This window comes from Rhizophagus irregularis, chromosome 1 (assembly GCF_026210795.1).
Source record: "Rhizophagus irregularis chromosome 1, complete sequence".
Classification (NCBI taxonomy): Eukaryota; Fungi; Glomeromycota; class Glomeromycetes; order Glomerales; family Glomeraceae; genus Rhizophagus; species Rhizophagus irregularis.
This window is the reverse complement of record NC_089429.1, coordinates 3,049,948-3,102,256: the sequence shown is the minus strand read 5'-3', so window position 1 is coordinate 3,102,256 and position 52,309 is coordinate 3,049,948. Positions and strand designations below refer to the sequence as shown.

The following is a 52,309-nucleotide window of genomic DNA, read 5'->3' as shown; positions in this document are numbered from 1 at the left end:
CCACAATCTGGGCCAACATATGGAACAAATATATATACCAAATAACTAGAAAACAATAGAAAAGGAAGGAATAACGGATATAATGAGAGGGTTGTCCCGGATGTGGCAGATGTGGCAGATGTTTCAGAAAAAATATGAGAGGACATCCCCCCAGAAAAAGTTTTATTTTTACCCCCCAGATCCGCCACATCCGGAACATCTGGAACAAGTCAGGATTCCGTCTAATAATCTATTGGAAGCAGTGAGACAGCAAACCAGGTAAATTAGTAGGTAAGCCCCTAGAAGGTCGGTACTAGAGCCAGTAAGACCAACCCCGTTCTGCCCCCGTCAGAAAAAATAAGTAATTGAACAATGGGTATACCATAAGTAACCTATAAGGACAGATAACATGTATACCCCGCACGCAGTATCAGTAATTCCTGAACTTGTAGGCCATATCCTGGAACACATTCCGAAGTAGCAATTTCGGGCCACGTCTTTTAGAAGTCAGCCCAATCTGGAAAGCCGAAGCTGAACGAGTACTCTGGAAGCGGCATAAAAAAGCCGAGGAGGCATACGACAGGGCAGTAGAAAAGAAGGAAAAAGCAAACGATGCTCTTGGCCAATCATTGGAGGAGGAGGGTACCCTCCGTGAACTTGAATGGAAGGCGTATCAAAAGGCTTGTAAAGAGTTAACGGACACTAGAAAAAAGCTAACTATAGTAAAAGGAGCTCTTGAGCGGTTTGGATTTCAGATATATGTAGTTTGAAAAAGGGGGAAGGGAAGATTTAGAGCAGTCGTAAAGGTTCGTGGTTTATAGTTTTTTTTTTTACCCCTAGAAGATAACCAGATATAACCAGAGGACCGCAGAATCGCAGGACCATAGGACTACAGGAGGGTAAATTGGTAGGAGTGCAGATCTTTGGAAAAATATTCGGCAATTGAAGATTAGGTAACTATAAATTAGTACTCGATTTGATAGAACAAAAAATGACTGCCCAAACTAGCACTCAAGCTCAAGTTATCCCCAAGTTCGGTGAACAGAAGAAGGCTTTTAGTATTGATGAGCTTAAACGGCTCATTAACGCTGCAAAGAATATGAGGGATCTCAATCAAGCTAAAGGTTATCTTTGCAGTTACTTTATCCCCTCTGCTCCAACCCACATGGAGTCTTCATGTGGCGATCAGAAATCAAAAACCTCGAGCACATCCCTGATAAAAATATTAATAAACTTATCCGTCCAATTACCAAAGTCTTTTACACACAATCTGAACAGGGTCCTTCACAAAAGGTTGAATTTAATATCAACAAATGGTTTATGATCGAATATAGTACTGTATGTGTAGCTACCTGTGACCCTCAAAAATCCCGTATCTTTAAACTAGGTGGCCAACTTTATCTCAATATCTTTCCAGGATTCCTCCATATCCTGCGTCCGATATCCACTTTTGAATCTACAACCCACCTCGCGGTTAAATTTATCTTCTCCCACATTCAGGATATCTGGTGTTCAGGCGATTGGAATCTTACTGAGTATATCATAAAGTGGTTGGCCGGTGTGGCAGCTGGAAGGAAAATGTATTCGATCCTTTACCTGAAATCTGGACAGGGTTGGGGCAAAGGCATTATAACAGATTTCATTCAGCGCAGCGTCCTAGGCACTCAACTCGTTTATAAGACCAGCGATCCTGAGACGATTCGTGGAAGTTTCAATGGGCAATTACAGGGTAAGATTCTTCTTCTTCTCGAGGAAATGCCCACGGAAAAAAGCCAGTGGAATAATCTGTATCGCTCTTTAAAGGATAAGGTAACGAGTGACATAATGGAAATCCATGAAAAATACAAGACACCAACACATTATAAAAACTTTATGTCTACTATCGTCCTAACCAACAAAATGCTCTCAGAGTGGATAATGATGATAGGCGCACAGTGTTCTTGGATGTGTCACCATCCCGCAAGGGAAGACCTCAACTACTTTAAAAAAACTCAGTGACGCTATCAAATACCCAGGTGCCAGTGAGGCATTCTATGCTTACAACGAGAGCCATTGCAGACGCTTACCCAGACTTCAATGGGAATCCACCACCTATGACAACATCTAAGCAGGATCACATCATATCAACTCTCCCACCCCTATTTCAATTCATAAAGGACATTTACCTCATAGTAAAAAATCATATAACCGACCTACCTGTTCAAGAATTTTATAGGGTATATACTTCATACTGTGAAACTCATTGCATTACACCCCTATCAAAGATAAACGCTTCTAGAATCCTATCAAATGAGTTGGGTATAAATAGCAGAAAAATACGTGTAGGTAAGACAACACCACGAGTTTACAGCATATCTAGGGAGGACCTTTACAAAAAGTTTCTCACCAAAAAATGGATCCACGAAACAGATGAAATCAATATAGAAGGAATAGATGTAGAAACTCCCGAGAAGCCCGCATCTGATCCCAAAGCCTTAGAAAAGTTCTTGGCAAATATATATAGCATTCCTGCTAATAATCCACAAGACGTACAAGAGAAACCTGCTGAGGAAAAACCCGCTCCTGTCAAGAAGAAGCCTACTGAAGAGACCAAAAAGACTCCACCACCAGTACCACTTAAGCCCGATTGCTTGAAGGTAAAACCCGCACCTGTCATCAATGAGGATCCTATTCCTGAGGAATCTCCAGCTCCTATAAAGTCAGATACTGATGAACCTATAGATAGCTTCTCAGACTGTTATCTATCGATGAGGAACCTGATCAAGAAGATGAGCCGCCTGCTGAAGAACCTGCACTTAAAGCTGTTGATGACTATGACGTCTTAGATGACTTGCTATCTGACTCAGATTTTACAACTGTGAACCCAGCTCCTGAACAACAACCCGAGTCTCCCGCAGAATTTTCTGCATCTGTCACTAAGCCTGACCCAGAACCGGCTCCCGAAGAACAACCCGAGCCTCCCGCAGAATTTTCTGCATCTGTCACTAAGCCTGACCCGAACCGGCTCCTAAAGAGCAACCTATCCCAGAACCCGACACAGAACTAGAAGTTGACTGGGACCCCTGAACCAAAGGAAGGTACTCGAGCACACTGGGCTTGGCATGAAAGGCACCGATGGGATCGTAAGCCATGGGTCAAGAATTCAAAGGACCAGGTCTTCAATGATCTCCACAATACAGGTAAGGATTTATGGGCTAAGTACCAAGACGTGTCAGACAACTATGACTGGGAAATACTCGCGTTTGAAGTAGAGGAATGTCCCACAACACGTATTGAGGACGAGTACCAGTACTACCTTAGGGAGGTAGTAGACCGCTTCAGGACTGGATAGAATATAATGGGTACTTACCTAAAACACCTAGCCGTAAAGAACTCGCAGATCTAATAAGAGCATATAAGGAGGATCATGATGCCGAGATTATCCCTACCACCTCCGGTTATGAAACTATGAAGATGAATAAGGGTAAGGCACGAGAAATCCCAGAGGAACGTCCAAAAACTGATATGGAACGTGAATGGGAAGCCGCTAATGGATTTGTAGACGAGCTGGATATTGATGAGGCCTGTGATATGATTGACTCCTTTTAATAAGATAAGCGCCTCTTAGTTATCTTATATTTTTTATATAAAAAACCTATATTACAATTGAATACAATTCATAGTTATATCAAATGGCCTATTCAAAAATTGCACGTGCTTTGCCTACAAGACCAGATATCAAAGAACTACAGTATTCAGGCGCAAGATTTTCTAGAGGAGCTATTGCCAGACTTGGACAGCAACTCCAATCCCGGTATCCGACACATAAATTTCAGATTCTGCTTCCCTATGAAAACTGGAAACCCGGTGGATGGACATCAGGAAACCAACCAGCCAGCCTCTTCTCACTCTTGGACCCTTACGACGAAGCCATGACTACCGGATGATGCAGGACCCTGATTATTTTGAACGATTCATAATTTATGTGAGAGATGCCCCACCGGTTGCAGGGGGTTGCAACGGGGAGCTAAATGATTGCCTGTATGAATGCCTGAAATATATCTACGGCACATTCTCTAAAATGCCAAAGTCAATCAAAAAGCCCGAGTATATCAAAAAGGCATTAGGTCTCAATCGTGATGCTCCAGTTCCAGTCTCATATATGGATAAGGTTGAACAACTTGCAGGAAGCCTTGCACTTAATATTGTAGGGGATTCCACTCGAATTTCCAAGAGCAAATCTGACAGACGTGCAACACTTATCCTGTCTGAAGGCCACTACTCTCTTGCACTGAATCCCGGAAGACTCCACCCTAGCAAATTAGATAGAAAACAAAAGTCTCCCTTTGTTTATCGTGAAGATGGGGTTAATAATGTAGTAACAATATACAATGGTAAGACAGTTAAGTCTCTTACAGTTGGACAGTTTCAGAAAGGTAAGAACTCTGATAGTTACTCCTTCATCCCTATCGAGAAGAATTGTAAAACTGGAATATATGAAACACTTGAGGAAACATACCAGAGGATCCATGAAGAGCGGGATTCCTTCCTACAGGCTACAAAGAAGTTCGGTCTAGGAATCGACTTATCTTACCACAACTGGTCGTACAAGAGAACTGCACTCTGGCTTTTTGAACGGTTTAGTGTAGGGGTTCCAGCCAATGATCCTCTTGACCCAGTCGAAGCAGAGTGGATAAGTGATGCAATGATGGGAGGTCTTATCTGGGCAGACAATGAATGGAAGGGCTATGGAAGGCAATACGACGTGACAAGTTTGTATCCAAGTATTCAGCAATCAAATGCAAACTTTCCAATCCGACAAGGTAAGTTTCAAATACTCAAAGACTTTGTAGACCATAGAGGTTATGCCTTGTATGGATTATTTCGTGCTAGCTCCCAGGAGCGCCCAAGGGCAAGGTAAGTGGTAATGACATTCTCTTCCGACAGAATAAGAGGGGAGTCTATACATTCATTGACTTACAACGAGCAAAGAAACTTGGACTCGATATACAGTTAATCCAGGATGGAAAGCCAAATGCCTTGATATATGACAGAGAAGCAAGAATTCCTGGGACTGTAATATTTGGTGAGTATGTCCACTTTCTCTTCAATATAAAGAACCAGGGTGGCGTGGCCGGTCGTGTTGCAAAGAGAGTTCTCAATACACTATGGGGAAGCACTCTGCCAGAGGAAACGCAATTACAAGACACTCACCACAGATCAAACAGATCCATTCAAGTTTCCAGAAGGCCACACACTTGACTCCATCGTACCAGTAGGATCTGACCAGTGGCGATTCCAGTTCACAAACCCAGGTAGTCCCTTCAAGGGTGAGTATCCTAGGATCGCTCCATTCTTATTAGCACATGGACGGAAGACGACTTCAGAGTTATTAGAACCATATAAGGATAAAGTACGACGCATCCATACAGATGGATTTATTCTAGAGGAACAGCCGAGTAGTCCTACACTTATCACTTGTCCAGAAAATGCATCCAAAGCATTGAAAGCTCTCAAGTTTGAAACCGCAGGATACTGCCATGTGAAAAATGCAAACAAGGTTATCTGGACATGATTGCCAAGAATGCGGTTGGATTTACAGTAGGTATATATATTTTTTCTGCTTGAATGTAAAGTCAATTTGAAGATTCCTATTTATTACAAAGTACAAAAAAGTATAAGGAATCATGTCAACATATACCGAATTAGCAAGCATTATTAACAGCACTGACAGCATTAGTGATAAAGTTATTTATGATGCATCGCACAATCAGTTCACCATTGTCTCGATGAAACTGTCCTCGCATTATCCGTGCATTGAAAGACACTATAGTAGTCGCATTAGTATCTGGGTTTAGCAAAACCAGCTACCTTGTCCAGGATCATGTGAAGTATATCAAGCGAATCCAGACGGCAAATTCTCCTGTATCATATGTGAAGTTCGTGGCCAGAAAACTCTTCCCAGATAATGCAGCATATACTGCTAAGATAGCAAAGATTCGTGAATCATACAAGAATAAACAAGCTCTTTTAGACAAACTTGAGGCCCTCTTCGAATTGTATTATAATGCGACTAAGGACTCATCAACCGGTCCCCCAAAGCGAGCTATTACTAAAAACGAGGCTGAGAAAACCTTAGCAGAACTTCTTGCATAAGCGGCTCCCTGTACGAATTTAGTTTATATTTTTTATCCATTTGTAATGGGCATACAGTAATTGAAGATGGCTATAGTATAAGTAACATAACATCATGTTGGACCGATTACCAGTAGAAATAGTCGAACGCATTGTTGCAAAGATCCCAGATACTGACCTTATTGCAGCGAGTAAAGTAGATAGTGTGTGGTGGCAGGGAAGTTCGTCAAGAAGCATATAAGAGATGGAAAAATTACGCTACTACAATTGGGCATGTCCAAGCTCTTGGAAAGCCGTTTGAAAAAGGGAATATTGACTGGATATCATTTGAAGATGTAAACGACTTCTATAAAAGATGGATAGACCGCCTCACCGAGGATCAGCTTTATATTATGGAGAAAATGCTTAGGAATGGGATGGTCGTGGACCCCCAAGAGAGGGAAACCATAGAGCATGCATTAAGTGAACAAAGATGGGGAGGCGATCCTTGGAGACTGGACTGGAAGTGGAATGAATGGACTCAACAGGAGTAGCTTATTTATCGGGTATCCTCATATTTCTTGACAAGGACTGATGACCATGTAACCTTATCATCAGGTATCCTTGAATTTTTTCGACAAGGATTGATGACCATGTAACCTTATCATCAGGTATCCTTGCATTTTTTTGACAAGGATTGATGACCATGTAACTTTATCATCAGGTATCCTTGCATTTTTTTTCGACAAGGACTGATGACCATGTCACTTGGTTATTGTAAATTGAAGAAAACTATTAGGTATGTAGACACATACAGAAAAAAGACATGTCTTACCCTTATATAGCTAACCCTATAACTGGACGTCCAATTATTATCGGTGGAGATACCTTTAATCGAATAGTTATGGAATCCCATGATTATATTGATGGAAGGCTTGTCCGTAGACAAACTGCACCTCCACCTGAAGAGCAACCTGTATATTTAAATACAGATACAGGACGTTATGTTCGACGTGGTACTAGAACATATCATAGACTGATTGAGAGTGACTATGAGGTAGTTGAGGATTACTACCTTGTCCATTATGAAGAAGAGGCGCTTATAGAGGAAATCATCAATGAAACACGCTATAATGAGGAAAATCTTGATGGGCAGCGGTTAACTTTCAATGATATACAACAAATCAGGGCCGCTATTCAGGCTGACCAAGATGAATATGATGATTTTATCTTACAGCAAGATACGACTAACGGAACACCTTCCTCTGGTCCTTCCGGTCATCCACGAACTTTGGAGGACCATACCCCGAGACTTGCAGAGCTTAATATTGAGTTGTGTAGGGAATGTCTCATGCCTGTAAGCCCAAATGACTTAACGGACAAGTTGTGCAAGGACTGCTCCGAATAGTTACTTAATTTTGAATAATTCTTTTTTACATAAAGAAAGATAGCCATGTCAACATCAATCGTAATAAACCAGTGCCAAAACTGTGGAGTAATCACTCCAAAAACAGCACATAGAGGATTATCCAGCGTGTTATACAGACAGATTATAAAGAAGATTAGTAATGAGAATGACCCTCTACAAGCCTTGGGACTTGCTAGGAATAAGTTAGTTCAGATCATTCGTCGGGGGAAGTAATGTGGACTTTACACAATTGTTTACACAAAGACTGGATATGAAAATTATGGATGGAGAGCCATATGAAGATATTAGGAAGTGGCTTCTCGAACAGCTTATAGCCATAGGTTGTGACAGTGGAGAAATTGCTTTATATCAATTTCTAAGAGATACATATCCAGATGGTATTGACGAGCCTTTCACTACATTCTATGAGAACTATGTAAATCGTATAAGTAATCCAATGACTAAGAACTTTGCTTCTCGTGCTTTAGGAGCAATAGGGTTGAAGGCTAAGATGTTAAGGATTGACTTTGAAGGCCGTAAAAAAAGTGCTATGATTCTTAGAGCTTCTGCAGACGAATTACTTGATATTCTCACAAGATACTATTAATCCCTACTTGTAATGCTCGACGGTCCATGTGGCTCTTAGAAAAGATCTGTAGAAGGACTTCAATACCTTCTATTATTTTTTTATTATCCAGAGGGCGACTAGACTTCAGGGCTTCATATCGGGAGAATAACTCCTTCACATTCTCAGTTTTCAGAGTTTCAGTCTTTGCAGTCCTACCCTGTACTTTTGCTAAGAAGTCCTGAAAGTCAGCTCCTAGGGTCTTACCAGAGAGTCCATAAGCTTCCCGAAAGACAAATTTAATCCAGGTATCTGTATTCTTGGCTAAGACACCAGGTACAAGTAAATGTTGACGCTCTTTAGGGGATGGAAATACCCGAGCAAATTCAATCAAGTGTCCACCTTTTTTGCTTCAGATACAGCTTTCTGACCATAGGGACTAAACTTGGATCGAACTGTGATTGAACTGGGTTCAGACTGAGATCGAACTGGGTTCAAACTTGGATCAAACTGAGATTGAACTGAGATTGAACTAGGATTGAACTGAGATTGCTCTGTGATCGAACTGAGACTAGTATCCCATCTTACTCGAATGGACAGTGGATCACTTTTGGGAGACCGTCTAAGATCAAACACTACAAATTCACGTTGCAAAGTAAGATCATCAATTACTGGTGCTAATGACTCTGATTCTTCTGTATATAGGCGAATGATTCTCTTAGTATCTGTAAGGCTCCCATGACCTCCATGCAGTGAGATGTAGTTAACATTTTCTCGAATAGCCTTAGGAATGGCAAAGAATCTTTGAGCTACATAAATACATGAAATATTTTTGTGTCGTCCATGTGTAAAGTAACCAGTGATAAGATCCTGGATTTTTTTAGGTGCATCCATCAGATCCTCGAAGATTACCACAGTAGCTTGAGTAGGGTCGAAGGAGTCAATCTCTGGAATCTCACTATGGGTTACTGCAGTGAATGGGATCTTCTCCTCTTCGAAAAATCATGTACAACTGCCCACTTTGGCTCGTCAAGATATCTGCCAACTAAAAGTACTGCATCACATAGTACATACCGATTACCATTCTCCTTTGCTTTCTTGTCACCCATTAACAAATTAATGATCATAGTTGTCTTACCTGAGTCTGAGCTACCTGCTACGGCTAATCGAAAGGGCCATGATGGAGCAAACTCATTGCCTTGTCTTGAGTCGGTCGTGTACTCATCCAAATTGTATACATAAAGATCCATTTGAATTTTATTCTAACTTAGTTTAAATACTATGTCGACATCAACACCAATTCCAGTTTATACTCCTTCAGAACCTACTGGACCGCCTCCTGCACACTTGGCTAATGAAGAAGACGATGATGAATTAGTTAGAATACTAAAGGCTCATGCAAATTTATTGACTACCAGGGGTCGTTTAACTGTTGATTCAGAGATACAGGAGGCAAATAATCAAATCAAACATATTATTAATATATTAATGTATCGCTGTAAAGCAAAACATGAAGAACTTGGTATTACAAAAGATTTGTTAGTTTTTGCACAAGGTAAGATAAATGCATTTGATGAAACGTTTACTAATTTAGAACGTCAATTAGTTATTATACGTGCTGCCAATGATAATTTTATAGAAGAAAACCATAACCTGCAAAGAGATTATGATACTATGGTAGAGCTTCGTCGACGGGCTATAGGTGAACGTAATCAGGCACGACATGAACGTAATGTATTACAAGCAGATTATACTCAAGCAGTAAGGGATCGTAATGAGGCTCAAAATGCTGTGAATCGTGGTAATATCCTTTTAAATCATTGGCGGCTGAGGGCTACTCGGACTGGAGGACAACTTGTATTGGCTAATGCACAACTTGGACAGGTTAATGTACAGCTAGCACATGCTAATAATAGGGTGCGTTTTGGGATTCAGACATTAGGGAGACTTAGGAATAGACTTTTCCAACAGATAGCTGCTCTTAGAATTCAGGTACAATGGTTTCGAATTAGACAATTGAACCCTCCTCCACCTCTTTTAAACAATCCACTAGAGACGATATGGCTACCACTGCGATAGGATTGCCAATTTTTGAGGGTAAAGCTACTGATGATATTGATACATTTGTTAGGCTTTATATGGGTTATCTTGATACTATTAATCTTAACCCATATGCTGCTGGAGGGCCACCAGAGTCTTGGAAAAGAGCTATGGGTATACTTAGAAGCTGCATGGCCGGTGAAGCAGCTGAATGGTTTGATCGAGAAATTACAGGAAAAAATTGGGAACTTTCTGGTATCACTTCAGCTGGTGGAGCTAATTTAGCTGCTTTTGTAGCATTAGTGATACCAGAAGGTGATAGACCGAATGTGCGTACTTATGTAAATGGGTCTGAAGCACATGTTTATACTACAGATGCAGCTAATGCATTAGTAACTATTAGAGCAGCATTTATTCCTACCCATGATTTAATAGGTGGAGATAAAGCTTGGGGAAGAGCTGGTGCTCGTCCGACAGATAGAGTTGCTCTAGCTACTGCGGATGCTGGTGTTGCTGCTAATAATAATCGTTCTATAGTTTTTCCAGGTATTAAACCTAATCAGGCACTTTATTGGCTTAGAACACAATTCCCAACTATTTTAGATGAAAAGAAACGTATCCGTTTTAACAGTCTTTATCAGGAAAATGAGCCAGTCGATGTATTTTATAGAACTGTAAAGAGGGCTGGAAAATTATTAAAACTAACTGATGATCTTATTATCGACCAGTTCTTTAGAGGTCTTTCGGCTGATAATATTTTTGAAGCAGAAAGGTTTAGTAATCTTAATCCTGATGACTTGGTTAAACATCTGAGAAATTTAGAACGGAGAAGGGCTGAAATGCGCTTGGGGTTACAAGATAGAAATCGACGACTTCAAGCAGATTACAGTGATGTAACTCAACCTCCGTTAGGAAAACAGGAACCTGTCGTACTGACATCAAAGTCATCTGAGGTTACTCAAGAACAATTACAAGAGAGTTACTTAAGGCTCAAGCTGAGGAACTTACCAAGAATTTTCAGGTGCAATTTAAACAATTACAGGCTCGGCCAGTTCGTAATCCACCAGTCTATAGACAGCAGATTAAACCTGTTCGGCCAAAACGCGAGACGTGTTGTTCGGGATCCTCAGGATCCTGATTGGGATGATGGTTATGTAGATCATGATGTTGGTGATGACCTGATGCTCCTGAGTGGACTTTGGATGATCATCAAAATGCTATTGATCTTATTATGGGATATAAACGTGGGACGTCTAAAATACTTACAAAACAACTTCAGAAGGCTAAAGATAGACATGATGATCTGGATTTGGCCCGAGCAATGAGAAACCTCGATCTTAATGATGATGCTATGGACATTGATACTGCGAGTTTTGGTGAAAAGGTAGAATTGAGAGAAAAAGATGGTGATGTCTATATGGTTCGTGTTGGGTCAAAAAAGTAGGTTCGAGTATCTCAAAACTTCTTAAGTCGTCCCCAAATAAGACAGCAGTTAGCTCTTCTAGTGTGCCATTGAAAGGCAAAGCAACCCCTGTTAAGATTCCTGTGAAAGTTACTGGTAGCAAGTCTACACCTGCAAAAGCTGTTACTGAATAACGACTTTATTGCCCTGTTAAGCGTCCTGCAGACTTTAGGAAATTACTCCGCGAGATTCTTCAGGAGGAGTTATTGTCTGCTAGAAAAGTCACAGAGATTCCGGAGGACCTAGTTGAGGAGGAACAAGAAGAGGATATCAGGGTAGATGATCCTATGGATATTGACATAGCTCGTTTAGAGAATACTAAAGATCTTTTAGCACTGGATGGGGAGGTTAATGGAATAGCAATTCAGTGTTTAGCAGACACTTGTGCTAATGCGTCTTTTATTCAGAGAGAAGCTGCTGAGGAATTAGGGTTGGATATTGACAAGAGTATTACATATAACATATCTGGTGCTTCAGGAACAGGTAGGACATTCGGCATGGTAAAGGGAGTGACAATCAAACTTACCCCCTGATTATGCTATCACTGAGGACCTTGCAGTCTTAAGTGGTTACAAGCATAGGGAAATTGGGTTAAGCCGAACGTGTCTGAAACGTTACAATTATGATGTCCATGAATCACGTGAACATATAGCCTTTACCTGTGATGGGAAGAATGTTTTTATCCCGATAGTTCCTGATGCTAATCGAGGGGATAAAAAATAAGACCCTTTAATTCTTCTATTTTTTTTATTCCCAAAATTTGCGAATTAAGTCAGGGACATCCTCCTTCAACCGGTCAGCAGGTTCCCAAGTGCCTCAGTGTCTGGATAGCGCTCCCACTTAACCAAATACTGGTCTTGACCTTTTCTAATGCGATGCCGAAGTATCTGCTCAGGAATAAATCTTTCAGGTTGTCCTCTTATCACAGAGTCAGGTGGAGGCTTTTCATTAATAGGAACTACTTGCAATTCCTTTCGGGTATATGCACATCTGGATACACCTAATCGACCATGTGGTCCATTAAGGAGATATGTAGGAGGCTGTTCGGGTGAGAGTATCATTTTTTTGATTACACGAATGTTTGGGTTCCATCTTATGTCTCCTGTACGGAATTTTCCGTGAAGTTTATTACCGAATACTGAGATAGGTTCATCTAACTTGACTCGACACGTGCTCCTTCAGAGAGGAGATCCGTCTTTTTTGACACTTTGGGTGATCCTGTCGGAATGTCTGGGGGATTTCTCTGCCAGAGTTCATTTACTTTACTCACTATATTATGGAAATCTTCTGACCATTCCACGGATGTCACCCCGGTTTTCAACTCCTGTGCTACCATTCGTTTAAGAAGGGGTTCTTGGATGGCTTGGATAGCTCTTTCGCATAAGATTGCTGTTTATGCCTTCCTGGCTCTCCGAACCTCATCATTACCCCTAGGCTGTTCAGGAAAAAATCACGTACCTGGTCGTTAGTGAATTCTGATCCGGAGTCTAAGTCTCCAGTCTGTGTGTTGGTGGCTTAATACGATTTCTTCTGTAGATTTTGACAAACCCGTTTAGAACTCTATTTGCAGCTCTTATCCTTTAGTGGGTTCTGCATCAACTCTCTTTCCTGCAACTTCCACCACTACGAGAAAATAGTGGAATCCTTTGGGGTCAACTGGCATTTCTGCAAGATCTGCCTGATGTGTTGCATTTGGTTTCCATACAATTACCTTTGGGCGTTCTGTTGACTTTTCCTTTAGGGGCTTTTTGTATAGGTTGTAGTGCTCTTCACCTTTTAGAATTCGTGCTGGTACTCCGGAGAGATTGTAGTACTTATAGTAATTCTCTAAGTGTGACATATTACAACAAATTAAAGGAATGGTTTTAGACTTCAAATCTTAAAATGACACGTTTTTACTGCCTAAAGTGCAAGAAGGAAACTGAAACGGCTAGTGAAATACAAGATATGACTACAAATGGGCGTTACCGGCTGCATGGTGACTGCACAATTTGTGGTATGCATAAGAATACTTTTACTGGAATAGACTGGATGATCAAGAAGAAGACTAAGGAGAAAAAGAAAGAAACCGCTGCTAAGAGACAGCAGACGGCTTACAATCGGCAATGCAAAAAACTTGGACAGAAAATCTTAGATTCTGATGATGCGTGTAAACAGTGTATTGATAAATGCCTTAAGGAGGCAAAAAAGAGGAAGACGGATTAGTACTGTCTTCTAAACTTATCTTGTTATGCTCTATTCTCAATACCCATTGTTCAATTACTTATTTTTTCTGACGGGGGCAGAACGGGGTTGGTCTTACTGGCTCTATAGACCTTCTAGGGGCTTACCTACTAATTTACCTGGTTTGCTGTCTCACTGCTTCCAATAGATTATTAGACGGAATCCTGACTTGTTCCAGATGTTCCGGATGTGGCGGATCTGGGGGTAAAAATAAAACTTTTTCTGGGGGGATGTCCTCTCATATTTTTTCTGAAACATCTGCCACATCTGCCACATCCGGGACAACCCTCTCATTATATCCGTTATTCCTTCCTTTTCTATTGTTTTCTAGTTATTTGGTATATATATTTGTTCCATATGTTGTCCCAGATTGTGGCGGATATATGGGGATTCCAGGGCCATTAAGGCCCAAGTAGGTACTGCGAGGACGTGAGTCCGAGGTGGGTGGAGCGGTAGCGAGACACACATCCAGACCGACGACTTTCCAGTATGTTTTCAGGCATATTAGGATGCAAAATAGGACGGATTTTTTCTTGTTGTCACTATGAAAATTTGTTAGTGACGCTCTTAGTGACGCTCTTAGTGACACCCCTTGTATGCTTTTTCAAAGTTTGGGGACGCTCGATTATCTTCCTTTGTATCTGTCACTATGTCACTAAGAGTCACTAAGAAAAAGTAAAGTTCTAGTAAAAAAATCGAAATTTTTCTATGCTATCCTATGGCTTATATGCGATATAGTATGATACATATATGACATATGCGTGATACATATATGCTAAAAAAAATGAAAAAAGTTAAGGAACTCTCGGACTTTTCTTAGTGACTCTTAGTGACATGGTGACACCCATCTAGAAACCGTCCGAGAGCTCTAAAAATCTGAAATAGCTATAAATTTTGTCACCAAAAGCGTCACCAAGGGCGTTACCAAGATTTTCTCAGTGACAGTGACATCTTTTTTCTAGTGACAAACTGTATTATTTTTGTTTACCTCTAAATTACCTACCAATATCTCCGCCGAAGCTATCTTAGCCTGCTTTTTCCGATGGTACTGTTCCTTTTTACGGTGCTTTCTAGCATGTAGATCGCAAAACCCATATCCAGAATAAGTTCGTTTACCACATTCAATGCAAGGTATATATGAAGGAGAATTCCGATGTATTTGGCACCCTTTTGGATGGAAGCACCCCCGATTACAAACTTCTCCGGTCCTGAGAATATATGGACATCGATAAAATGTCATTTTTGATAACTATGAATAGTTCGATTATGTATCGATTTATATATTTCGGAATTAATTTTCATTTTGAACTTTTTTCTCCCGGAGTATATACTTTCTCTCGAACTGTATATTTGTTATATAATACCATGACCCAATCCGAGCTTTCAGAGTTCCTCGACGCGCCCGCCCCGTTCTATTGTGGGTTTAAAGCCTCTGATATAGGTCAATGCCTATATAAAATTCGTGACGATAGTGTTAGGCCAAGGCATTTCCTCGGTGCAGATAATGAGGATGAGATAGAAGCCATTCTCTCAGAACGTGAAGGCCATTCCTTACACGAATTCATTGATGGGGATGAACCACTCCGGCCTATCATAGATTTCGATTTACCACAAGAAGTACTTGATACTATTGAGCCTAAGCTAACACGTAAAGAGATACTAGATTCACTTATTCTTGGTTTTAGAAAAACATGTTTGGAAATATTCCCGAAGTGGGATTATAAAACTTTAACAATTGCCAGCAGTAGTGATGCAAAAAAAATGTCCCTCCATATCTCGACTTTTGGTATGAGACTTCCAAATATTGCTCGGGTTGCAGTTTTTACTGAGCTTGTTCGTAAGAAACTTCCGACAGCTCTACAAGGAAATAGTATTATTGATAATATCGCAAATAAAAGGTCTTTCTCCTTACGGATGCTTGGATCCTCCAAGTTTGACGAAAAGACTGGAGAACATGTTCGTGTAAAAAAACCAGTTCATCCAAAAGATGGAACTCTCTTTGACTTCATGATTCGCCCGCCTAATGATGAATCAGAAGTCGTTAAAAGTTCTCTTTTAGATATTCCGAAAGCAGAAATGGAGGGATGTCCTAGCATAAATAATGTCACCACTGATGCTGAATTCGAACTAGTAGAGACATTACTTCAAGAAGCTAGCATCGAAGGGTATAATCTCTCATATCCATCCGATAATTTTCCTGACAAGTTTCCACTATCACGCATCTCTCCATCACACTGCCCATTATGTGATCGGGGGAACATACCAGTGATAATGCATATATCAGACGAAATAAAAGATCTTATAGCTTTTTCTGTTACCGTGCCAATCAAGATAAACAGCTTGGGACGAGAAATCCTTCATTAAAACTTACTATTAGCGAAACAGCTTTAGATAAAGAGAAAAAGCTTCCAAACCCTATAAAATTAGACCGACCCAGAATTTCTGACCCAAATGACCGTTTCGTATGGGGCGATCTAATAGATATGTGTGTATCTGGACGGAAATTTTCTCGTAATGAGATTTATGACGCAATTCAGGCAACAGTCGCCTGTATTCAAACAACATCAAGATTATGGGTGCTCAAAATAGAGGATACGAATGGTGGTCTTTATTTTGATATGGCACCAAAACTAGATCTTGCCAAGTATGAAGTTAACTTGATTGAGCTAGGTGGGGAGGGAGTGAAGTTAATTAATTTAATAGATCAGGCGGTTACCAAAGGTCTAATCCTTTACCGCAATATTAATTTTCTTCCATATTCGCTAAACACTCTAGCTCATTGATACAAAGTTCTTTAATCTTTTCATAGGATTTTTGGCTAAGCCAGCGTCAGAAATCAATAAAGAAATCATGAATCCGATTCTCTGGCATGTAAAGAACGTAATCTGTAGTGGGGATGAAAGACTTGACGAATATATCTGGAACTGGTGGGCGTATTTAGTACAGAAACCAGAGATGAAGCTCCGGACAATCTTGGTACTAAAATCTACATTACAACAGTGCGGGAAAAATATTATTACTGACTTTATTGGTGATAAAGTCTTGGGGTCACACCTCCATTTTGCAACTTCAGATTTGGAAAAAATTCTCGGGCGTTTTAATAGTGCCATTCAAGCTCGAAAGCTTATTGTTATGAATGAGACTGGAATGTCTAGTGGGGAATGGCATAGATTTAACGGGCATCTCAAATCGCTCATAACAGAACGAATGGTAGCTATAGAGCGTAAGGGTCTTGAAACTATACGAATAAATGATTATGCTGGGTATATGGTTACAAGCAATCAGGATGCTCCGCTCAAAATAGATATAGGTGATTCTCGTATAGTCTGTTTTGATGTCTCTGCATGCTGTAGAGGTAATATACCATATTTCGACCGGCTAGGAGATATTCTAGACCATCCTGATGCACCTGGAGTAGTCATGATGCATACCTCCTTAGCCGTGATTTATCAAATTGGAGTCCAGGAAAAATTCCTTCTACAAAAATGAAAGTAGATACAATGCGTGATCAGCTTTCTAGTCCCATTCGATTTATAATTGACTATATTACATCTAGGGCTGAGGCTGGGACATCTACGCAAAGTCGTACATCATTATATCAAAAGTATCTTGAATGGTGTGGAGAGAATGGTGAAAAACTATTGACTAGTAAAGTTGCTGGAAAAAAGTTTTCTGAAATTGGTATTGAAAGCAAACAAGTGCAGACAGGTGGTGGGAAAAGAGAATGGCAATATATACTTGACCGCTCCAAGATCATACGTAAGCTCTCGTGAATCTGGCACAGGTGATATGGAAGAATTTTCCGATATACCTCAAGACGACTTGCCCGAAAATGAGACTACAGACATACCCATATTCAATATGCCAGAAATTATTCCTCCAAAAATAATCCCACCTCAACCAGAGCGCCAAGCCGATAGAAAGAATACGCCTTTACCTAATATCAGTGAAAATAAGAAAGCAGATAAACAGGACGATTTGACCCAAGCCCTTTTCGACTATGTGGCAGAAAATACACGTGCTCCAGTCGCCTCAACATCTGGAACATCTGAGACTAGCAAGCTTTCCGAATCTATCGAGCCTATCAATGAAGTAGTGAATTTGCCTCCTAAAGAGACCCCAACCGATTCTTCTAAGCCTATCAATGAAGTATCGTCTGCCATACTTCTGGCCAGAGCTCAGCGAGATGAGCGTCTCAGAAAAAGGGCAGTCGAACTCGGTGAGAATCCAGATGCCTTCGTGACCATCACCGAAAAAGACCGACTCGATTCCATTACATTCCGTGATAGGATGGAAACTGATTCACGAATATGTGGTTGGGCTATAGAGACCAAAGAAGATCCCAAAGAATATATGGACATGAAAGTACAGGAAAGATTAATAGGAGAAGAAATAATCCGCCGTTCTCGAGGAAGATGGGATCACATCCTCCTAGCTTGATACTGATGAGGAATGGAAAAAAACGGTAAGCACACTCCAAGAGAATGGTATGCTTTGGTAAAGAGCGAATAAAAAGCCAGCCCTCTCGATAGTGGATCGATTTTCTTGGTTAAAGTATATCTTATGTTTTTTCGAAGTAACACGAAGAACAATTATTTATTTTTTCGAATTGAACTTTCTCCGCATAGTATATACCAAACAACCTAGGTATAACCAAATATCCTACATATTACCAAATAATAACATGGCTGGCATCGCTACTAGATATGTAACAGAAAACGAGCTCAATAACGAGATGAGTATCGAAGAGCTCGCCGACACGCACTGGCGTTAGACATCCTTTTGACGGATAAAACTAAGAGGGATCAGGCACGACGTCGTTTCAAGAAAGGATACAACTTTAGCGAAAAACAGGTATTTGCATTAATTCCTAAGCAGACGGCTGGTCGGAAAAAAGAAGGAGCCGTTTCCAATACTCCTGATACCACTCAGGAAATAGAACCAGAAGAGGGGACAGTGAATGTGTGTCAAATTTCACCGAAAGAGACTATTAGAGATTTGGCCGAGCGTATTATCCGAGATAATATTAGCGAAAAAGAGGTAGAAGTTATAGCCAAGGCCTTATCTGGAACGGCCTCTAACAATGCCGAGCGCTGGCCATCAGCGCCCTACCAGCTAGACTTGAAGAGAACTGAAAGCCCTCGGAGCCTCAAAAAAAATTATCTCGGCTACATTTATTCCAGACATAACTTGTTCGGCTAATAAAATTCAAAAGGAGAATAGATTGTTACGTGAGAATGAAGGGATCTATTATCCAGACCACTTTTCATTAGAATCGGTTAAGGAAAGACTGGATTCATATGTTGTGTCAAATATACCCGATAAACAAGCCCTAGCCGATGTAATGATAATGCTTTGTATTCGCCCTGGCGAAATTAAAGACTTGCACATATTTAATGGAAACGTAACTGGGTATGGGAAAAATCGAGATCAACAAGACATTCCTCGAGTATTTAGATCACTAGAGAAGAATGAGGAACGGGCGAAGCAATTGCTTATATGGATTCAGGAAGCAATTTCTTCCGGACAGTTACGAGACCCAGGAAAGCCAGGCGTATTATGGTTCAATACATTCCTAAAAAAAGATGAATTTCTCCCCTGAAATAGGTAAACCGCTACTCCTAGTTCTTTACGCAAATTAGGGGCGGTATTTGCAGTTGTATCGCATGGTTCAAAGAATTTATCAGGAGGCTATGACTATCGCTAGTGAAGCACTTCGCCACAGTGCAGACAACCATGTCTCCCCTGCAAAAAACTATACTATAGTCAATTACAGGCCCTGTGGGGTACCTTATGATCAGGCAAAAGCATTCGAGTTCTTTGACGAAAACTAATCACATACTGTAAACGGGTTAGATGATTAGAATCGGAAGAGCGTTACCTTCGGTAATCCTGGTATTATTTATTAATTTTATTTTTTCGCTCAAGGTAAGATCTAGCATATATAAAATATCACAAAAATGGTAACCGATCAAAAGCATCCATCTGACGTATCCAGCGAGCAGGAAGTTATCAGATATACAGAGAAATTAGCCCAGTCATTAGGACTGGATGAGCAGAATACAAGAGCATATAAAGCACTCTCTGGACAGATTTGGGCATTAGAAAAAAGACTGGAAGATTATCATATCAAATATGTAAAGCTTAAAAGGAAGGTCAATTTATTGGAAGATGAATTGGAAGATGGATTGGATGATCTGGGCGAATGTGTAGATAGGGGAGCTGTGGTCGACTTAATACATGAAATAGTTCCCTCGCTAATTAGTAAAAAAGGGCCGAAAGGCGATGTGCATAAAAATTCCTACTATTCGTCTGAGTCTTCCAAAGATTCCGATTCGGTTGAGATAATTGAGGTAAGAGAAAAAAAGGCTGTCCCTCATGCTTTAGCGCCTTTGGCTAAGCAACGAAGAAGGGCGCGACCGAGAAAGGTTAAGTAAGTGATAGTTTAAAGAGATGAATCAGGCACTTTGTATATTTTTGATCAAAGATAATTGAATCGGACAAACTATCTGGTAATGGCTAAAAAATCAAGAAATAACAGGCGCAAGACAATGGGTAAGTTTACTACTAATCCCACACAATATTTGCCCCTATGCAATCCAGCCAAATATGAGCACACATATGATAGGGCAACCGGCTTTATCGCTGTCGAGAATAAAAGACAGGATAGGATTGTAGGCGTGTTCGATTATCCCGAGCTGAGTGAATATCTGGGAGTTCGATCCAACTAGTCCGGAGCGGGCCGTGAGGTGATTCTCATGATCTTCAGCTCGGAAGAATTTGCTGGGCCACTCCTGTGCGACAGAAAAATAAGTGGATCATCAGTCAGGTCTTGTGCGACATATTAATTTTTGCATATACTGAAAAGAAGCTATGCACGCTGCCAGTACTTTATTTTTTATTAAGTATAATTGCTCTATTAGTAAAATGTCAGATGACGCAGATGAAGGCTACAATGAATTTATCAAAGAATATGGATCGAGGTATGAATGGGATAATGAAGGAAATCCTGAATTTATACCAGAATGGCAAGACTGGGAAGATCTATTTTGCGAAATCAAAATCTATTGGAAGACAAAGGCAGTCAGGCATTGGAGGGAGGAAACTCTTAAACGATTTGTATATAGTCTGCCCAGTGTAAGAAATTCAACATCATTATTCCATGTACTCTTACAATCTGATGTTATTTATCTTCCACAAATATTGAGCCTAATAGAATTGCCATATTATTCATATGAACTTCGAGAGGAAATATGGCCGGATGGTATTGATAAAAATGAGATTAAGGTAGATGACAATGCAGATGAGATAGATAAGTTCCGGTATGGGTTATTGCTTCAAGGTGAAGACTCAATAGTGAATTATTACTCGAAGATAAAGAGATGTAATGATGTTATCAAGCTCTGTAAAAATCATCTTAGAGAATTATTCCATAAAGGATTGTCATCAGAAAGTCAAAGGTATATCGAAAGATTTGGATGTTATTATAGTCACGATCTTGATCCTGATAAAATGGTAGAAATGCTTATTCAAGCTGAAAAGGAAAATGCGCCTGATTTTATTACTGCATTTAGTGATTGTCTTAGACAGGTTAGCAATGTACAGATTTCGACCCAATCTGGGTTCTCTAATAATAATTTTATTTCTGCTTTTCTTAATCTGGAATTAACAAGACCCTCTATGGCGGGGTGGTACACTACCAATCTAGCTAGTCCGGAGCGGTGATCTTCAGCTCGGAAGAATTTGCTGGGCCACTCCTGTGCGACAGAAAAATAAGTGGATCACCAGACAGGTCTTGTGCGACATAATATTTTTTGCATATATATCGAAAAAACATATTAACCTTTATTCTTTATTTTTTCCTGAACAATCATGAGAAAAATGGCCTGCTTCACAGGCGCTTCGCTTGAAAGGAGGTCTACATGCAACACAGGACCAACTCTAAAAGTAAATAGTGACGATAAAAGCATATGTTATGAAAGGCTGAGGGACACGCAATTCCGAGATCGCCAGGCGTAAGACCAACTATGTCTCTCCGGTAGATCTACATGTGAAAAGGTAAGAGGATTCCGTTTACATGTGCTTTCATAGAGCTCTTGGCATCATACGACAATACTAATTACGCCTCATGCCTCCTTAACTTTTTCCCAGGCATATATAAAGCATGTAGAGGTATGTGGAAGTTCAGCCAACTTTCCGCAAAAAACTTTCCCAGAGAAAATAGTTTCACTAGCGTAGCTAATGCAAAATAAGGTATGTATATGCCAGAAGTTATGTATGTATGGGAGCGAGTTCTTCTCACTATGGGTTCATGAATTTAGGAAAGCGAGATGTCTGATACTATTATCACTCTCAATTGTCTTCTTTTACCTTGCGAGATAGGTGATAGATCAAATTTATCAGAAGGAAGTGTTACTACGCTTAAAATCTCTACCAACGAAACAGTTGATCAGTTAAGGATTATGATTAGAGAAAGGTGGCCACATTTATTTGAAAAGGTTCCTCCTGCCGAGTTTTTACTCTGGAAGATCAATGATACTGAGGGAGTTACATCAATTGAAAAGCAAATTGAAAAATTTGTTCGTGGGGAACGTCTAAACGAAACAGGAATGCCTCCACATGAGTTGATTTCTACGCTCTTCCCCGAGCCACCCCCTAATGATAGAATTAATATTTATGTATTTATTTAAAACATCATGTAATAGCGATATAGTCGCATTTTTATGTATTGTAGGCCGACTTGGTAACGTTTTTTATTTCATAAATAAAGTATTATTTTACCAGTACATGAGAAACGGGTCACGTGTAATGATGCGGTCCATGGACTAGCCGTAAAGGCGCTTCGCATAAATCTAACATTTTTATCTAGCCTATATAAAAAACGTCAGGTGATAAGTGAGAAGAGTCTTCACGGTTAGGGAGGCGCAGTGATTAGGCGATCGTTGCACCTGGCCGATCATACGGCAGGCTTGTGAAACAGAATAATTTCTCACATATAGTCTGCCTCAGTATTTTTTTCGCCAAATAAAATCTTTTTTATTCTTGTCCTCACTTACGCCAGTTTGCACCAATAATATTCCGCAAAAAATACTATATAAGCCGTAAACATGCCTATCACTTTACTATGTCTCGTCAAAGGAAATACGACCGCGAGTGCTTTTGCCGTAGATATTGATAGGGAAAAGTTGGTTAGCCACCTCAAGGACGCTATAAAGGCGAAAAAACAAAATGACTTCGCTGGTATTGACGCAGACAGGCTCAAGCTATGGAAGGTGTCGATCCCTGGCGATCAGGACGATCAATTAAGAAATCTAATACTCCAGGACAGTGACGAACTGTTGGCAATAAGAAAAATTTCGAAGTACTTTCCAGACTCACCTCTCGAAGAACATATCCATGTTATTGTAAAATTGCCACGTAAGTGTCTGGTATAGTCTGTGCAAAGCGCCTTAACGGCTAATTTTTCGTCATTTGCCCTAGTAATAATAACACATATTCGTTTCCAGTTCTCAGCTTGGAAGAGGCGTTGTCGTGTATTCCGCCACCCATAACATATTCTCCGGACTGTACTAGATCGAAGACCACTACAAAGGTTAATGGTGACCCGCCGACAAGTGTACAACTATGGGGCGACTTTTTCGATAAAGTGAATCAATTCCGCTTCGACCAACAACCGATATTCGAGAGGCCACAATTTAACCAAGATATAGAGATAGTCAATGAAGAGGATGTTCGCGTTGCTATATCTATCAACATTTGTTTGATGTTAAATAAGCTTATAGGATCAGATTATAATTTTTCAAAACGTCCACCTACTTCTCCTGGCATACCGGACTTCACCTGTCATCTCGTGGGTTCGTTGATCTTGGTGATTGAGGCAAAAAGAAAGCATGTTTTAGAAGACATGGGTGAACAGACATTTCCCGAGTTTTATAATACGAGTAAGGGCAAGGATGTAATTCAACAAATCTATAATTATATGGGAGGAAACGAACTTAGATACGGTATTCTTACCACCTATGATAATCACTGGTTTCTATGCCGAGAACACACGAAGCTCTGGATCTCAAAAACCCTTCCACTACAATCCGAATCTCCACCAGTTCTCAAGGCATATGCTTATCTAACTCGACAGGCGAAAGAGAATCCCAACTCTCCTAAACCTCAAGTACTAGTGCCGGCTCAAGGGGATAATAATTCACGAACTCTTCGATCAAACTCAAAATCATCATCCAGCTCTTCATTAACTAATCAGGCTTCCAGCACCTCCGCGAATCAACAATCGTCATCCGCCTTTGGCGCTTCCAACGTAGACCAGGAAAAGTTTAGCTTTGCAGACTTCAAGTTTAAGAGCATACTAGGTGAAGGACGAAGTGGAAAAACGCTCCTATGCGAATTTCGTGGCGATACGATTGCTTTGAAGAGTGTAGACTTATCGAAGGCCCCATCGTATGTTCTGAAAGAAATGCAGAAGGAAGTAGAGATTTACAAGGAACTCGCTGATATCCAAGGCAAGTATATCCCGAAGTTGGTCTGTTATGGATATTATGGAGGAGGTATGAGCTTCGTTATCGGCATGACTATTGTCGGCACTTCGTTGAGCGACCAAAAAATTACGGAACAGCAAAAGACAAGGGCTATTAAGGGATTGGAAGCGATCCACAAGCATGGCATCCTCCACAATGACATTCGGGAGGAAAATATCTTAATTAACGATAAAGGTGCCCTATACCTGATTGACTTCGGGATGGCAAGCCGGGAGGATACAAAAAAGAAGAGAAAGCTTTTCGAGGAGGAACAGCTCAAATTATCTCAATTGCTAGATGGATATATTGTGTAAGAGTCTAACTATTTCGCAAATTACTGTATTGTGGTTTCCTGTATTCCTAGTGTCTTATAATTAATAATCATGTATTTTACAGACATTTCGTAAAGAAGGAGGGGCGAATTTCCAAGTCACGTAAATGTCAGGTGGTTAGTTAGACTGTAGGATTAGATGTAGCATAGACGTCATGTATCAGTTGTATCGCGGGCTAAGACCCGATCTATGTATTTATTTTTGCATATATTAATAAAAAATTGAATTTTGCAAGTATATATGATAAGCGAAAAAAATATAGTCATGGAATGGGGGTTCCGTGGCTATATACAAATTTATATCATGTTCACATTTTAACCGAGTAGCCGTGTTAGAGCTAATACATGCTCCGGCTCTAAAATATCTGTTTTTGTGAATGCGTCATATAATGCATTTGGTTTATATCTTGAAAGTACCAAATTCGGATTATGGAGGAATTTCATGAGCACCTCGTTCCTCCAAGTTTTCATCTCTTCTTGCTCCCAAGTTATTCCTATTAGTGTGATCAAGTTATCATTGGAATAATTCATTCGGATTAGATTCTGAAGCGAGGATTGTTTATTTTTTTCAAGGGTGAATAAACTCATTCCTCCTACAACCGCAGATTCTACACTAATAGGAAAGTTTTTACGAATATCTTCTCTAATTGCTAAGACAGATAAAGGCGGAATTAAGGCTGGATAATAGAAGTCAATTAAGGGGTCTAATTCGAATTCACCGATATTCATAGTTCCAATATCTTCTAAATAATCCGAAAGTCTGTTAGCATATCTGTAACCTTCACGAATCAACTTCTGGAATAGCTTTCCGTTTGGGTTGATCCATCGGCCTGTTAAAATATTAAGTACTGCTCTTTGCGTGTCCATAGATGATGACTGTGGTATGGTGTGGTATATATTTTTCGTTTATGTTATACTTTTTCCACCGAAGTTCAATTCAGATTTTTCCATAATTTGAAATCGGATTTTATAATGGAAGTGAAGAAAGAATATAATAAATGGATCGTCTTACCTGCCCACATATTAGAAAGGATGGGAGTACTTGTGGCCGAGTATGCACCCGCTTGGCAGGATGTTCGCTCCACTGGAAATCGGATGCAAATAATATGCTAAAATCTCCATGCAGAATATGTGATAAACCTACATTATCTTATACGGGCTATTGTTCCAAACATGCCAAAAAAATCTATCGTCGCCTCGAAAGAGAGAGACAACGAATAAGTTGATCCCAGCCGAAGGCACTCAGGGTAAGGGATCGTGCCTACTTGTATGATTGTCATAAACCCCTATTAATATTTTTTTTTCTTGGCAAAAGAGATCGGCGTGAACAATTGTTCACGATCAGCTTACATATTTTTCCGATTTTGAATACTAGCATTATAGAACATTAAAATATTATCATGTCATCTGAACTTGATTCATTGAGACAACGCATTATTGAGCTTGAGGCCGAGAATGCTGAGGTTAAGGCCAAATATATCAAGGTTATGGATGAGAATGCAGAGGTCAAGGCTGAGAATGCAAAGTTAAGGTGCGCTTTGGAAGAACATGAAGCTAGGTTCACGAGACTAGAGCAGAGAGATAAAGAAAAGACCAACCTTATTGCCAAAATGGATGATGATATCAAGGAAATCAAACAATCATCGGCCAATGCTAGCTCTGTCGAGAACCCAAACAATGTTGTTCGCCTGGGTAAACTAGAAAAGATGGCAAAACCATCAAATACATCTGATAGTACATTTAATTCTAATGCATGCAAACCTATTTGTACAGAAACTAAGTCATTGGAGGATAAAGAGACGGATGATTTATTGGATGAGGAGTATAGAAGAAAGGTTAGCGATGAGATCAGGCAGAGGAAGCGGGAAAAAAAGCTTCAGAGCGAATTGATTGTCCAGGAGTCATCACCAGCAATTAACACCAGTTGTATAACAGACCTCTCTACGACTAGCACTGGACTTGTAACTCCCCCAGAACAGGTAGTTGAAGAATCGATTCCAAAGGAATCATCTGCAAAGTCAGCGATACCCTGTGAGTCTTTTGGAAATAAGCAGGACACTCCACCCCAAAAAATTCCCTATAATCAGAAAGTGGAACAAGATTTAATACGCGAACTACTTGAATTTATTAAATGCCATAATTCCACATCCTTACCGAATTCTATATCTAGCAAACATATTCCAGATGTCCCAGTCAATGCTGACCTAACTCCAGGTTCTGTACTTCATTTAGCTCATTTATTTGACAAGGCTGAAAAGACCGGTCGGAAAGAAAAATTACGATGGTATTACTATAGTGAGGAATATGAAAAAAAGATTATAACCCTTAGATCCGAAAATAATATTAGCGATCAAATGGCAAGAACGCAGATTTATGATGAAATGGAGCTGTATCTTCCCGGTAAAAAGAGAGAGTATTTGCGTAAGATGACACAAAAGGCTAAAAACATCTATACCTTGTTTAAAGGAATAGGAATAGATAAAATTGGTGTGGTTACATCTAGTGCTGATGCAATCTCTAGACTAACTGATGCACAAATCCAGAATATAATAAATCTTTATACTGATGAACTAACCAAATCTCAAAAATTGATCGGCGTGAACAATTGCTCACACACACGTGGTCTGCCAGCTGAAGTACCAGCATTCTCTCAGCCAAATGCTCCATCGGAAATGATTTCATCAGACATGTCTCAAGCAAATGTACCATCTACATCCCAATCTAATCCAACTTATGACCGCGCCTATTTTCGCAACAAAGCATTGGACCAATATCCTAATTTATATAGAGAATTTAGTAGTGAAAAGTTCGATTATTATGGAATTACCGACGAGACTCCATGTCCATTATGTAAGTTAGATCATGATGATGAGGAAGGTATAGAAGGTAGATATGAAGCCAGATCCTATTTTATTAAATGTGAACAGCGCGAAATTGAGATAGTTGCATAGTCAGGTAAATTTGAGACTACATTTGCTTTATTATTTATTTTTTTACACATATCAACTAATACCTAATTAGATTGATTTGCAATTATAGAAAAAGGTAACATGACCAAGCCCGATAAAATATTAACTCCCGAATATCTGAATTGGCATGCCAAATTAGCTGGGTTACCAAGTATTTTGACAGATAAGATTCGTTCCAAATTATACAAAAGTTATAAAAAAGAAACAGGAAATGAGCCATGGCAACTATCAGAAGTATATAAATCGGAAGTCATAAATTCGCCAGAAAACAAAGTATCCGATTTATCTTTTCCCTCCTCCGGTGAGCAATGTGAAGAAAAAGGGCCTATCACCTTCAAAGCCAGACCCGATCCAGAATCAATTATCAAATCCGTCTTAGAGCATTTCACATACCTGAAATTCCGAAATAGCTTTAAAGGGATTGATAATTATAATTTTGCATCACCTCAGCCATGGAGCTCACCATGCCCTATCTGCGATGGAAAGCATGGGAATTATGGATTACATGGCGAATGGTATGGAACAGAATATTGTCTTACTTGCTTCACTTCAAGCAATAAATTCAAGTTCGCGATCGTAGCATAGGCCAGTCATGTGAGATCAATCATCTGAAAAAATGCATAGTACGATATCTAGATATTTTTTTTCCAAATAGGTAAGTGATGCAACATTCACGACGTACTGCAGTATGAAAGAGTGCCGGCAAAAAAAATACTGGAGAAGAAACTTCTGGACAAGACATTGTGCAGTTAAGGTGAGTTTACTTTCGGTTATATTGGGTATTTGCAAGGAAGCAACAAGCTAATAGACAATTTTTTCATTAGGATTTTGAGAATAATATTAGCATCACAGAAGGGGAAGCGGTATAATGCTTCAATTTTTTATCATTTTAAATTAGTTTGAAGTAGCATCATGTAGCAGTCTTTGATTTGTATTATGTATTTTTTTCTCGTATGATCAATAAAGCAAAGATGCAATTAATTTACAAAATTCAGATATACAATGGAGGGATTGTGGGAAGCGTGTATGCTAATATATTTTTTCAATCAATTATTGTAACGAAATCATTGATCTAGAACTTAATAAATGCGCATAGTATATACGTCACATGTATCACGGGAACAAGTAGTTGCGCAAAATAATTTATTCTCAAACTTTCTCGCATATTCTCAAAATTCTTACGTATATTATTATTAAAAAGGGGCCTTGATGATCTTTACATATGGATAGTGTTAAATTAAGGAGAGGAGGTTGATCAGATTTTCGTGATGCGATCATATTAACATAATTTACCCCAAAAGCGTATTCCAGAATCGATCCTGGAAATTATATAAAAAGGTGAAGTCTTAGTTAGTGAACTTTTTTATCCGCCTTGTGCAAGTAAAACAAAAAAATAACAAACGAAACTAATCAAATTTACCGTTATATTCATCATTAATATCCACAATCAACCAAACGAGTATATTCCGCAAAATAATAATAAGGTGGGTTTGATTATTGATTGGCTAGATTCCGGAAGAACGTCATCACGATATTAATCGATTTTCCCACCTATATAGATGCTCAAAAATAAAACGGACATATTACCTTTCTTGATCCTTTTAATATTCGTTGAGAAAATCGGGATCGCTGATACGCGTCTAACCAAATTGCTGTGGCTGATTCTCGAAGTCTGGCGCAGTATATCGAATAAAATTTTAATCATAAAAATAATTCCCCGTGATGGGGGTAATATCAGCATCATCAGCGCAGTAAAATTGTGGCTTTGCCTGATTCTCATCACATGTCTTATATCAAACATCTGGCGCAATAAATCAAGCAACAATCTTTCGATCCAAAAAACATTAAGCAATAATTTTCTCAAATATTGGCGGAGTGGAATGCTACAAAAATGAAATATCATGGTAAGGATGAAATGAAGTATAACGTTTATTTTTTATCAAAAATTATGGGCATATACTTATTTCTATTCTCCGATTCTATAGGTTCGAAATTAATATATCATGGGTACGGAACTTAATCTTTTACATAGTCTGTGTGGGTAGGAGTGATATGTATAAGCGTAGATATGGGTGGGATTATTTATTTCGAAAATATAGTGTAATAAAGGAGTATGGAGCTGAGAATCTTGTAGTTAGTAGTAGATATAGAAACAAATTTATCTGTAGAAATTATTCTGAGAGCAAAGAAATAATGTGGTGCTGGGACTCGCATTAAATGGCCTAGGATCCGCGTACTCCCTCCCTCTTTGATAGCATCATACATTTCATAGCTAAAAAAAATTAATAAAGTTTCGCACATCGGATTTATTATATTTTTAATTATGTATTATATAAAAAATTGTCATATCATGTCATACTTAAGATGACTCGAATTTTATAATCATTTCTATATCAGTAAGATCAGTATCGGACTTACAAAACGCGTTTTCATAATAGAAGTTTAATTAGATTTAAGACGCGTTCATATAGCTTATAGCTTAACTTTAAACCATATATAAATCTCTTCAGCAAATCGATTTTTCTTTTTTTTAAAAAAATTCTTATCAATTACTTCTTTTTAATTTCTTAACTCACAAATAAAAAAAAATGTCAACTATTTTTAAAGAAATTAACAACCTTCCTTTCGATGATAACGAAAAGGCCGACCTACTCGATTTTTTTACTAATAGAGACACGACCAAAGTGGAAGCAGTTCTTCCAACAATCGAAAAAGATGAAGTGAAAGTCAACTACTTGAGGAAACATGCCAAATCTCTAAGAGGTAAGCCCTTGCGCCATAATTGGTAACTTGCTGTCACTGTGTCTTGTCCAGTAACTAACTGCGTCTTTTTTTGGTCAATTTAGAAGGTAAGCCTTTGCGTCGTAATGATTGGTCAACTCGAACGTGACGTTTCACTATTTCATATTTATTAATCCACTAATCCACTAACTTCACAAGCTATAGATAATCTAATTAGTAGTGAGGAGATCGAAGAAATTATTAAACCATATGCTCGTGATCCTCTACCTCATGAACCATCGGACGATATTCCAAACGATGTTTCTGACATTTCAACTCATCTAAAGTTTGTAAACCGTGAAAAAGAGATCATTAAGCTTATGAAGAATATGGATAATTTGTATCGCCTTGTCATAAATCCAAAAGCCTTTAGCCAGCCAAAGAAAGAGATAAGATTTCCCACGGCTGTTGGTACGGCTGGAAAAGGAAAAACAACATTTGCTAGGGTAGCGTTTGAAAACCAAAAGGTTTATTCTACAGAGATAAATTCCGAAGTTGTAAAGGCAGTGAAAGAAGCCCGTCATGCAGGTCAGATTTTTCAAATCATGTGCGATGATTTGACGGATGAAGATTTTGAATATCCTGAAACATCTTTCGCAATAAGATTACTACATGAGGCTTTGAAAGTTCTGAAGAAGTAAGTTCCATCTGTTTATGATTCCGTAATCCTTACTTACTAAATCACTACTAAATCACCTCAAACCGCTCTTGCAGTATCGATATCACCCTTACAAAATTTAGACAAATACTTGGAATTAAGACGATTGAACTCGATCGAGTTATTGATATAATCTTAGGTTATTTCCCAAATAATGAAAAAGGCAATAAACGCCTTTTTATAATTAACATTGATGAGACAAATATACTATTTAACGAAGGACGTCCCGAATGGCTCAAGACAGTTCTCAAGGCTCTTGCAAGGGTTATATCAAATGGTTACTTTCTTTTCGTGATATTGACTGGAACACACGCAAACGCCTTGTTTAATTTAATAGAGTCAACAAATGCGAAAATTGAGGACATAAATTTACCATTGTTGAAAGTCGAACATGCTAAAGAAGTTATATTAGAACTTGCTAACCGAGGAGTGGTAAGTTATTATTATCAGTGTTAAGATTCTCATTAATTGATTTTGTAATAATACTTAGCTATTCTAACTTGATATTTTTGTTAGACTGATGAAACAAAAAGGTGAATAGTATATTAGCTGTGGATTGCGTATTTCATAACATTACTTATTATATTATTGCATTGTTATCGGCAGGATCAATAAGATCTCCATCCATTTGGAGTATATAATTGAGCTTCTTGGTGTTGTCGGTCGTTTTCTAGAAGTTATGATATTTCAGATGGGCATCATCGGTAAAGCTGTTGAGCATAAAGAACTTACATATGGTGAGAAATTTTATCAAAGTGGGTTACGATACTTCCTTCAAAAATGTCAATATAAACCAGAGTACTGCCAAAAGCTTCTTGAGGCACTAAAAAAAAAGATCGGTACAAAGTATTCCCGGTACTTTGAAGTTTTTATGGCGAAAGACAATCTTGAGCTTGTCCCTATTTTAACAGCCTACACCATATTTGAGTGGCCTGTTGATCGATCAACTACATTTGGTAGTAAGAAACGTAAAGTTGAAGTAAGTAATACACTTATAATCTTGATATTCAGTGCTTTCCATATATACCTAATTTTTGTATTTTACAGGACCTGGAAAAAGATGAGCTTGTTTTCCTAGAGGGAAATCGTAAAAAAAAGCTTAAGATCCCCTTTCTTACTCTGCATGAAATTTTTTCTAGTCGGAATACTTCTGTGATCCCACCAATCAAAGTTCTTGATACTCTAAGCAATGCATTATCCCCAGACCAGAATGAACATTTAACAATTTCAGTAATTATGTTCCGATTATGGGCAATCTACCAGAGATTAATTGAAAAAGGATCAATTGGTCTATGCACATGTAAGCTCTCACAACTTATCCCATTGCGCGAAAATCAGAATGATGAACTCCTTGAGTTTGAACCTGTATTTTCGGTACAATCAACAAATAAGAAGATTGAGCAAAAGAATTGGAGAGAATTTATTAAACATCGGTCATCAGAATGTATTGCTTATCACAATCTCCAGGGAGCCGAATTTGCAGATTCATTTGTGCTTACAAACCCACCCATCCTCATTCAAGATAAACAATTGGTGGTTAGCCGTAAAAAATTGATGGATGGATATCAGCCAATTATGTTAACAAAGGGGCTTGTGAAGGAAGAACACGATAAGTGCAGAAATGTTGGACCTCATATCTTCCTTTTTGTTACCGATGCTAAAAAACGCCTAGATGAAATTTATGAGGAAGATGAACTTGTGATAACAATAGAAAATAAAAATGACTTGTTTGGAGGTCTCTTAACGCTCAGGATATTACACTGTATTGAACGTGCATGAGATAGCAAAAATAATTATATAGATCAAAGGTATTTAATATGAGCAAATGAATTGTATGAATAATATGTATAATACAACTGTGTGTATAATAAACTGTTTTTTTCCGCCACAATGAATATATGTATGTGCAACAAAATATGTAATAAGCAAATCATCTGTGTGATTGCTTGCATGACGAAATAAATTTTACATATAAATTGAGTTGATCGGAAAATTTTTGTCCGCTCTAGTTATGCGAAATTTGAATCATGATATTTTATAGTATAAGTTGATAAAAACCTGATAAAATTGCTATAAATTGCTATAATTTTACTATACCCGTAAAATGGATAAAACTAATTACTATTCTGGTTTAAATCCTGTAGTAGTGCAGGCGTTAAACAATTTGCAATATAGGTATAGTAGTGAAACGCCAGAAATGTGGTATTCTCGTGTTCGTTATCCATTTAAGAAACTTCTTGAATATAACCCAAAATACTTCTCTAAGAATGGATTTATTCAAATGATTGAAAGAGTATATATAGATGGGGAATTTAAAGCTGGGAGATGCTCATTACATATTTATTGCACTGTATGCGACTCCTTAGTAATTATTCGTGAAAATACCATCGAATGTGGCAATGATCATCTGAAGAAATGTATTGCTAGAACGGCCAAAAGGCGCAGTACATCTATACAAAAGAATACAAAAAAGGAGATTGAAGAGATTTATCTAACATATTGTTTTAAATTCAGTAAAGGCTTATCTATTTATTCCTATGCAGATGATTATGAAACTTGGAAAAAGCATGTAAATCATTTAATCGATACTGTAAAAGTTGTCCAACGGGCTTGGAGAGCTTTCAAGTTGAGACCCGAAACTTGGGCAAAACGAGTTTGGAATATGGTGAGGAATGATGGTACTCCTGACAAGAAGAAGTTTCTATCTCCTCGTGGTAAAAGAGATATTTATGATCCATATGTATGGTATATTGATCGAAAAATTCTAGCTAAAGATTTACCTGAATCTTTTCTGAATAATCTATATGATGGTCATATTCCACGCGAGTGGGCAGAAAAGAAGAGTGATCAGTTACATAATCGATTAGGTAATATAGCATATATAGTTGCTTTTATAGTATTACATCAGCAAGGCTATAGAATCGTTACATATGGTGATTGGTCTTATATGTTAAAGTGGCTATCGAATCCTGAATATTACCGTATTAATGAATATTATAACAATGGCAACGTAAACTTTGTTAAAAGTTCAGAATATGCGCGTTATAGATGTAAAATAACAGGCAAACCATATCCATGTGATTCGCTAGAAATTGACTATTTTAAATCTGAATATGGTTTTACTATCGAGGGGAAGTTTAACATTATAGATTTCTCAGATTCAAATAATAATTGTGAATATGTGTGCCGAGTTTTTCGGGCCATAGATTCTTTATCAAAATAATATAGTATTATATTTATGTATAATTATTAGCCAAAGACGCTTTACTTAATAATACAATAAATCATTTTTTTTACTTTCATTCGCTTACTCCACTACAATGTATGGGTGATCGCCTAGTGAAATGTATCACCTTCATAATTTATGTGAAATAAAAATTGTGATCCGCCTAATCTGGGTTAGACCAGCCATGCGACAGAAAATAAACGTGTTTCTGATCCCGTTGAGTGGATATGATGTAATAAGTAATACTCTATGCTTGTGCGACGAAATAATTTCACACACCCAAAAATATTTCGAATTTTTTTCCCTAGCAACGTTTAGTGGAATAGCATTTATTTGTGAGTTTATTTCTCCAGAGCTACAGGCTATTTCTACTATATGGGGTTCACTAATTTCGACAGAAATACATTATATAACGTTGCTAGGTCTTAGTATTAAGCGGTCAGGCGAAAAAAAGTTCGTATATGCATATTCCCCAACGCCTTTGCAATGTTGAGATCTACAATGATTCCGCATGTCTTACTCTTAAACATAAAATTTTGGCGTAAAGTGCCTCGCATATTTCTTCTATCTCCCCAAACATGAATGTGAGTTAGAGAGGACGTGAATGGGAAATGCAAGACATTTAAAAAGGCAAGTATGGCGAAAAGGTATTAAAATTTACCATATATTGTTTTTTTTTACTTCGCCTAGCAAGCTTTTCACTAACAATTATCTTCTTATTTTATCTAAACATGGAAGAGTTTCTTTTAACCAGAGAACCCCTCGATATTGTCAGAATTTCCACGGCATTATTTGTACGAGTAGAGGAAGGTGAATGGACAGGCGTTCTCGAAAAGGAGGTGGAGGATTTTGAGAATGTTCTGAAAAGAGTCTTAGAAAGAGTCCCCCCAGAAGATGTCGAGCGAAGAAAGAAACTTCAAAGTTTTGGTACCGGGAAAAAATTAGCTAAACGGGTATGGTAATGAATTATTTTATGAAAATATATGGATATGATGACTTGTATTTTTTAGGTTTCCTAGTATGGTATTATCACTAGCGAAGAGGCTGATGTCCGTTGTAATATTATTACTTCCCGCACGGCAGTAACTAGTTTTATATCATATATTAGCATATGGCTACATATCAAACATTTTGCCGGCATTTGAGACTTTATGAAAATGGAAACCTAATCTGATCCCGCGATGTATAATTAAATTATTTGTCACACGAGTCTTGGAAACTAATTTTAAATACATTTTAGGTTGGAACTGCATTCGAAGATCTATGTTCACTCTCAGAAATGGAAGCATTAGTAATCGATACCGAAGCCTGGTATGAAGATGCAAATACAAATTTACGATCTTTGAAGCGTGATGTTGGACAGTGCATAACTGAGAGCGCTAGTTATGAGAAAACCATGTGGGAGAGAATAGAAACGGAACTCAAAGAAATTAATGTGGAGAGTCTTGGATTCGATCATCCGATTTGTTCAGGTGTTCTAGATATCAAGTCAGAACCCTTTACAAATATGCCTGGGTCAGTTTCTGATATTTTTAAGGAGCCATTTCGAAGATATAAGTTAGAACAGAATCATGATGTAATGGAAGCCTGTAAAGAATTTATCCGGAATGAGGAATCTAAAATTAATATGGATGATGATTTGGGCAATATTAATTATGGAGAATGGTTGGATAAAACCGAAGAATTACATGATTTAACAAAACGAATGTTAGAATCAATGTAAGTCATCAAATTTCTGGGACCATGCGGTCTCGAAAAATTGGCATTTTTTTTTACTTATTAACTGATAAACAATTATAGGCTCAAAATTTGGAAATCGCCAAAATACGAAGCATATATAAAGAAGGAAAAATCGATAAATGAAGGATCATATGTTTGCGAAGTTCTCGCTCCATTGATAAATATAGTGATGAGTGATTTACCAGGAAAACCAACAGCGTGGGACATATGGTAAGTTTAACTTGAAAAGATACACCACTATCATATCTTTTGCTTCAATTAATATTTCTTCTAAATTAAGGGGCGAAGAAGGGAGTTCAGCTAGTGCTACACGAAAAGGTTCTCGTAAAATTGCCCGAAGAGCTGATTATATGATGGTAGCCCAGTTAGGAAAAAAAGCTGAACTTGAAATTGTTTATCTTGAGACCGGTAGACCTAATTCCAGTCAGGATAAGCGGGTTCGTGATCACAAAAAATTAATCCGTTTTTCCAAGGATTCTATAGACACTACGAGAAACATAAAAAACCTTAAAAAGATATTTAACCAATCATCAAAGAGGCAGAATCTGACCATATTTACTATTAACATTGCAGGTACAAATAAATTACTTCTATTTTTTTATATATTCATAAATCGTTCATATTTTGCTCTATCCATTTCTAGGCGATGTTATAGAACTTTATGCTATGCGAAAAGAATCGGGAATTTACAAGTACTGTTTAATAGAGGAGGCAACAATTCCGTTGCACATGACTTCACCAAGTGCTGTATATCCGCTTATCCATACTTTATTGACATTGAGAACGGTTGTAGCGTGTACAATTCACAAAATATTATATAATCCTGACTCGGGGGATAGTGACCATAGTTCTAGTGAAATGGTAGTAACAGTTTCGACCCCCAAAAATTCATAGAATAGAGATTTCATACATGTAATTTTTATTAAGTTATATTATTAATAAAGCAGTGTATTAGATAATAAAAAAAAATCTTGGCATTTTCCGAGACATTATGTCCCAGAAAATTTTCTTGGCAAATTTCAGCGAACTCGGTTCGCCCAAAATCTATAAAATTCTCAAAATTTTTCTTATAAAATTTCTGAATCTATAAAATTCTCAAAATTTTTTATTAGTTACCTATGGTAACAATGACCGGTATACTAACACCATCTTTTCACGTATATTACTTAAAGCAACTTAACCAGCTCCCTTGTTCCATCAAAATAGATGTATGGCGACGTCTTACTTCACGAAAACATCCATTATCGATGGAACAGGCAAGTAGTATTCATCCCGAAGTGGAAGATTTGTTAAATAAGGCGGTTGGAAATTATATTAAGCAAAAAGAGCGTCAGAAGATGAAGCCTATTACTAGCGACTGTGAAACTTTGCTAAGGCAAAAAAATGAGGAATTGTGTATATCAAAGCAGGTATTGGAAAAAAAGATTGAAGAGCTTCTCGAATTGCAAGAGCAGTATAAGTCTCGTGAGGTAGCTATGACCAGGTCTTTGGAAGAGAGTGGTGAGAAAGTTGTCCAATTATCAGATTCGGTAGCTTTTTTCAAAAGTATAATTCCTGATACGAAAAAGGCCATTACATCAGCAGAAAAGTCTATTGATGTGTTAGAGAATAAATGCCGGCATCTGGAAGATATTATTTCTGCTAAGGATAGAAAAATTGTCTCTCTTGTTGATCAGATCCTTTCCAATATGAAGTATAGTAATATAACTATAGAGCCAAAAATATATTCCAGCACTTATGAAAGGAATTTATGGGCGAAGAGGCATAGTGAATCTGAACATGATCTAGAAACCAGGAAAAAATATACATTTCGTCCTTAGTACCTAAGAAAATTCTATTCATTAGTGAGAATTTGGTCCCATCCTAGCCGTATCCTGTGCGGATGTTCGCGGGGTACATTCCACCATGAGATTCGGCAATAATACAAGCATCATTTAAGGATAATTTTTTCATTGTGAACAGAGATTCACTAATTTAGATTTTATTCTTCTAATTTCAAAGGCGTGTCCCAACCCAGTCTAATCGCTAATGGATCATCTACTGGTTTAGTAAAATCAAAGACCACAAAATTCCGATCCCGCAGATGTTTGTCAATAATTTTGGATGCTTTTTTTGGATTATCTGTGTATTGGTGCACAATACGACTAATATCGTCCCGACTACCACTCCCTCGACATAGGGCTAAATGCGTAATATTTTCACGGATTATTTTAGGAGTTTGCGTATACTTCTGACTCACATATATGCTCGATATTCCTTGATGTCGCCCGCTAATGAAATATGGGACAATCTGATCCTGAATCTTTTTTGATTCAGCGCAAAGGTCCTCAAAGACAACAACTGTATTTCTGTCCGAGGAAAACTTAGTTACATCTGGAATAGCGTTCGCCTTTAAGGCCCGAAATGTAACATTCTCCCGAGTTGCTTCTGGAGCATTTGCAAATATCTTATAGCAGTTTTTGACCAATACCCATTTCGGTTCACTGAATATGCTTCCCGATAAGGACCAGATCATCATTCTTGACATATCTTTCCCCTTTTCTTTTCTTATGTAATCGCTGGATTTTATTACCAAGAAGAAGATTAAGGATCATATTGGTCTTTCCACTATCAGATCCACCGCAGATTAACAGACGAAAAGGAAATGCAGGACTTGCAGGGTGATTGGTGTTCTTCATACTTTTAACCTCATCGAGATGATAAATATAATATTCCATTCTTCTCATTGTGATGGGTCGCTGAATTACTATATACTATAAAATGTCCGAACATTGTTTCCCAAATCATGCGACTTATTGCTTTGGTAAGAACCCTTTCTCGATTAGAGTATGCCTGATATAGGATAGGAGATCAGCGGTATATGGAATTTCGATAAGGCATATATTTTGCTTCTTGCATATATCCCGCTTCTTCTGATCACGAATCTTTTGTGTTTCTAAAGTTTCATTCTCCCGATGATAGAAATTATTGTGATGATAGTGTTGAGGACCCTGGAATTCAAATGCAAGACGCAATTCCTCATTATATCCATCCAAGTGTAGCCCATCTAAGAACTTACCCCTACATGGTGGAAATTTCTTGCCTAACAAATCCTCAAAAATATATCGTACAGTTCTTTCGGTAGTATGATGGCAAAGAGGACACCATTCAAATTTTTTTATAATATATTTTAATGGATACTCCCACTGATGCGCACCATTCTTACAAGACCAAAGATATATGCTATGGCCATTTGTTCGTCCGGTCTTTCCTAGACATTGACCATTGCGCTTCTTAGCATAATTCTTCGCTTGATCTAGCTCGCTATTAGTAGGGGAAGCATATGCAATATGTACAGACAATATGCTTTGAGGCGGACGACCAACCCTTTCTGGATCAGCTATTAACATAAGTTCTTCTCGCACAAACCCGCGAGATGGTGCAAATTCACCATCGAGATAATATAAAACTGGCTCATTCTTTATAACAACAACTTTTCGAATTTTATGAATAGAAGGCGACCATATAGGATCAGTGCTTCTACGCACTGCTTCCATTCCACCCTCCCATTCCGCATTGGCAAGTAGATAGCGGACAGTATCTCCCTTCTTTAATTTCATTTCATCTTTTCCAACTGGGCGCTTATATTTTGTAGATGGTTTAGATTCTACTCGATCTAATACAATGGCTTTCACTGGCTCGAGTCCCCACTTTTCTGATCCTGGTTCTCGAATAAGGCGCGTGGGATAATTATTTAGATAATCAATAACTACTGGTATATATCTAACCCATGCTCTTATTAATTGAGGATCGGAAGTTATTGATTCAATAGCATACTGGATTTTGTATAGAATTTTTGAGAGTGTTTGGTTGAAACGCTCCACAAAAGCAAGTCCTCTATGACTATATGGGCCAATCACTCGAATTATAACATTGTGCTCTTGCATTAGTCGAGAAGTCTCGCCCATCCATTCTCGCCCATTATCTGTTTGAAGTAATTTAGGATAGGTAAGAGGATTACTAGGGTCATCATATATTTTCCTAAATGCTTTAGCAACCTCAGAACTTTTCTTCGATCTAAGTGGAACTGAAGCTTTGTATCTGGAGGCACAGTCTATTATATTAAGCACTGCTTTATATTTTTTACCTCTATAACGATCATGTGTGAGAAATAGTATATCGCACTGATGTACGCAATTGGGACGTGTTATTCGCCCATAGCTGACTCTAGGGATGTATTTTGGAGAGGTTTTATTAATTTGGTATGACTCTTGATTTTCTAAAAAATCTTTACATTCACTTAGGCGGAATTGGTGCCCCTCTTTTTTACATGCATCTCTTAACGATTTGGGATTAGAATGATAGCCAGTTGGGCGATAATATATTCCACGTAATATGATATTTTTTTCAATTCTCTGAGCCTCAATAGGGTCTATCAAGATTTGTGGTTGGCTCATTCTGATTCTCTTTTATAATCACAAAAAAGAATGGCATTTCGGAGGCCCCATCCAAGGCAGAGAAGAACATGTGAAGAATATAAAGCTGAGCTGAAGGAGGAGAACTACCATCTTCGTAGTGAATTGCAAGCAGAAGTTGATAATAACTGCCAAAATGAAAAGCAGATCAGGGAGCTGGAACGTGAATGTGTCCATTGTGAACAAGAAATCCAAACTCTTAACGGTGAGATAGAACGTCTTGAGAATGCTTCGAAAGAGGAGATAGCAGAGCTAAAATCCGAAATCTCCAGCCTAAAAAAGCAACTATATCAAGCTAAGAAGGATATTCGTGATAATGAAAAACATATTTCTAGTATAGAGAGTCTGTTAGTAGATTCCGAGGAGCAGGTAAAGAAATTGCGATGCCGGATCAGGACTATCTCATCACGAAAAAATTTACCGGAAAGAGGTAATTCTCCGGACTTGTATAATTCCGATGATAATATGGCGCAATCGCAGAGCTAGCAAATGCTATAGATGGTTATCTAAATAATAGGACAACGAGCAGAGATATTCTAATAGACCAAATAAAAAGGGCGACAAGGCAGATACGTCGAAAAGAGAATAATTTGCATCAGGATTTAGTCCGTGAGCAAAGAAGGCGCTATGATGCGAGAAGGTGAGCGAGATCTTGCTATTACGCGAAGAGATCTTGCTGAAGGTGGGATGGCTAATGTTATTGGTGATCTCCATCAGTTGCGGACCAATGCTCAAAACCAGATAAATAGAATGATAGCTAATATAGCAAGAAAGCAAACCCGTATAGGTGTACTGATACAAGAAAAATTTGCCTTACAATTATTGTATCAGCGAAATGCCCACCACTTACAGCAAAGTAGAGGGAATATAGGTCTGTTAGAATTTAATCGAGACAGGTTATATGAGCGATATGAGAAATGGAAAAATAAGACCCAAGCAGAACGCCAGAATAATTTAAATTTGCAAGGACAAATATTCGCATTACAAAATAATCTTCAACATTTAAGGATGGCAGGATATGCACCAAAAAGATTCTCAGGTAGAGCGGATGAAGATATAGATGAATTCATAAAAGATTACAGACTCTATCTTACGGCGGCCAATATCACTACTGCTAATGCGGGTGGTAAACAGAGAGCTTTAGAGCTATTCTGGTCCTGCTTGACAGATGAGGCATCACGTTGGGCTGAAGATAAGCTTAAAGGTAAAAAATGGCGATTGAATCATGTAAGATGTGGGAATGCTTTAGCAAATATGGCCGCCGTAGTGGCCCTAAATAATGCTAACATAACGGCCGCCATGATTAATGCGCCTGATGGTACTCCACCACCAGGATTGCCAGCTGGAGCTACTGGCGCTACAGTTATCCCAGCACATAATGTTCACGCAGATGAAGATTGGTCTCTTGCTGGTGGGTGTCCTGTCGATGCTGGTACAGCAACCAATGCCCCGAATGGAGCTTTAAATAACAACAATCATATAGTCCTTCCTGATATCAATATTAGTCAGGTCATCTATTGGTTTAAAAGGAATTATCCTACAGTTGTTCGAGAGCAACAGGAATTGATCTTTGGTACTTTGACTCAAGGATCTGATTCAGTTAGAAATTTCTATAGAAAGATAGATAAATATGCTGGCTGGGCTCGAATATCCGATCGTGAAAAAAGAATACAATTTTTACGTGGTTTGTCTCCTGAAAACAAGTTAGAAATGAAACGACTGGGTTTAAACAGACCTTTGAACGATGATTTGATTGAGACACTGGAAGAGATTGAAACAGCAAGGAATGATTTACTTTTGGGCGAAGATATTTATAACCAGCCGGCCACTAAGACAAAATCAAAAGCGCCTTCCCATCAAAATATTACTACAGAAGATATTGATAGGATTGTAAATAGTAGGATTCAGGCGTTACAACAATCGGCGCCAAATCTATCACCGGTGTCTTCTTCTGGCCAGGAAAATATCACTAAGGCTGATTTACAAGAAGCTATAGCTAAATCCTTTCAAGAGACTTTGTCTCCGAGGAACTAAGACTCTAGATAATAGTAAAAAATCGGCCAATAAGAGAGGGGAAGACCTTATTATTAGACGATTTTTAAGTGAACTTCTAAGGACAAAATCAAATAAGCAACCTGAAGATGATTATAATTATGACCCTGTGGATGATATTACTGACAGTATGGCCGGCATGACACTAAATAGTGCCACAATAAATGCTATCAAATCCGCCGTTAAAAGTGCCGTTAAGAAAAAATGTACCAAGTGTGGTAGATTTGGACACACTTCTCGTAAGTGCTCTGTAAAGAAGAAAAAGAAAAGCAAGAAGTCGAAGAAAGGTAAGGTCAATCTCGCTATAGAACCAGATTCAGATTCCTCTTCAGACAGTACTTCTTCTAGCGATAGTTCCGATTCTGATACAAGTTCTTCTGATTCTTCTGATTCTGATGGTATTCTTGATGTTCATATATCTAAGTCAAAAAAAAAGTGAAGAAGAAGTCTAGCACTATGTCGAGAGAAATTCCGCTAGATGAAACTATTCGTAAAGTCCTCCTAAGTGAGCTTAAATTATTTTTTCCTGAACGTTTCTCCAAAGACTCTAGTCCCGTTATGTCCGAACAGATAGTGGCTCCTATGGAGCGCGGTCTCCGGCCAAAATGACACATCGGCATCTTCCAACGATTTATTTTCGGATGAGTCTAGTCAAGAGGAGGAGTTTTTAGATGGTCCTATGGAGATCGATTTCGTCAAGAAGAAGGAGCCGAAAACGAGTGTTGCTACTGTGAAGTGCAAAATCAAACGCTTAAAGATTCCAGCCATGACTCTTGACTCCAGAGCAGAGCCTCCAATTATAACAAAGAATATTGTTGTTCGTGTTAAGGCTAAAATAGATGAATCTGAAAAACACGACCTTAGCGGTGTAGCTACTGTCCCGATTGAATCTATTGGTGTCGCCCGCAATTTGCCAATTACTTTAGCTCCTGGACTCACCTATTCATGAAGATTTTATAGTTGTAGACTATCATAAGTCAACGCTAATATTTTCTAACCAACTCCTAAAGAAATATGGGTGCGCAGTGGACTGGAATACAAATGAGCTAAAGATTCCTTTTAATGGAAAAGATTATATTATCCCAGTCACTATGCATAAGGTTAAGAACAAGCTCGAGGTGAATTACGCGAGGACTACTCCCGAATGTGATGATCTGCCAGCTCCGGACTGTATTTCACATGACTTGCAGGACTTGAGTGAGGAGGACACATTAAAAAAAAAAGTGAGTTATGAGGATATGGCAATTCGCGTGAAAGAGCTTGAGAAGAAGCTTTTCATTACTCTCAAATTTAATGCGGAAATCAATGAGTTTTGCGAAAGTCTTCTTAGGGGATAGGCGAGTTATTTTCAGTATAACGCTTCTTTTTTTCATCTACGATTTTTGTGCTTTTTTCGACCATCTTCTCATATGATGCATCCAAATTTACATTATTTATATCCTTCTTTGAAGTCTGGATTGGCTGAGTCTGAATACTAGATGGTGTTAGCTCTACTAACGTGGACTTGGACTTCGATTTCTTTCCTCCAGTCTTTTTCGCCTTACTGCCTCCTTTTTCTAAAGCTGAATCGGTAGATTTGCTAGACTCAACCTTAGCATCACGTATATTTTTTTCCAGTTCTGCAAAGGGGGATGTATTTTGGCCATGTATATTTGACTCAGTCTGTTCTATCTTATCAGTCTGGGAATTCTCGTCCAAAACAGGCTGACCGGAGGAAGATGAAATAACTACTCCCTCTGGGACCACCCCTTGCTGAAGGCGTTCTTTGTTATCCCATATTTCATAAACACGCTTAGGTCCGATATGAAATTTACTAGCCATTTTTTGTGTTGCATTGGGTATCCTACCTCTGGATTCTCTAATTTCCTTGATGTCGGCTTCTGATAACAGGGTTGCCTTAGCATCATAATATGTATCATGGATACGGGCTACCATCTTTACTGGATTATATATACTAAAAATATTAATACTATTCAATAAATATCAATGCGTATCAATATGTGCATATCAATATTTTTCAATATTTTTCAATACGTATTAATAATTTTCAATATATTATTGATATATTTCAATGCCCACCAATATGTATCGATATATAGAAAAAATAAAGTGCTTCTGAAATTTCGGGACTACGTGGTCTCAAAAAAAATGCAACATATTTTTTTTTCCTGCTATATAACCATGCCAAGATTATGTCCAATGTACATACATTGAAGGATATAAAAGATAGAGGACATCGGCTGGGTAGTACATATGAGCAAGAGCTCGAAAAAAAATTAAAAATTGCTATCGATTTTAACTCTGAAATTACTGATTTCAACGAAAAGTTGCAGGCCGAAAATTCAGAGTATTCAGAGCGAGAGGAGGAATTTCAACGATCCTATGCCGATATTGTAAATAAAACTAGCCAGTTAATTGCGTCCAGTACTAAGGTTGGATCCCAACTTATTTCCGAACGAAAGTCTCATTCTGAGAGACAACGTGAGCTTGAAGCCAAATATACTGCCGAAATCAAATTGCTCAAATCAGAGATTAAAACACTGAAGAGAAAGGCGACTTTGGCCCAGAAAGCTTCGTCCGCTGACAAGGTCCAGATTCTTTCTCTTGAAACTAAAATACGCGAATTGGAAGGTAAGTTGGAGGACATAGATCTAGAGCGTACATATCATGATTTGGATGCAACGGGAGGGGTGGTAGAAGAGCCAGCCCAAATAAGCTCATCCGATCTTAAAGAGATTGATTCTCTTAGGCTTGAATTGGAACGAGTAAAGGAAGACCGTAATTCGAAAGAATATACAATAGAATGTATGGAAAAGGGAATAGAGTCATCAAATAGCATATTTAGACGGGAAATAGATGCTTTGTATTCAGCGCGATCAAAATTAAGGGAGGAAAATAGGTCCTTCGGGGACCAGTTAGAATTGAAGGAAAATAATGAAATATCCCTTCCACTCCCGCCTATGAATGATTCATCCCAAATTATTTCTGCAAGTGGTGCGGAAATGGTATCATCAGCCCAAGCAATACCTCTAGTACCGGCTATTCCTATTGTTGCGGACTCCTTAATGTCGCCTATGTTAATATATTCCATACTTACCTTACTACTGATTGCAATTATATGGCTCGTGGTCGGGAAAAAAATATGGAATATGTGGAGCGCCAAGCCGAAAGAAAGTGACCGATACTTCACCTACAAAAAATATAGAAATAGGCCAGATATTTATCATCTCAAATCCTAGTCGACTACCGTGTTGTAGTAAATATCGATAGTCGTCCATTACGATATCTGCCATTCCCTCCTGATCTGCTATTATTTTACGAAACACCCATCTATCCTCTTCTGTGATCGGGAGATAGATTTTGTTGGGTTCGAATCCTATGTACTGGGAAACTTGGTCACGTAGTTCGGCCATTATACCAATAAAGACTATGTTTAAAATATGCAGATTTTCGGCTGATCGTAAACTTTAATATGCAAAATACTAATGATTATCTCCAGACATATCTGAGGTCGGGATATATGATCGGAGGCCGGAAGAGGTCAGTCACGTGCGCGTTACAATTTGTAACGCCGACCATCTCATCACCTCGTGACTAGATCGAATATAGGAATTGAAGTTAGCCAGTATTATTACACGAGAAAAAATATACAAATAATATTGTACGAAGTGCCTTAACGGCTAAGTATTCTTAGCTGAAATTGCCACACCTCCGCTAGAATACTTAACCATATAATTCGATAATATCGTCTATATCGGCTTCGGACGAATCATCGAAATACCTAGAAATTTTATTGTAAGTCTTTTATATATTTTTTAAGCCATTTTATTGCCTCATCCTGGGAATATTTGTCGGTCTGCTTTTCCTTTTCATCCGAATCTTTAAGTTGCATAATTTTATGTGAAGCTGGTGGTTGGTATCTATCATCCTCATTGATAAAGCGTGCGCACATTCCAACCGTAGTGCCTAAATAATAATTGATATCTATTTCCATGTTTTTCTCTTTTGCTATGTCCGCATACTCCATATAATCTCCAACTCTAACCGGTATTAACCGGCCTTTCTCATTGCGAAGACGGGGACCCTTCACAACGACATAGCTAAAGCGTTCGCCGGGATCGGGAATCCTCTTATTTCTCTCCCTCATACGTTCCATAAAGCGATTGTTGCAGAGATTTTTTTTCTTAGGCTTCCATGTACCCATTACGATAAAATCATTGAAATCCCATTCCTTGTTCTGGGCTTCTCTAAGAGTAGCTTCAACAATATCGTGAATTGAGCGTGTATTATTAATATCCATAGCCTCTCTCATAATTTTCTCTCCGATGAATTTGAGAAGCTGGGATTTACCTTGCTTTACAGTTTCTATCCCTTTCATGAAAAGGGTTTTCGGTTTAAAGTTTACTACATCTTCATGCCCGACTCCAAAGTACTTCTTTTTGCCAGTAAAGCAGACGGGAAATAATACCTCTTCGTAAGCCATTTTTAGATAAGAGGTCCCACTTTTTATCCTAAGATAAGCATTTATCTGATCGCGCAACTTTTTCATCACATCCATAGTAATTTTGACCATTTCGGTCCAGTACGCTTCTTTGGATAGTTCTTTTCTGAGAAGAAGGCTTCATCGCATTTTTCAAAATACTTATCTGGGCAGGTAAGATACAAAGAATCAGTATCCCCATATTTGGTTCCAAAGCCTTTCTTTTCCACATATTCTGCAACAAGTTTGATATTGTATTTGCCAGCGGAAGTGGTCCTCCCCGGCCAATGCACGGAGAAAGATTGAAGATAATGGGTTTCCGGCCTCTCCATAAAAGGTATTCATAAATAGCTTGACAGCTTTCTGCTTTGAATTCAAGCAGTCATATTCGAAGCAAAGAGATTTATATTCTAAATCTAACTTCTCAGGAATTCTTTTACCCTTTTCTTTCACCGAACTTATTATCTTTCCAAGTTGATCCTTCTTCTTTCCTAATGAGGCAAGTTGCGCTTTAAGTTCTTGTCTCATCGCAAATAATTCCTCTAATACGGTCGGGTATAAACCTTTCTTCTCAGATCGATTATCATGTCTTACGCACCAAGCTTGAATAGTGCGCTTATTGAATGGAAAGCTAATCTCGTGTAAACTGTTCCCATTCTTTTTTATAATGACAGCCTCCTCTGGATTAAATATAAACTTTTCTGGAGAGAGGTTATAGGCCATAATAAGGCTTGGATATAAAGATCTAAAATCCAAACCCGTTACCGGCCTTTTCGTCTCGATACCTTTTTTAGGTGGAAAAACATATGCGCCTGGATACTTACCCTTTTCCACCTTTTCAGGTATCCTTGCGCTAAATAGCATATCATGTTTAAAAGCATAAGCGCCTAGAAGGTTTCGTACCTTCATTCCATTTGCGCGATAGTGTGAGTCGAATAAAGATACATAAGCTATAGAAGCGACTTCTCTGTATTCATTTATTTGACTTAGCTTTACCAAAAGCTCCTGGCAACACAGTGCATCTATAATACAGTAATATGCTACTTCCCGCATTTTTCTTGCAGTTGATGGGGACGGGTTCTTTTTCGCCTCTGAATAGGTTTTCCACATTTTATTGTATGGCATGTCAACTTTAGCGTCAAGACCGCATTTTTGTAAGAAGAATTTAAGTGAGCCTTCCTTTTCGACTTCAGAACGGGGGTAACGCTTTTTGAGGCAAACTCTAACGTCAATTGGTACACATCCTGGCAGTTTAAGGAAGCTGGAAAAGAAATTATCTTCTGCAGAAATTTTGATCTTAATCGGACCGCCCAGAAATTCTTTGACTTCCGTATCCTCCTCTCCATTCTCAAGAATGTGAAGAGTATTTTCACTATCTCTGTCCTCACTATTCTTTTTCTTTTCTTTCTTCTTAAAAGTATTTTCGGATTTCGCTCCTATCTTTCCACGATATTTCCACTTTATAATTTCTTCCTTTGTTTCAAACTTTCCTGTCATCCGCTCCCATATCCATTCGAGAATGTTGAGATGATAGGCTCTTTCCATAATGAAACGCCAATCGTAGTCTGAATCGTTAAACCCAACTTGGATGTCAGGGGCAAATGCTCGCCAGCAGAGAGCGAATGCCTTTAGCAGATTTTCTTGGTTTCCACATACGATTGTGGTCCAGCGTGGATCTGGTTCTGTCTCAATGTCGACAAGACATATTTGCTTTAGCGGTTTTGGATCATCTTTCCAATGCAGTGTCATGCAAATCATAAAGACATTTTGTTTCAGATTAAGGACTTCGGCAAATTCACCCAACTCTTGTGATTGCGTTTCTATATCCCATGTGAGGATAACAGTACGATCCCTTCTGAGTGCTGAAATAGGGAAACGATCAGTTATCGTAGTAAGGTCTTTAACGGGTTGAAAATATTTTTTAGATAAGTAAAATGTGTGGGGGCAGAGAGGGTCAATCCTTTTCTTGTACATGTAATTGCCCAGCATAGACCACCCAGAAAGTTGAATTCCATTCTTCGAGCCACCTTACGGTGGAATGAGTATAAATCGTCTGAAGCAGTTTCGTAATTATTATCTTGAACAGCCATAATGGCTGTTTTTTCTTTACCGGTACCACTCATATAGATTCGTAAATATGTCTTTTTTTCCGTATGATAACCCCGAAAAGGGAAAGCTTTAATATGCTCAATTTTTTGAGTATCCACCTCCCCAGAGAGAATATCCCTTATTTTCATTTCACATTCATCTGGAGTCTCTCCGTCTGGAACAAGAACGTCAAAGAAAACCTGAATTCCCAAAAGGATTACTATCGCTTTTTGGCCATTAATGAGAGAACCGTAGAGCCGTAATACATAGCAATACTTTCCATTTATTTTTTGGCTGGATCCTTCATTATCAGTGGCCATGAATGGTATTTCTTGGCAATTGAATAGAGCGTCTTCAAGGATTGCGGTTAATCCCTCATCATTTTCCGCAACTATATTATCTCGAGTTGGGATGCCCGACAAGTATTTTTCACCGGAATAGCGGATTACCTGGCCTGGTCCCTCTGGGACCCCTTCTGTTTTATCTTTTTCAGCCTTTGGGTGAAAAAGGGCGGAGCGCGTCGAGGAACTCTGAAAGCTCGGATTGGGTCGCGGTATTATATAACAAATATACAGTTCGAGAGAAAGTATATACTCCGGGAGAAAAAAGTTCAAAATGAAAATTAATTCCGAAATATATAAATCGATACATAATCGAACTATTCATAGTTATCAAAAATGACATTTTATCGATGTCCATATATTCTCAGGACCGGAGAAGTTTGTAATCGGGGGTGCTTCCATCCAAAAGGGTGCCAAATACATCGGAATTCTCCCTCATATATACCTTGCATTGAATGTGGTAAACGAACTTATTCTGGATATGGGTTTTGCGATCTACATGCTAGAAAGCACCGTAAAAAGGAACAGTACCATCGGAAAAAGCAGGCTAAGATAGCTTCGGCGGAGATATTGGTAGGTAATTTAGAGGTAAACAAAAATAATACAGTTTGTCACTAGAAAAAAGATGTCACTGTCACCGAGAAAATCTTGGTAACGCCCTTGGCGACGCTTTTGGTGACAAAATTTATAGCTATTTCAGATTTTTAGAGCTCTCGGACGGTTTCTAGATGGGTGTCACCATGTCACTAAGAGTCACTAAGAAAAGTCCGAGTTCCTTAACTTTTTTTCATTTTTTTTAGCATATATGTATCACGCATATGTCATATATGTATCATACTATATCGCATATAAGCCATAGGATAGCATAGAAAAATTTCGATTTTTTTACTAGAACTTTACTTTTTCTTAGTGACTCTTAGTGACATAGTGACAGATACAAAGGAAGATAATCGAGCGTCCCCAAACTTTGAAAAAGCATACAAGGGGTGTCACTAAGAGCGTCACTAAGAGCGTCACTAACAAATTTTCATAGCGACAACAAGAAAAAATCCGTCCTATTTTGCATCCTAATATGCCTGAAAACATACTGGAAATACAATATGAATGCGCTTCTCTGGCCGCTGACGATAATACATAATGCACCTCCAACCACAGACACGAAATCGGCATACATATACTGGCGCAATAGTTATGGTGTACTTCTTAGCAAACAAATGGGCCGGCCAAGCTAATACAAATTGCACGCCCAATAGAATATCCAAAATTGATATTGAAGTTAGACAAATTTTATTATTATTTTTGGCACAATAGATTTTTGTTTAATTTTGATAACGTAATATTCCATAAATTCGGCCACAACTTTACTTTTACTAGGGACACTAGGGACACTGGGACACTAGGGACGCTCAAAAAAATAGCATACACATTGCCTCGACCTAGATTAAACCATGATCGGACCTCGGAAGTGCCGGCCGAAATTAATCACAGATCTACTGCGCCATCCGACGTGATATTTTTTTTTACCATATTTTGGGATCTGGAAAGGCAACCAAATAGACGCAAATTCTTAATATAGAACTAGCATCCAAACCGGCTGGCCCAGTACTGGCAACCAAGGATATAGCATGGCACTACATACCCAGCCGGTAATCAAAAGGCTTTAAAATGGAAAACAAATCACCACCTACTTAGTAACCGATCAACCGTGAAGCCTCACCAGAATAAATTATACGAGAAAGCATTTATTAACACACAGCTCATAATAAAAAAAGGTATATTTAGATTATTTAGGCATAGTCGTATTTAGATTATTTAATCACATGATCACAAATAATTAACGGAAAAAGGCTAAAGAAAAGCGAATTCAAAGGGAAGGAATATAGTAAGAAAAAATAACTAGGTACACAATTAATTGATAAACAGGTTATTTAGTTGGATTATTTAATCATATTTAGGTTGTTAACTTTAGATTATTTAGATATATTTAATTTATTTAGTTATATTTAGATTATTTAGTTATATTTAGATTATTTATAGTCATACTTAGATTATTTAGTTATAGTTAGATTATTTTATTACTAAATAACCTAGTCTAAGCCGTTTATGACTAAATAATATAATTATATTATTTAGTCATAAACGGCTTAATACATTACAGGGGAGGGGGAGGAAATTTCCTCCCGGTTAAGTTTAGTAATTCCCTTTTAGATAAAGCAAATTAATTGAAAATTAATTAATAGTCATAATTATGAGTTTTAGCAAATTGTGTTGATTTTACAAAGTCATATTTTATATTTAAGCAAATTGGTATTTCTTTTAAAATTTAACTTATTTTTGAGCAAACAGTCATATAACTTTATCTTTTATTTATATTTTAACTTTAAAAATTAATTTAATTTATCCTTAATTATAACTTTTATAGATAATATTTAATAATAATTTTAAAAATATTAGTTTTAGGGTCTGAGTTATATTTTGGCAAAATTCCAGCCAAAATTAAGTTTTACAACATTTTATTTTTTAATAATTATTTATATTTAATTTTAATTTATTATTTTTATTAATTATTATTTTATCTATAATCTACATATTTTTAATTGTAAATTATAAAAATTGGCAGTTTAATTTATATTAATTATTAATTTTTTTATTGATAATAAAAAAAAAGATTATTAATTTCAGTAAATTAAAAATTAAATTTACCAATCTACAAATCATATATTATTTAGAATTTAACTATAACTTATATTTTGAGTTTTAGCAAATTAGTATATATTTAAAATGTGATAATTTGATTTTTAGCAAATTAGATCTATTTTAGAGGGAGCAAAAATGCTTAAATTCATGCAGGTCAGTTATGAATTATATATGTGATATCTGGGATTCTCCAATA

General features: G+C 38.1%; 20 protein-coding genes across 21 annotated transcripts; 15 read left to right on the top strand and 5 right to left on the bottom strand.

Moving 5' to 3' along the window:
* Positions 1-351: 351 nt before the first annotated feature.
* Positions 352-749, top strand: OCT59_000642 (uncharacterized protein; the record flags this gene model as incomplete). Its single annotated transcript, XM_066138978.1, has 2 exons — positions 352-355; positions 484-749. 2 exons carry the CDS (start codon positions 352-354, stop codon positions 747-749), a joined length of 270 nt encoding a protein of 89 aa, XP_065988422.1.
* A 2,901-nt stretch (positions 750-3,650) lies between these two features.
* OCT59_000641 (uncharacterized protein) lies at positions 3,651-3,905 on the top strand (the record flags this gene model as incomplete). The annotated part of the gene is made up of 1 exon (XM_066138977.1): positions 3,651-3,905. One exon carries the CDS (start codon positions 3,651-3,653, stop codon positions 3,903-3,905), a length of 255 nt encoding a protein of 84 aa, XP_065988421.1.
* A 134-nt stretch (positions 3,906-4,039) lies between these two features.
* OCT59_000640 (uncharacterized protein) lies at positions 4,040-6,114 on the top strand (the record flags this gene model as incomplete). Its single annotated transcript, XM_066138976.1, has 3 exons — positions 4,040-4,875; positions 5,077-5,518; positions 5,839-6,114. The coding sequence occupies 3 exons, from the start codon at positions 4,040-4,042 to the stop codon at positions 6,112-6,114; spliced, it is 1,554 nt and encodes a 517-aa protein (XP_065988420.1).
* Positions 6,115-6,208: 94 nt separating this feature from the next.
* OCT59_000639 (uncharacterized protein) lies at positions 6,209-6,626 on the top strand (the record flags this gene model as incomplete). Its single annotated transcript, XM_066138975.1, has 2 exons — positions 6,209-6,314; positions 6,376-6,626. 2 exons carry the CDS (start codon positions 6,209-6,211, stop codon positions 6,624-6,626), a joined length of 357 nt encoding a protein of 118 aa, XP_065988419.1.
* An 11,454-nt stretch (positions 6,627-18,080) lies between these two features.
* Positions 18,081-19,372, top strand: OCT59_000638 (uncharacterized protein; the record flags this gene model as incomplete). 2 transcript variants are annotated; one of them, XM_066138973.1, is made up of 3 exons in its annotated part: positions 18,081-18,235; positions 18,519-18,810; positions 18,986-19,372. In XM_066138973.1, the coding sequence occupies 3 exons, from the start codon at positions 18,081-18,083 to the stop codon at positions 19,370-19,372; spliced, it is 834 nt and encodes a 277-aa protein (XP_065988417.1). The 2 variants fall into 2 exon arrangements, with proteins under 2 accessions (XP_065988417.1, XP_065988418.1); XM_066138974.1 differs by lacking the exon at positions 18,081-18,235 and having other exon boundaries at positions 18,455-18,539; positions 18,602-18,810.
* A 358-nt stretch (positions 19,373-19,730) lies between these two features.
* Positions 19,731-20,207, top strand: OCT59_000637 (uncharacterized protein; the record flags this gene model as incomplete). The annotated part of the gene is made up of 1 exon (XM_066138971.1): positions 19,731-20,207. One exon carries the CDS (start codon positions 19,731-19,733, stop codon positions 20,205-20,207), a length of 477 nt encoding a protein of 158 aa, XP_065988416.1.
* Positions 20,208-20,697: 490 nt separating this feature from the next.
* On the top strand, positions 20,698-22,460 carry OCT59_000636 (uncharacterized protein; the record flags this gene model as incomplete). Its single annotated transcript, XM_066138970.1, has 5 exons — positions 20,698-21,491; positions 21,813-21,828; positions 21,922-21,942; positions 22,009-22,023; positions 22,092-22,460. The coding sequence occupies 5 exons, from the start codon at positions 20,698-20,700 to the stop codon at positions 22,458-22,460; spliced, it is 1,215 nt and encodes a 404-aa protein (XP_065988415.1).
* Positions 22,461-22,896: 436 nt separating this feature from the next.
* OCT59_000635 (uncharacterized protein) lies at positions 22,897-24,866 on the top strand. Its single transcript, XM_066138969.1, has 3 exons — positions 22,897-23,187; positions 23,277-24,606; positions 24,693-24,866. The coding sequence occupies exons 2-3, from the start codon at positions 23,534-23,536 to the stop codon at positions 24,751-24,753; spliced, it is 1,134 nt and encodes a 377-aa protein (XP_065988414.1). The 5' UTR covers positions 22,897-23,187; positions 23,277-23,533; the 3' UTR covers positions 24,754-24,866.
* A 76-nt stretch (positions 24,867-24,942) lies between these two features.
* On the bottom strand, positions 24,943-26,005 carry OCT59_000634 (uncharacterized protein; the record flags this gene model as incomplete). The annotated part of the gene is made up of 4 exons (XM_066138968.1): positions 24,943-25,503; positions 25,640-25,736; positions 25,801-25,888; positions 25,978-26,005. 4 exons carry the CDS (start codon positions 26,003-26,005, stop codon positions 24,943-24,945), a joined length of 774 nt encoding a protein of 257 aa, XP_065988413.1.
* A 40-nt stretch (positions 26,006-26,045) lies between these two features.
* On the bottom strand, positions 26,046-26,804 carry OCT59_000633 (uncharacterized protein; the record flags this gene model as incomplete). Its single annotated transcript, XM_066138967.1, has 6 exons — positions 26,046-26,085; positions 26,226-26,324; positions 26,389-26,403; positions 26,565-26,637; positions 26,685-26,704; positions 26,782-26,804. The coding sequence occupies 6 exons, from the start codon at positions 26,802-26,804 to the stop codon at positions 26,046-26,048; spliced, it is 270 nt and encodes an 89-aa protein (XP_065988412.1).
* A 177-nt stretch (positions 26,805-26,981) lies between these two features.
* OCT59_000632 (uncharacterized protein) lies at positions 26,982-27,578 on the top strand (the record flags this gene model as incomplete). Its single annotated transcript, XM_066138966.1, has 1 exon — positions 26,982-27,578. The coding sequence occupies one exon, from the start codon at positions 26,982-26,984 to the stop codon at positions 27,576-27,578; it is 597 nt and encodes a 198-aa protein (XP_065988411.1).
* Positions 27,579-27,677: 99 nt separating this feature from the next.
* On the top strand, positions 27,678-28,181 carry OCT59_000631 (uncharacterized protein; the record flags this gene model as incomplete). Its single annotated transcript, XM_066138965.1, has 1 exon — positions 27,678-28,181. One exon carries the CDS (start codon positions 27,678-27,680, stop codon positions 28,179-28,181), a length of 504 nt encoding a protein of 167 aa, XP_065988410.1.
* Positions 28,182-30,184: 2,003 nt separating this feature from the next.
* Positions 30,185-32,921, top strand: OCT59_000630 (uncharacterized protein; the record flags this gene model as incomplete). The annotated part of the gene is made up of 6 exons (XM_066138964.1): positions 30,185-30,359; positions 30,537-31,014; positions 31,092-31,467; positions 31,552-31,568; positions 31,642-32,014; positions 32,083-32,921. 6 exons carry the CDS (start codon positions 30,185-30,187, stop codon positions 32,812-32,814), a joined length of 2,151 nt encoding a protein of 716 aa, XP_065988409.1. The 3' UTR covers positions 32,815-32,921.
* Positions 32,922-33,139: 218 nt separating this feature from the next.
* Positions 33,140-34,258, top strand: OCT59_000629 (uncharacterized protein; the record flags this gene model as incomplete). Its single annotated transcript, XM_066138963.1, has 1 exon — positions 33,140-34,258. The coding sequence occupies one exon, from the start codon at positions 33,140-33,142 to the stop codon at positions 34,256-34,258; it is 1,119 nt and encodes a 372-aa protein (XP_065988408.1).
* A 322-nt stretch (positions 34,259-34,580) lies between these two features.
* OCT59_000628 (uncharacterized protein) lies at positions 34,581-37,001 on the top strand. The gene is made up of 6 exons (XM_066138962.1): positions 34,581-34,908; positions 35,000-35,214; positions 35,502-35,980; positions 36,062-36,211; positions 36,282-36,574; positions 36,645-37,001. The coding sequence occupies exons 1-6, from the start codon at positions 34,866-34,868 to the stop codon at positions 36,893-36,895; spliced, it is 1,431 nt and encodes a 476-aa protein (XP_065988407.1). The 5' UTR covers positions 34,581-34,865; the 3' UTR covers positions 36,896-37,001.
* Positions 37,002-38,965: 1,964 nt separating this feature from the next.
* OCT59_000627 (uncharacterized protein) lies at positions 38,966-39,600 on the bottom strand (the record flags this gene model as incomplete). Its single annotated transcript, XM_066138961.1, has 2 exons — positions 38,966-38,991; positions 39,060-39,600. 2 exons carry the CDS (start codon positions 39,598-39,600, stop codon positions 38,966-38,968), a joined length of 567 nt encoding a protein of 188 aa, XP_065988406.1.
* A 1,863-nt stretch (positions 39,601-41,463) lies between these two features.
* On the top strand, positions 41,464-43,456 carry OCT59_000626 (uncharacterized protein; the record flags this gene model as incomplete). Its single annotated transcript, XM_066138960.1, has 3 exons — positions 41,464-42,473; positions 42,571-42,942; positions 43,159-43,456. 3 exons carry the CDS (start codon positions 41,464-41,466, stop codon positions 43,454-43,456), a joined length of 1,680 nt encoding a protein of 559 aa, XP_065988405.1.
* Positions 43,457-43,833: 377 nt separating this feature from the next.
* OCT59_000625 (uncharacterized protein) lies at positions 43,834-44,442 on the bottom strand (the record flags this gene model as incomplete). The annotated part of the gene is made up of 1 exon (XM_025333011.2): positions 43,834-44,442. The coding sequence occupies one exon, from the start codon at positions 44,440-44,442 to the stop codon at positions 43,834-43,836; it is 609 nt and encodes a 202-aa protein (XP_025164153.2).
* Positions 44,443-44,699: 257 nt separating this feature from the next.
* On the top strand, positions 44,700-45,426 carry OCT59_000624 (uncharacterized protein; the record flags this gene model as incomplete). Its single annotated transcript, XM_066138959.1, has 2 exons — positions 44,700-45,312; positions 45,407-45,426. The coding sequence occupies 2 exons, from the start codon at positions 44,700-44,702 to the stop codon at positions 45,424-45,426; spliced, it is 633 nt and encodes a 210-aa protein (XP_065988404.1).
* Positions 45,427-46,297: 871 nt separating this feature from the next.
* OCT59_000623 (uncharacterized protein) lies at positions 46,298-46,990 on the bottom strand (the record flags this gene model as incomplete). Its single annotated transcript, XM_066138958.1, has 1 exon — positions 46,298-46,990. One exon carries the CDS (start codon positions 46,988-46,990, stop codon positions 46,298-46,300), a length of 693 nt encoding a protein of 230 aa, XP_065988403.1.
* Between the last annotated feature and the right edge of the window lie 5,319 nt (positions 46,991-52,309).

Bases quoted from the DNA above. Each gene is read 5' to 3' on its own strand.
- OCT59_000635 (XM_066138969.1), top strand. From the start codon at position 23,534: ATGTTAAATAAGCTTATAGGATCAGATTATAATTTTTCAAAACGTCCA. The intron at 24,607-24,692 runs GTAAGAGTCTAA...TGTATTTTACAG, and splicing joins TTGCTAGATGGATATATTGT to ACATTTCGTAAAGAAGGAGG.
- OCT59_000628 (XM_066138962.1), top strand. From the start codon at position 34,866: ATGGGAAATGCAAGACATTTAAAAAGGCAAGTATGGCGAAAAG. The intron at 34,909-34,999 runs GTATTAAAATTT...TAAACATGGAAG, and splicing joins AAGGCAAGTATGGCGAAAAG to AGTTTCTTTTAACCAGAGAA. The intron at 36,212-36,281 runs GTAAGTTTAACT...TTCTAAATTAAG, and splicing joins CCAACAGCGTGGGACATATG to GGGCGAAGAAGGGAGTTCAG.